The sequence below is a fragment of the Phaeoacremonium minimum genome, assembly GCF_000392275.1.
Source record: "Phaeoacremonium minimum UCRPA7 unplaced genomic scaffold PA7_03_scaffold_496, whole genome shotgun sequence".
In the NCBI taxonomy this organism is placed as follows: domain Eukaryota; kingdom Fungi; phylum Ascomycota; class Sordariomycetes; order Togniniales; family Togniniaceae; genus Phaeoacremonium; species Phaeoacremonium minimum.
Genome location: NW_006921398.1, coordinates 1,372,486 through 1,441,553, shown reverse-complemented (window position 1 = coordinate 1,441,553; position 69,068 = coordinate 1,372,486). Strand labels below are relative to the sequence as shown.

General features: G+C 51.2%; 15 protein-coding genes across 15 annotated transcripts; 9 read left to right on the top strand and 6 right to left on the bottom strand.

Moving 5' to 3' along the window:
• Positions 1-394: 394 nt before the first annotated feature.
• UCRPA7_7060 (putative glycerol-3-phosphate acyltransferase protein) lies at positions 395-2,461 on the top strand (the record flags this gene model as incomplete). Its single annotated transcript, XM_007919595.1, has 1 exon — positions 395-2,461. The coding sequence occupies one exon, from the start codon at positions 395-397 to the stop codon at positions 2,459-2,461; it is 2,067 nt and encodes a 688-aa protein (XP_007917786.1).
• Positions 2,462-3,015: 554 nt separating this feature from the next.
• UCRPA7_7059 (putative pantoate-beta-alanine ligase protein) lies at positions 3,016-4,368 on the bottom strand (the record flags this gene model as incomplete). Its single annotated transcript, XM_007919594.1, has 1 exon — positions 3,016-4,368. The coding sequence occupies one exon, from the start codon at positions 4,366-4,368 to the stop codon at positions 3,016-3,018; it is 1,353 nt and encodes a 450-aa protein (XP_007917785.1).
• A 2,239-nt stretch (positions 4,369-6,607) lies between these two features.
• UCRPA7_7058 (hypothetical protein) lies at positions 6,608-7,266 on the top strand (the record flags this gene model as incomplete). Its single annotated transcript, XM_007919593.1, has 2 exons — positions 6,608-6,727; positions 6,916-7,266. 2 exons carry the CDS (start codon positions 6,608-6,610, stop codon positions 7,264-7,266), a joined length of 471 nt encoding a protein of 156 aa, XP_007917784.1.
• Positions 7,267-8,086: 820 nt separating this feature from the next.
• Positions 8,087-9,949, top strand: UCRPA7_7057 (putative wsc domain containing protein; the record flags this gene model as incomplete). Its single annotated transcript, XM_007919592.1, has 1 exon — positions 8,087-9,949. One exon carries the CDS (start codon positions 8,087-8,089, stop codon positions 9,947-9,949), a length of 1,863 nt encoding a protein of 620 aa, XP_007917783.1.
• Positions 9,950-11,253: 1,304 nt separating this feature from the next.
• Positions 11,254-12,453, top strand: UCRPA7_7056 (hypothetical protein; the record flags this gene model as incomplete). The annotated part of the gene is made up of 3 exons (XM_007919591.1): positions 11,254-11,497; positions 11,570-11,660; positions 11,715-12,453. The coding sequence occupies 3 exons, from the start codon at positions 11,254-11,256 to the stop codon at positions 12,451-12,453; spliced, it is 1,074 nt and encodes a 357-aa protein (XP_007917782.1).
• A 415-nt stretch (positions 12,454-12,868) lies between these two features.
• On the bottom strand, positions 12,869-15,433 carry UCRPA7_7055 (putative ankyrin repeat protein; the record flags this gene model as incomplete). Its single annotated transcript, XM_007919590.1, has 1 exon — positions 12,869-15,433. One exon carries the CDS (start codon positions 15,431-15,433, stop codon positions 12,869-12,871), a length of 2,565 nt encoding a protein of 854 aa, XP_007917781.1.
• A 3,490-nt stretch (positions 15,434-18,923) lies between these two features.
• UCRPA7_7054 (hypothetical protein) lies at positions 18,924-20,843 on the top strand (the record flags this gene model as incomplete). Its single annotated transcript, XM_007919589.1, has 2 exons — positions 18,924-19,108; positions 19,169-20,843. 2 exons carry the CDS (start codon positions 18,924-18,926, stop codon positions 20,841-20,843), a joined length of 1,860 nt encoding a protein of 619 aa, XP_007917780.1.
• A 561-nt stretch (positions 20,844-21,404) lies between these two features.
• UCRPA7_7053 (putative salicylate hydroxylase protein) lies at positions 21,405-22,454 on the bottom strand (the record flags this gene model as incomplete). Its single annotated transcript, XM_007919588.1, has 1 exon — positions 21,405-22,454. The coding sequence occupies one exon, from the start codon at positions 22,452-22,454 to the stop codon at positions 21,405-21,407; it is 1,050 nt and encodes a 349-aa protein (XP_007917779.1).
• Positions 22,455-32,756: 10,302 nt separating this feature from the next.
• Positions 32,757-34,431, top strand: UCRPA7_7052 (putative glycoside hydrolase family 76 protein; the record flags this gene model as incomplete). Its single annotated transcript, XM_007919587.1, has 3 exons — positions 32,757-32,844; positions 32,998-33,722; positions 33,805-34,431. The coding sequence occupies 3 exons, from the start codon at positions 32,757-32,759 to the stop codon at positions 34,429-34,431; spliced, it is 1,440 nt and encodes a 479-aa protein (XP_007917778.1).
• A 567-nt stretch (positions 34,432-34,998) lies between these two features.
• UCRPA7_7051 (putative het-c2 protein) lies at positions 34,999-35,859 on the bottom strand (the record flags this gene model as incomplete). The annotated part of the gene is made up of 4 exons (XM_007919586.1): positions 34,999-35,293; positions 35,387-35,505; positions 35,590-35,648; positions 35,712-35,859. The coding sequence occupies 4 exons, from the start codon at positions 35,857-35,859 to the stop codon at positions 34,999-35,001; spliced, it is 621 nt and encodes a 206-aa protein (XP_007917777.1).
• Positions 35,860-37,775: 1,916 nt separating this feature from the next.
• UCRPA7_7050 (putative phospholipase d p1 protein) lies at positions 37,776-40,582 on the top strand (the record flags this gene model as incomplete). The annotated part of the gene is made up of 4 exons (XM_007919585.1): positions 37,776-37,927; positions 37,986-38,013; positions 38,075-40,310; positions 40,368-40,582. The coding sequence occupies 4 exons, from the start codon at positions 37,776-37,778 to the stop codon at positions 40,580-40,582; spliced, it is 2,631 nt and encodes an 876-aa protein (XP_007917776.1).
• A 3,859-nt stretch (positions 40,583-44,441) lies between these two features.
• On the bottom strand, positions 44,442-45,189 carry UCRPA7_7049 (hypothetical protein; the record flags this gene model as incomplete). Its single annotated transcript, XM_007919584.1, has 2 exons — positions 44,442-44,750; positions 44,800-45,189. The coding sequence occupies 2 exons, from the start codon at positions 45,187-45,189 to the stop codon at positions 44,442-44,444; spliced, it is 699 nt and encodes a 232-aa protein (XP_007917775.1).
• Positions 45,190-53,498: 8,309 nt separating this feature from the next.
• Positions 53,499-54,760, top strand: UCRPA7_7048 (putative alpha-ketoglutarate-dependent taurine dioxygenase protein; the record flags this gene model as incomplete). Its single annotated transcript, XM_007919583.1, has 3 exons — positions 53,499-53,660; positions 53,717-54,449; positions 54,513-54,760. The coding sequence occupies 3 exons, from the start codon at positions 53,499-53,501 to the stop codon at positions 54,758-54,760; spliced, it is 1,143 nt and encodes a 380-aa protein (XP_007917774.1).
• Positions 54,761-60,057: 5,297 nt separating this feature from the next.
• On the bottom strand, positions 60,058-60,679 carry UCRPA7_7047 (putative duf967 domain-containing protein; the record flags this gene model as incomplete). The annotated part of the gene is made up of 2 exons (XM_007919582.1): positions 60,058-60,543; positions 60,599-60,679. 2 exons carry the CDS (start codon positions 60,677-60,679, stop codon positions 60,058-60,060), a joined length of 567 nt encoding a protein of 188 aa, XP_007917773.1.
• Positions 60,680-65,103: 4,424 nt separating this feature from the next.
• UCRPA7_7046 (putative ammonium transporter protein) lies at positions 65,104-66,444 on the top strand (the record flags this gene model as incomplete). The annotated part of the gene is made up of 1 exon (XM_007919581.1): positions 65,104-66,444. The coding sequence occupies one exon, from the start codon at positions 65,104-65,106 to the stop codon at positions 66,442-66,444; it is 1,341 nt and encodes a 446-aa protein (XP_007917772.1).
• Positions 66,445-69,068: the final 2,624 nt, after the last annotated feature.

The following is a 69,068-nucleotide window of genomic DNA, read 5'->3' as shown; positions in this document are numbered from 1 at the left end:
GCCAGAGCCAGGCCTGCTGACTGTGTCCGACAGCTCGGCACAACCATCCAATGACCCCAACCCACCCCACCAAACTTGCAATGCGCCTGTGGGTGTGGGACATGCCGCCGTCACTGATGCCAATTTGCGGAGAAACGCTCGTCGAGGCCATCTAGTCTAGCGTCTCCAACCTTGCCTTGCCGTTGCATGGCTGCTCTACCCAGTCTGGATTCCTCCGGGGTGCCATGCCTCTGCAGTGGTCTGCCTCTTCACACCTCGACGACGACGACGACGACGACGCCGTTGGTCTCTGCTGGCGGATGAAGCTCGTGTCTCATCTTCATCTTGCCAGACAGTAGCAATTGATGATCCCCTTCTTCACGACGACGCCGTCTTCGAATACGACTCCGCTGCCATGTCCGACCACGACGATGCCACGCGCGACTCGGCGCCCGATCTCCAGATCCTCGGCGACCAGATCACACTGCAGCCCTCTGGTTTCGTCGAGCCACCACGAGACGAGGACAAGGAAGAAGCGCTGATGCAGCACATGGCACGGTTCCGCTCAGAGCCACTCCAATTTCTCCGCGAAGTGTCACTATACGTATCCGGAGAAGGGTGGCGGGCATACGACAATCCCATCGGCCAGCCAATCTTCTACTCTGGCTTTTCGGAAAATATGAAAAACAGCGTTCTCTCTGCGCCGCTCTTACAAGCGAAAATAGCTGAATTGGCCGAGAAACGTGTCGCGGTCGAGGAGAAGGAAGGGCTCATAAACAAGGACGACAAAGACTTCTTTATGAAGAGAGCGCAGAGGAGAAGTACGATCGAACATGGACTTCAGGCAGTCGCGGAGAAGTGGACCGACAACATGATTTGCAAGTTTGAGAGCAAAACATTCATTCGAGGAGCGTACTATCTCGTCACTCAACTATTGACACGGGCGTATCACCAAGGCATTCACGTCTCAAGTGAAGAGGTGTTGAGGTTACGAAAAGTTGCCGAGAATGCGGCACGTAATAAGCAAAGCATCATATTTCTCCCTTGCCATAGGTCTCACGTAGACTACGTCAGCTCGCAACTCATTTGCTATCGGCTGGGGATAGGTCTACCGGTCATTGTCGCCGGCGACAACCTCAATTTTCCTGTCGTTGGAAGCTTTCTGCAGCATGCTGGTGCAATGTGGATTCGAAGGGCGTTCGGAGATGACGCGCTATATACAACGCTGGTCCAGACCTATATCGACACTATGCTTCAGCAGGGCTTCAACCTCCAATGCTTCATTGAAGGTGGACGATCTAGAACTGGAAAACTCTTGTCACCTAAGTTCGGTATCCTGGGCTTCATGCTCGACAGTGTGCTCTCTGGCCGCGTCGAAGATGCTGTTATATGCCCCGTCAGCACTCAATACGACAAAGTTATTGAGACTGAAGGTTATGTAACGGAACTTCTAGGCATGCCAAAGAAGAAGGAGAACCTGGCTGATTTCCTGAGTGGAGGTTCGTCTGTGCTCTCCCTCAAACTAGGAAGGGTAGATGTGCGGTTCCAGGAACCGTGGAGCCTTAGAGGTTTCATTACCGAACAGCTGACCCGAATATCCCCTTCTCCTTCTAGTATCACAGCAGAGAATGCAGTGGCTATGGCAGCACAGGTCAGCCCAACCGTCCGCCAAAAGATATTGCGAACCTTAGGGTACAAGGTCTTGTCTGATATCAATGACGTGTCTGTTGTTATGCCTACTGCGCTGATTGGCACAGTGCTTTTAACGTTGCGCGGGCGTGGAGTCGGCAAATCCGAGCTGATGAGACGAGTAGAATGGCTCATTGCCCGCGTGCGAGCCAAAGGAGGACGTGTTGCCCACTTCCGTGAAGCTCCCCTGTCAGATGTCATCGACAGAGGTTTGGACGTGCTAGGAAAGGATCTTGTTGGTGTCGTAACCGGGTTGCCAGAACCTACATACTATGCTGTCGACCGGTTCCAACTATCGTTCTATCGCAACATGACTATCCACTTGTTCATATCAGAAGCCTTGATCAGCGCCGCTATGTACACTCGCGTCAAGCTGGGAGGTGGCCCAGCCCACCAAGAAATCTCATACCAGGAACTGCACGACCAGGTTCTGTTCTTGTCAACTCTGTTCCGTGGGGAGTTTATCTTCTCTGGAGAGGGCTTAGCAGTGAACCTGGAGAAGACTCTGAACGGGCTGGAAACCGACAATGTTGTCACGCTCAAGCGTGATGAGCAGGGGAAGATTACAACCATCGGGCTTGCCGAAGCGGAACGAAAGGCCGGTCGGGAGAACTACGACTTCTATTGCTTCCTTATTTGGCCATTTATCGAAGCTAGTTGGCTTGCTGCAGTAGCACTAATGGCTCTTACACCGCCACTTGACCAAACTGGTGACGTCTGGATCGAGGTCATGAAAGCACAGAACGGTGCGCAGTTGGTAAGATACCTGGCCACCTTGATGACGAGAGTTTAGTAGCTAACGAAATGTAGCTCGGTAAGACATTGTATCATCAAGGCGATCTCTCATATTTCGAAGCAGTCAATAAGGAGACCTTGAAAAACTCCTTCCAACGCTTCCAAGAAGAAGGCATGCTCCAATTCGTAAAATCAAAAGACACCAAAATCCCACCCCGCTTACGCCTTGCTCCTGAATGGACGCCTTCTCGCGATCCCACAACCGGAGATCTTGTTGCATCCGGTCGACTGTGGGACTTCACAGAGAAGATTGCAAAGAGCAGGCGGGAGGGCAAGAACAGACGAGATGGAGCCACTGTCAGCACGCGGGTTATAAGGCTTACGGATGTCATTGGGCGCAAGCTCTTCCAAGAAGCTGCAACGCCGAAGCTCAGTCATGATGAAGTGATGGACTTAAAGAGGAGTGTCAGGGAGGAACGACGAAGAAAATCACTTGAGCGTCGGGCGCACCTTTGAGGAAATGTATGACCATGTATACATAAAGCATTGCAATGATAGCAACTAGCTGTTCAATGAAGCGGTTTTATTGTCTTTATTTGATTTTACTTTTCATTAGGCCTTTCCTTCCGTGGCTACTTGAAGGCCTATCCTTTCGAGGGGATCTTGAGCCTCCTTGGGGATTTCTTGGGCGGCAGATGGTTGCTCTTCTGTCTGTGGTACCTGTGGCTTTAGAATGATATTATCAATCAGTCGTACAGCCGGGCCGCCGCTGTGACCCAAATTTTCCCCTTGCCTGGGAGCCTCGACTGGCAGCATCTTAATCGCACCGCTTAGAATGCCTCCTGTATTCGGATCCACACTATCCAGCTCGGCCATGGTCTCGGGGCTGGCAAGTGATATATAGTCTACCTCGTACAAAACCCTCTCTTCAGGGGCTAAACGTTTCTGTACTTCAAGCATATCAGCTGCCACTTTATTGGCGGCACCAAGGATCTCTTCTCGAGAAAGCTCGCCCTGGAGATACTTGCCCTCGGCTGCCCTGAGTGCGCGGGACAACACAGTCGCGACCTTCCGTCTTCGCTCCCCAAGATAGACATTACGAGAACTAAGCGCCAAGCCGTCAGACTCACGCACGGTAGGGCCAATTACTACGTCGATCGGCATGCGAAAGTCTTGCACCATCCTGCGGATGATCACTGTCTGCTGGACATCTTTCTGGCCAAAGTAGACATGGCTCGGCCGTATGATGTTGAACAGCTTCATACAGACAGTAGCAACACCACGGAAGAAGGTCGGCCGGCTAGCTCCTTCGAGAACCTCGCCCACGGGAGTAATGGTCACGAAGCTGCCTTTGGAGTCTATTTCCTGGCCAGGGAACCCAGACGGATACATCTCCGGGGTCGTCGGCGCAAATATCGCAGAGACCTGTCCGACATAGCCCTCTTGCCTCAGCTTCGTGTTCAGCTCGACTAGAAGCTTGCAGTCTTGGTCCCATGTTACAGGGTAGCTAGATAGATCCTCTTTGATCCCGAACTGCGCAGGATTAACGTATATGCTGACGACCACGTGCTCGTTGTCACGAGCCGCGGCCCGGATCAGGGAGATGTGGCCTTCGTGTAACGCACCCATCGTCGGGACGAGGGCAAAGGATCGACCACGGTCCTCATCCTGGAATGCCCTCCAGTTGTCCACGGAGCGAAAGACACGGATATTGCTCTCTGGAACAAACTCAACAGGCTTCGCCCCGCTGTCTCGCGACTGCCCAGTGTGTATTTGTGCCCGTCCGGGGTGGTCTTGTGTTAGAGGCGGTTTGTTGAACCGCGTGCAGTACGCCGACGATGTGACGAGCGACATGCTCGGGGCCATCTGGGGGCCGGCCGAAGTGGAGCTCGTCAAGGTGCGAGCAGAGACCGCAACGGCTTGGGCGGGCAGTCGCGACGCGGGCCGAATTGCTCGGGGGAGCATGGTCGGATTGGTTCGAGCGATGGGATAGATGGATGAGCGGGTCTTCCTAAGTGCTATGAGAGGTTAGAATTCTGCAGCGCCCCGTTGCGGGGGCTCAATGGCTTTTATGAAGGCATCCGTGATGGTTTCTGCGGCGCACATTTGAGGCCGGTTCCAGAGGTTACATTTTTATTTTGAGCCGGAGCTCCGTTGCCGATGGACGAGACCCGCCTCGGCAAAATTAAGTAATCAATCACGTGGCGCCCTTACACCAGTTTGCTTTGGACAACTCCTCTCCTTTTTGATCTTGATATCCACACGAATTGAATAGTATGGGTCTTTGAGAAGAAGCAAAATATATCTCGGATACTACTAAGTTGGTGTAGCTTTGAGTATACTTTATTGTACGACCCCAACTCGAGATGGTCACATCCACCGTAATTTGGATCTTGCTCTTACTTTGGACCTTTCGCAGGTTCTGTTTGAGCTTGATCCTTGGGATCCATCGACACAGCTCCAATAGATGGGCCACTCAAGTCGACTCCAATCAATGTGTTGCCGATCTGCAGACCAAACTTCCCATCTCCAAACTTCCACTGTGATCCTTTAGAAGCCTCTGGCTTTTCATCAGGCAAAGGGGTTTTCGCGTCTGGGTCGGCACTATACCGAGCTTAGATTCATTGCTCAAGTAGAATCAAATCAACAGTTTCCCCAATAGAATGATTACCTTGGCTTTCCTAGCCCATCCTTGTGATAAGGCGGAGGCGGGTCGTCATCCATGATACAAATTTCGTCTTCTAATACCGCAAGTGTTGTATTTATAAGAGTTGAAGAGTCTTATGATTGCCGGGTTTGCAAATTGAAGATAGGATGCGCTGGGTTTATATAAAGACCAGATTATACGTAGCATTCCATCGTTTCATGTCTTGGTGCTCGGCTGAAAAGACTTTCATCGATTGTGTTACTTAGAATTGCCATTTATCTTATCTAATCTTACCTTCCATCTTGGGCATGCATATCTGGGCAGTCGAATGATAGGTTTCCCGAGGCTGCATGCTGACGGCGCAGCGACGCCCATGCGATTGTTGTTGCATAAGCTGCATGAGTTTGAGGTCTAGGCCATGTTCTGTACATATGTTATGTCACCAAATTATTTTATTGAAGCTCGGGGGAGCATGCGTAAGGGATAGTATCTATGAACGCCGTTCATTTGTCTATCGTTTTCAAACTGTGCTGGTGAGATCGAGAACACGCTTGATCTGGTGAATTCACAGTTTATCAAAACTAAACATCTAGACTATCCAGTCAAAACATACTTACTAGAAAATTGTCCGTCCATTCCCGAAGTCGAAAGGTTGCCTTCTGGGGATTCGATTCACCTCACCCTGTCAGAACATGGATGCCCCAAGGGGTATGATGACGGCTAGAAGTGCTTAGATGAAAATTTAGAGTCATATATCGACATGGAGAAAATTAACAGATGGTGGTTGGTGCTTCGGATGCTTGAGCTAAGCTAAGTTGAACTGTGAATATATCAGAATGGATCAGGCATGTACCATCAAATGTTGGATGCTATATCGTACTCCTACCATGTTCACATACATTGCTGATAACTGTGGATGTATGATGGAGTCTTCTGAGACACAGCGGAGCTGCTTATCTATCCAAAGAGTTGAGAACTCTTGAGGTAGTGGCTCATTCCTATGATGATCAACAACTGCTCTCATTAAGTTAATATGGATTGCCAAGTAGTAACCATTAAAGTCTTCACTTATTCTCTCATTGACCTTGTATGCTGAATTGTTGATCACTGGTTGTTGCCCTGGACTCTCTCAGGAGACACCAAGGGAGCTTGATGTAAACAACTCTGAGAGGCACTCTCGAAAAAAAAACAGAAAAGAAAAGACAGAAACTAGCGTCGTGTAAGCTCATATTCGAGGATGAATCCCTTCTACAGGCATCTATTCTAAGGGAGGAATCTGCATAGTGACTGCCGCTTGCCTACCTTGATGAGTTTCGTCTGTTGTTGGTAGGTTGCCGTAGAAGTCCTTGGAAGTGAACCGCTGCCTCTTGACACCACTAGGGCATCTATAAAATCACAGCAGTCAAATTCTGCACAACCGCAACATTTCTCCCACCGCACAACCACCCACCGACAGCCATTTCCATTTCCCCCACGCACAAACAGGAAAGTCACATTACTTCCTTTCAGCATCAACCCAAACACCTATCTCCTACCTTCCACGGTCCCGTCGACATCATGTCTGATTTCAACACCAACGACGCTACGCCCACCCCCGCCGGAGAGAAGCAGACTCTCTCTGCTCGCGAGCAAGAGCTGCTGGGTAAGCTGATCAGCTGCGTGAAGGCACCTATTGAGGTAAGTTGTTTTCATCCAGCTCTGATGATCTATCCCAACCCACTGTGACTTTATCTCATCCCCACCCTTGAAAATCAGTGAGGCGTCCTTAGATTCCTCACTATGTTTTGACATCACATCTTATCTTCCAATCCTTATATCAACACACCTTCCTTTTCTGCAGCAATGCTCACATATGAGTGAAATAGGTGGATTACGACAAGCTCGCCGCTGCCATGGGCATGAGCAACGTCCGCAGCGCCAGCAATGCCTGGGGCATCTTGAAGAAGAAACTCGGCAACCCCGACCTGCTGGGCACTCCTGCCAAGGAACCTAAGACTCCTGGCTCCAAGACTCCTCGCAAGCGCGCCGCTGCAAAGGCTCCCGCCAACGACGATGACGAGAACGGCGAGGTCGAAACTCCGACCAAGAAGCGCAAGTCTGCTCGCGTCAAGGCCAACACCAAGGCTAAGCAGGAGGCTGAGCCTGAGGAGGACAACAACGCGGATTCTGTGGAGGTCAAGACCTTGCATGAGGAGGACGTTGACGATGAGGCCTAAGCCCGTCTTCGTACTTCTCTCCGCCACCATCGCCGCTGTGCTTTCTCTCACCTGACGGAGAATCTCAACCTTTAACAGATGAAGGATATCTGGAGGGCTTGGATTTGCACACCCATGCACATTTGGCTGGCATGATCATGATCAACGACATCACTTGCTTTTTGGACTCACATCTGCATGCTCGATTGCAGTCGACCTTGTCGCTGTCTATCAGCTATATACAGGGTGCCTATGACAACTTTTGATAGTGCTATACATCATCAACGAAAAGCACATTCGCATATCTGACTGCCATGCTGTGACTTTACAAATTCTGATTGATCTATGAAACAAGGTGTGCGGTTCTTGATTTAAAGGGGAGGTGACTTAAGGTTTGGCGGCAAGCCGATCCCAGACCCCTGGACCCTGAAGATCCAGCCCGCAGTCAGGGGTCTCACTGGGGTTTAGCGTGCTGAGCTGAATCCAATAGTGTGCGCCCCACACGTGATTGCCCAGCATCCAGATTCGTAAAGCCCCTCCTCGTGTTGGCCCAGGCGCCTGCTCTGGGTCTGCTGCTTGCATTGGCATTGGTGGCGGTTTCGCGTAGATAGATACCTAGAAAGATCAGCATCGTTCGATGTTCTCCTCTCTTATCTTTTTCAGCCTTTTCGACCTCTTTCTCACCAGCAACCTGGTCGGCTTTGATTGCTGCCTTTGCGTCAGGTCTTGTTGAGCTTCATCACTCTCGTTGAATTGCTTGTCTTTCGCTTTATCCTTTTTTTAATGTCTTTGTAATTGAATTGAGTTCCGGCGCTCCGGCCCGGGAAGACGTTACGCCACAATGAGACACAGTCTCACTGCCCTCGTCGCCTCGACGGCGCTGCTCATCGCTGCAGCACAGGGCGACCCAACATGGCCGTCGGAGATCGACGAACTGGAGGAAATCATGTTCCACATGATGGAGTTCAAGACGCGCAACTTTGCTGACACTATCCTGCCTTGTACGAATGAGGCTTCCGGGCCTGGAAGGCAAAACGCCGCCGAGTGGCTGCGACTGGGCTTTCATGACATGTCAACTGCAGATGTGGATGCAGGAGTTGGGGGCCTCGATGGATCTATTCAGTATGAGCTGGACACCGGCGAAAGTCTGGGTCCTGGATTCCAAACGACCCTCGAATTCATGTCCGGCTTTTACACCAGCCGTTCTAGCATCTCTGATCTGATTGCTCTAGGCGTCTACGCCTCTGTGCGGTCATGCGGTGGCCTACCTGTCCCGATTCGAGCCGGAAGGATCGACTCCTCGGGACCCGGACCCCTAGGCGTACCGCAGCCCGAGCATTCCGTCGAGATGTTCCGTGAACAGTTCCGCCGAATGGGCTTCAGCAATGCCGAGATGATTCAGGTCACCGCATGTGGGCATACCATTGGCGGCGTTCACGACACTGAATTTCCGGAGCTTGTCGTTGCTGGCGAGGCACCGTCTGACACGACTGTTGCTGGGTTTGATGAGAAGGTCATCACGGAGTATCTCGAGGATAACACGACCAACCCCCTGGTCGTTGGGCCGGCAGTCGGTTACGGCAAGGACTCTGATGCTAAGATATTTGGATCGGATGGCAATGTCACAGTAAAAGCAATGGCGGAACCAAACGAGTTTCAACGGGTTTGCCAGCAGGTTCTACAGAAGATGATTGACGTTGTGCCGCCCGGCGTTGTGTTGACAGATCCGATCCAACCATACATGGTGAAGCCAGTCGACTTACAACTAGCATTAAACAAAGGAGCGAGCAGGATGCTATTCACGGGCCTCATCCGTGTGAAGACTACAGACCTCGATTTCAACTCGATCGACCATGTGCAACTGGACTACAAAGACCGTAACGGAGGAAGCAATTGCGGCGGTGGATCTTGCTCCATCAAGGCGACAGGTCGTGGTACAGGTTATGGGCTCGATGATAGCTTTGGCTTCTTCCCGATCGAGGCTACCATTCCAACAGAGAGCGGCATCTCGTCTTTCGTGATCACTTTGGTACTTACCAACGGTACTTCTCTTTACTTCGACAACAACGGCCAGACTTATCCCCTACAGGATGCAATCATGCTCATGCACCCTCAAAGTTGTTTAATACAACATAACGGCCAGACAACTGTGACTGCAGCTGTCCGCAATGATCGAGCGCATCTCCCCGCCTACCTTTTCATTTCTTATAAGGTCCCACGCGAGGGCCTTCCGGTCGCTGGTCTACACAACATGACTATGTCTATGAAGAAGGGCGATTGTGTAGGTGCATACACGCTGTACTCTGCAAGCTGGACGATACCTGGAGGAATCAGCCACTCGGCTCGAATTGACGTCATCAGTGGAGATGCTGAAGTAGGAGATATGGTCATCGCTGACAGCTTCAAACATGCCGTGGAGTTGCCTGGAACATGTCAAGACTTCAGCGGGCCTCCCGCTTCCATGTGCACGACACTTGCTGTTTCAGCACCAGCTTCAACGGCTGCCCCATCGGCAGCAGCTCCCACAACGATGATGACGAGAACTTCTGCTTTAGCTCGTCCCACAGACTCTCCAGATTCCACGGGAATCACTGTCGCGCCCACCGAAAGTGACCGGGAGATGGACGAGTTTACTCTCACACATGCTGTGACCAGCTTTGTTGGATACTGGGTCAATTATGCGGTCAACTATTTCTGGGGGTAAGTCATTTCGGTATGATTACTTGTTTGGCGACATACCAAGACTAATCTTAAATCCAGGTATGACCGCTATCAAATGGTGAATCACCAATTCGATAGAACAACTTAGACGACTCGACCGTTCTATGTCGACGAAATGATACCCTTACGAGTGGCCAGATGGCCTCGTGTTAATGTAATATGGAGACGGAATGCACACATCCGCTAGATATTGATCCAGGAGGCTTGGGCGTTTTATGGCCAGCGAAAATATGCTTGGATACCAAAACTCTAGTGCCTCGAGGCGGCGTACTTTATGACCATTTCAACAAGAAGAAATCTGGAGTTATAGTCAAAATGAGTAATTGATTCTCTATTTCGCACCTTGAGGTCGCTGATTGACAGAGGACTTTTGCCCCCTCGCCTTGAGCACTTCATCGTGTCTTCCTTAAGGACTGTGCCGCATAAACCAGGTCGCGGACTTAAGGGATAGCCTGATCGGTGATCGACAGCCAAGTGCTGCATTGTCCAAGCAGAGACATTGCGAAGGATTGTCCTCGCCCAGTGGGTGTTTTTGAGTTGTCGGACACCCTCGATGTTGCTAGAAAATGGCTCGAAGACGCTGAATGCGAGAGGCGTCTATCGGCTGTACCATCTAAGGCTATTTCAGACAATACAGATTATTTTGGCATCTTTCATGAAGTGTTGCGTCTTGAGGGATCGTCTCAGGTATCTCTCATTCTAGTAGGGCTTCGGTTGGTTATGTAAAGCTCGAATGCACGACAATCTGCAAGCCTCTTGCTTTCCACCTTGCAACATCGAAGTGTTGTTCGGGTTCGGGTTCGCGATTCTTACGTGCCACCGCCCCCAAATCCTTCGCGCCCGGGCTGTCGATGGGGTCCTGTCGATCCTACCCGTTTTACCGGCCTCCAGCGGCCAATCGCCAGCGCAGCCGCCGTAACGGTCCCTCGGGGACCCAACCTCGACAAGCTTTACTTGGCTACTCTTGGCCGCTAGGGCTGCAGCTCCCGAGACGGCTGAGGCATGGAGATGCGAAGCTTGCGACCAGCTGCCACGTTCCTAATCCTAATTATATGACCTTGTGGTCTGCGAAGATGCGACATAGCAGGGGGCATGCGTTCATTAGAGGACGGAAGCTTATCGCTAAGTGAAATAGTCCCGGCAGTGGTCGAGAGGTTTAAGAAGCATGACGTCCCCCCCAGTTGCCCCGTCGTTTCTCTTCCACTGCTGAGCCGCTGACCTAGGCTTCATCTCTTCATCATCCTTAGTATTGGCTGTTCTTGTTGTCGTCGTCGATAGCAGCCCATCATGCCCCGATGTGAAGAAGTTGGCGAGTCCATGCCGGACATTGCCGGTATTGGAATTCTCGTGGGCTTCATTGCTCAAGCGTTTCTATCCCTTGTGCTGTCAGCATGGGTATTCTTCCTCTCGAAGCATGGAGACCTCGAATTGAAGCATCAAGAAGGATCGCTGGAGCACATGATTGAGAGCAAGAGGCTCGAGTTCGTCAGTGACGTTCTGATGGTGGGCAATGATATCCAGATGCTTACAGGTATGAATTGGCTAGCCTCTCTAACCGAGCGATCATTAGGGGAAGGGAAGAGGCGGACTAACAACGCTCCAGGGATTGCATATATGGTAACGGCATTCACGTTCGTCAAGACCATAGACCTGTATCATTTGCATTTGATGTATGATACAGTCAGCTTTGTCGGGTGAGTTCCTAGCCTTCAATTACCGGTATCCCACAAGACTTACGTCCTCTTCAGCGTGTCCAGCGCGGCAGCTCTCGTATGCTGGTCCTTCTGCGCAGCCAAGATCAAGAGCATCAGCTCCAAGTATCCGCCCCGCCACCCGACCAAGGTGCCTCGCATCTCGCGCTGGTCGCCCAAGCACAGGGTGACCTACGTCTTTGCGATTCTCTTCCTCGCCCTGACCATCCTGCTCGAGGTCCGTCTCAACGAGTGGAGCGACTCCGAGAACTCTGAAGAGCCCAAGCCTGGCAGGTGCTACTACACAAACGGCACCAGCACTCCCTCCGCCGGCCATCCCTGGACGGACAAGACGTACGTCGGCATCACGGCGGGCTGGCTGCTTCTCGTAATGGCGTCGGCCATCTTCGGACGGTCGGAACGCCGTAAGATCATCCTCATTCTCGCGTTTCTGCAGTTCCCTGTACACTTGTACATGACGATCGCGCTGCGGACCGCCAACCAGGAGCACCTTTCGGGCGAGGAGGGCGAAAATGGTTGGGATTTCGGTCAGACGACTGCGATATTGTTGCTGGGCGTCACCATCAACGAGCTAGTGTCGAAGAGTTTGGGGTTCCATAAAGAGACCAAGGCACTCAGGCGGGAAGCTCGAGGGTATAGCAGCCTGCCTGACGCGCTGGCGGCTGAGGAAGAAGGGAAGGGATCAGTCAGACAAGGCGACTCCAGGGAGGTGAATTTAAACCAACAACAAGGACAGCATCAGAGGCAGCAGACCCCGGCTACCAACGGTCGCTGAGGTCCTTGATCAAGCCTGTGCGAGATATGAGATTTATAGAAGAGAGGGAGAAGTATGCCAAGAAAAAGGGAGATTCTCTCATAATATGGGTCTGGGCTACAGGATCTTGAATCAAGATCAAGACTTGACTACCCAAAGAAAGGCAGGATGTCCTGTGAACGAGAGTCTACAACGACGCTATCCCGTTCATTATATTTGACGGTCTCGTCTTCGATATAACGCGACAATGCGCACTGAGATAGTTGACGAGAGTACAAAATAGATATCATGACGAGATGACCAATGGAAATAGACTTGTGTTAGAATAGGTTCAAGTTTCTGTCAATTTCAAATTCTAGATCGTTTAGAGGTATCGTTTCAATTTCCCCAACACCAGGCCATACAAATTCAAACACATCTGCCGTTGAGTATTTTGTCATATATCCGATATTAGCTTAAGGAGCCTCTCTTTTCTTGCGGACTCATCCTCAGTCTTTTCAGACATTTCATGATTCTTCAGCATCAGCTCACTAAGCGCCTTCAGTTCGACCAGGTCGATCGGGTTCGCCTTGCACCTTTTCGCGCTCACGATGTCCCCCAAGATGTCGACGGCGTCTACACCGCCCCTACCTTTCCTGTAGATGTCGGCGCCGTGTTCTAGAAGCAGCTGCATTTTTACTGCCATGCGAACAGCGACGTCGTCAGGCGAAGGCGTGTCGCGCATGTAGCGCAAGCCAGAGACGAGCGGAGGATCGAGACACCACTCGCCGCCGTTGGGGTCCGCGCCCTTCGAGAGCAGGAGCTTAAACATTCGATAGTCTTCCACGGCACGGTGGAGATATGTCTTCCGCGAGCGGGGCGGCATGTCTGGCAAGGCGAAGCGACTGCACATATTATCGAGGATCTCAAACCGGTCGTGGCGGATAGCCAGGTCGAACGATGTCTGATAGCTCTTCTTGGCGCACAGGCGCTCGTCTTCGTCGGGATATAGCTCCTCGAGGATATCATCTGGGGGTACGAGATACGGATCCGCCACCTCCCGCATCAGAGCGTTCGCGACCACTTTGTTGTTGTTGATAATGGCCATGGATAGCGGAGTCCGTAGCTCGTCATCGAAGACGTCGACCTCGGCGCCTCGCTCCAACAAGGCCTCTACCAGTTGGACAGCCTCCTTGCCCGTTTGAGCCATGCCCTCAGGCTCTGACCAGTCGCAGGCGGCATGTAGGAGTGTCCTGTTTGCCCAGAGTCGCATGTCCACGTCAACGCCCCGCTGGATGAGAGCTAGAGCCAGCCCCTGGTCCTGCTTTGAGAATGCCCGTAATAATAGCGCTTCAGTCGACTCCGGGCGCGGACCGTAGTTCATTATGATGTCCAGGGTAGGCTGCCGGTCCATCGTCATTGGCTGGTTGAAGATGTCGTCCGTGAGCGTGCGAATATCCCCCTCGGTCACGTTAAATAGCCAGTCGAGGCAGTTCAATAGCAGACTTAGTTGAGCAGCCTTGCCGGTTCGCGCGCACTTGCTCATCTCCCGGCGTAGTCGAGCGTCCGAGACGTTGCGCGCCGTGATGATCTCCAGCATGGACCGCAGCACAATCTTCTTGGACCACGTCCCGTCCGCCGCAGCAGGGTCGTCCGGGTCATACTGTGTAACGGCCCAGCTCAGCGCGTCGACTCCAACGTGATCGGTGAAGTCGATGCGAGCCCCTGCCTTGATGAGCAGCTCGGCCGTCGTGTCCGACGCATCATGGATCTCGTCGCCCCGCAGCCACAGCAGCAGCGCCGTCTCCCCGCCGCTGTTCTGCTCGTTGAAGTTGGCGCCGGCATCTAGCAAGACCTGCACCGCGCGATGACCGGCGTACTGCGCCGCGTACATGAGCGCCGTAGACCCGCGGTACGAGTGCCCGCTCTCGGTGACCCGCGCCTCGATGTCGGCGCCCGCATCGATGAGGCTCTTCAGCAGCTCGATGCGGGCGTCCTCCCACTCGGACTTGGCCTGCGAGGGTACGCGATCGCAGTGCGTCGCGATCCGCGCCTTGGACTGCACGCAGAAGTACAGGGGCTGGACGCCCGTGAAGTCGGGTATGAGGCGGTGAGGATTGGGATTGGCCCCTGCACGCACGAACAGACTAGCTGCACGATAGTTGCCCATCCAGCAGGCGTGGAGGAGCGGTGTGTGTCCGTCCTGGTTCTCAGCCTCGATGTCGCCGCCCAGGCTGAGCAGCTTGGGGATCGCAGAGGACTTGAAGAGATCCGTCTCGCCCTGGCCCCAGAACTGTGAGGCATAATGAAGCGCCGTGTTCTGGCGATAATCTCGCTCGTTAATGTCCAGGTTGACGTCGAGAGCGAGAAGCTTGACAATAGAGGTGTGCCCATTTGCAGCAGCTACTTGCAGTGCAGTGATCTTCTCATCACGCGACACATTGAGATTGTCCAGTCTCGCCCCGCGGAAGATGAGCAGCTCGGCCACCGCTGTGTCAGTGTGATTCAAGGCCATGAACAGTGGTGTCCAGGTCGGCCGCTCAGATCGGGGGGTGAAATACTTGCGCCAGTGCATACGTAGACAGTTGCAGTACTTGTAAGACGGGGCGTTGATATCGGCGCCATTGTCGAGCAGCCACTCGACGGCATCGCGGCGAGCATGCTTAGCGGCGACGTGAAGTGCCGTAGCAGACTTCTTTGGGGCTTTCGCCTCCTCGCTCTCGTCGACGTTCTCGTCACTTGAGCTATCACCGTCTGAGGACGAATCAAGCTGTGGCCAGACGGAAGCGTTAATGTCGACGCCGGCTGCCAGGCCGGCTTTCAGCGTGCCAATGACACCGTTCTCTGCGCCCCAGAAGAAGGACGATGCACCTCCGTGCTTGACATTATCTTCGTAGACAACGTGATTGACGATGTTGTGGAAATAGTGGCTCGTGGCGGTGAAGCTCAGCTGGTCTGGAAGCTCGAGAAGGTTGGCGATCAGGATGACAAGCTCGGCGGGGAGCTGCGTGAAAGGAGCCATCCTGATCCCGTACCTCAAGCCGTGAGCTCCTCAGGATATGAACGTGGAAGGGTAGGTATGTAGATAGCAGATATGGTTCAGGTATAACAGTAACGACAAGACGACGACAGATTTGAGGCTCAAAGTCTAAGATTTCTAGGCTCTACAACAGCAACCAGGTCACCTGTCCTGTGCTGTGCTCGTGTGACCGTGACTGTGACCGTGACCGTGACCTGACGGCGACTTGTGCTTCGTTTTCGATAAGACAGCCGCCTTTCCTCCAGATTTACAGTCAGGTTATCTTGTCCGTGCCCCGCCACCCGAGGCCCTCAACCAGCTTTGCTCTCAGCTCAATTCACCTCTTCAAAAGAGGAGCGGGGGTGGCTGTGGCTGGAGCACAAGATTGACTGGCTGCCTAACTGGACGGCTGACGGATTAGATGAAGATGAGGGAAGACAACAAGAGGTAAGCCGAATTGATTCTCAACTGAAGTCTAGAGTCTCTGGAGACAATGTCGGCGACGACAGTGAGGATGACGATGATGATGAATGACAAATTTAGAGAATCAGAAGGAAAACGGTTTCGAGGTTGTTCAACAGACGGTTAGTTAGTTAACCAACTAGCCCCAGGCAGCTCAAGCAGCTACCTGCAGGATGGATGCAACGGTAAGCCAATGGCCAGCTGCTACGCAGCCTGCCTTGTGGCCTGGCAAATGCGGCTTTCGAGGTCGATTCAGATCACTTGGGATCGAGTGGGATTCTGGTTGATTCGTGATTCGTGGCGGCCTTGTCGCCAACCGAAACCTGGAAAAGTGAGGCGTCCTGGCAAGGCGCATTGGTTGGTCACTGACTGAACTTACCGCACAACGCACGCACACTCACGCGGGCAACTCGCAGCATGCAGCATGCATCTACAGCAGCACATACAGTCTAGTCTGGTACAGTGCAGTATAGTATTGTAATGTACGGCGGATGCGATGCAACAATCCCGCTCCGGCTCCGGCATACCAACCGTCCGTCCGCCAAACTTTACTTGCCTTGGGTTAATAAAAAGTATACCAGCACATCGCACATGTAGGTCTGGTCTGCTGGTCTGAGTCTCCAGGTCACGCATCCCGGTGGTTGGGGCTCGACTCGACGGAGACGATGATATCGATTTGAGGAACAAGCAAGTTCAACCATGGATGAACCTTGTCTTCTCACCTTCACATCATCCATCAGAGCCCCGAAAGTTGAGCACAATTGTCGTCGACAAACCATGGCGAGAAAGACAGCACCCGTCGTATGAGTGACAAAACATGAATTCAAATCGAATCATCTTCGGTTCAGACGTGGTCTATCCAGCAATTGTTTCGTTGGACTTTGACACAATCTACCATCTTCCTGTGGTATAGTAAGTGTGCCAGTGGGACCAATCCACACAGAGGAGGTACTGTAGTAACTGTGGAAGAACGAAATCTGATAGAGATGTGCGAACTTTTGTATCGCATCAGAACGAACTCAAATCATAGAGAGACCACCAATTCCTGTAAAGAGTCTCGACGTCGACCCGAGATATCGGAAGTTGTGGTTGTGGTAGCAGACGGTACCATACCAGATAGCAATGCCGGTAACAAATGCAGTGGCCACTGGTCAGGTGATAACAAGAATCCGTAGCAATTAACGGAAAGAACAGAAATAAGAAATGAGGAAAGAACATGTCATCTTTTCATCTCAGCAATCTTGCCGTGATTTAGCCATCGTCAAAGCAAGCCTCACTCTTCTACTGTAAATGAGTAGCCCCAACCCCAGCCATCTCCCCGAGCGTCTACGTTAGTCTAGCGGCTGGTGACTGCTGACTTCTCACTTTTACGAATTTGGGTCTTTGTTAGGTAAACAGTGAGGCAACAAACTGAGAGTGCCGCCACTTCCGAAATTGAGCTGAGGTTCTCCTCCAACGGTTTCAATGTTGACTTCTCTTTGTGCAGGATCCTCCCGCGTATTCTCGCCATATTTCGGAGCTAACTACCTCTCTTTCACTTCACTTTTCATGTCTTGGTCATTGCTTGACGGTAGTAGCCCACCTTGCATCTATCATAGGTGGTGCGCTTGGCGTCCTGTCAAATTGGCCCATTTCGCCGCATCTCGTGGTGCGCCCAATCGAGACCTGCGCTTAGGTCAATAGAAGGCTTTAGCAGCGTGGGCTTGTCTCGCAAATTGTCTGAGAGAAGCCATCCCTTTTCACCGCTCTCACTGGACCCTCGCCACCCTCGCCAGAATTGGGTAGCCAGATTGGGGGCTTCTGCCAAGCGGTCCGCCTGTCCAAACAGCAGTGACAGCAAGCCAATGCGCTGCCATCAGCCGTTGAAGGGATGGACGTCTCGACTTTTTGGGTGCATAAACCGCACTACGCGCACAAGGCCGCACTGACGGTGCCCGCAAGGGTTCTCCGCCTCAGGCGCCAGGCTCCTCAATAGGAGGAGACTTGTCACTCACTCGCACGAGAAAGTGGATCGCCATGAAAAGGAAGCGAGGATTCAACGAGCTTCTCGCCTTTTCCTGCTGCGAGGAATCACTGCGGTGACTGCGCGGCCTTTCTCAGTAGTGACGCCCCTTGCCGGAGTCTCGACGGACGAGTCGGGTCCCTCACAGAAACGGTCCGGCCACTATGGACATCTCTTTTCAGGAGACCCAGACCATCAGGTACCTCTTCTTGGCTTAGTTGTGCGCTCGGAGTGTTCCTGCGATGCACTGTTCAGGCATATATATAATTACCATATGCCCTAATACGGGCGGCAGATTGATATGCCGTCATCCTCAAGGAGCCTTTCTCTGGTGTCTGATGGGGATTTTAATGGGCTGTCATCCTGGAGAGCCACCAGGAACCACCGGGAGCCAGGTACTATCCCGCAAACAGCCCATCCCCTTTGTGTGCCAGTCTTGGCCAAGAGGCAAGTGCCGGGATCTGACATTAAGACCGTCCTGCCAGAGCCCCCTGCGCCCCCGTATAACACGCTGGAACCAATGGCTGCGCCAAACTGTGGGGTTGAACCATGCCTGCAAGGCCTGTCTGCTAGGGTAGGCCGAGCGGCTCTAGCCTACTGGCTGCTAGTGGCTAGGGATGTTTTAGATGGAGATCGACACGCTGACCGTTCATCAACTCCACAGGTCATGTCTCTCGTGAGCACCACCAGTCCACCACTGCAAACGTCAAATTCGGGTCCCCGGTAACCTCCTGAGTCTTTGGTGGGAAGTCTGGTGGGAAGCTTCCAGGGCAGGCAGAGCTTCCCACTGGCTGCGTCCAGCTCCTCCTGCCTCGAGTGAGCGGGCGTCGTCGGATCTGCCATGAAGAGACTCATAAAGGTGAGCTCCCGCTCGCTCGGGAGAGTTTCTGTTTCTGTTGTTCCTCACCAAGCCAACTTCCAGGTCCTCACCTCCAGTCGCTCTTTTGTGTGTGCGGTGTTGTTCGGGTTTCTATTTGGAGACCGTCCTTCGTTATCATATAAAGTCACTCATTTACAACTTAAATCATAATGCTTTTCTCACGCTACGGCGCCCTCTTTGGGCTGCTGGGCGGTCTCGTCGAGGCCTCGCCCGCCCCTATTCACCGTATGGGTGACCTGATTCACCGCGGTGATATGTCAGTGGCCAAGCGGACTCTGTCTCCTTGCACCTTCGACCTGGGCAAGCAATGGCAGGGCGAGACTCTCTTTAAGGGGTAAGTAGTTGCTTCCAGGCTTGCTTGATATTTAGATCAAGGACTCATATCTTCGTACAGTGTTGCTGCCCCTGCCACTGAGACGGCCGCCGCTATCTCCCTGGATGTCAGCCTTCCTGAGGCTGCTGTTGCCGGTTCCATCACTGTCGATGTCACCGACTCCTTCCTAATTGCTCCCACTGTCCGCGTCGGCCTGGCTGATATCAAGGCTTACGTCCAACTGGCTCTCGGTGCCACTGCCGGTGTCTTCGAGTCTATTGAGCTGTTCGCCTCTGAGAAGCTTTCCGTTGAGATCCCAGGCCTCCTTGAGATCGACCTCGGCGCTGCTTTCGCCCTCGATCTCGTGATTGGCATCGATGCCGCCGTCCAGGTCCTTGCTGGTTTCTACGTCGTCTTCCCGGCTGACGCCTACATTGAGATCAACCTGCTTACCAAGGAGATTGTCAACACCCATCTTGAGGGTCTGACTGCCCAGTCTCTGCCCATTGCTGTTGGTGCCGAGGTGGACCTGTCTGCTGAGATTGAGCTCAGCCTTGGTCTCCGTCTCCGTGCCGGTCTTGAGCTCGATGCTGACCTTGACATTCTCGGCCTCGACATTGGTGCCGGTGCCGACGTTGCCATCTGGATCAGCCTCTTCGACTACACCACTGTCCTCGTCCAGACCACTGACTGCCCCGTCTCCGTCTCTGAGACCTTCGCCCTCGACGTTGGTGTTGCCATTGAGCTCGATGTTGAATTGCTTGATCTCCTCGAGCTCAACCTCGCTCCCTCGATCGCTGTCACCCTCGCCACTGCTCCTGCCGCCACAGTCTGCATTCCCGAGCTCGGCGGTGCTGGTGTTCCCAGCAACCCTGGCGGCCCCCAAATCGGTGCCGGCTCTGGCTCCGACTCTGACTCAGGCTCTGGCTCTGATGCCGGTTCCGACGCTGGATCTGACTCTGGCTCCGACTCTGGCAGCGATTCCGGCTCGGACTCTACTGCCAGCGCTTCCGCTTCTGCTGCCGTTTCTGCCACTGATGCCATCCTGAGCTCTGTTACCAGCGCCAGCGCCAGCAGCTATGGCACTGGTGCTCCCATCTATCCCAGCTCTACTGGTGGCTCATGGAACGACACTGGCCTGATCACCTCCACCGTCACGTCCACTGCCACCTACACCATCACATCTTGCGCTGCCTCCGTGCACAACTGCCCGGCCTCTTACACTCAGAAGGTCGTCACCGTGGTCACTCACGTTACCACCACTGTCTGCCCGGCTACTCAGACCTCTGCTGGCCCCACGGCCTACTCGACTGCCTCTAGCTCTTCCAGCTACAGCGTCCCGTCTCCCACCAGCCCGGTCGCCATGTCTCCTTGCCCGACCCCGAGCACCAGCACCGTTGTCATCCCGACTTCGTGCCCCAAGCCCGTGCCCACCATCACCATCGAGGACACGACCACCATCTGCCCGGCCACCTCCACTCTGGCCACTGGCACTGGCTCTGGCTACCCCTCTGGCCCGGCTCCCACCACCTACCCTGGTGAGACCAAGCCTACCACGACCGCCGAGGCTCCGGCCCCGACCTACCCGGCCAGCTACCCGGTCGTGACCCCTCCTGCCTCGACCTACCAGCCTAGCGCCAGCGCTCCGGCTCCCTCTGCGCCGTGCAGCACCTGCCTGCCCGTTGAGGCCGGTGTTGGCCGCGTTGTCGGTGGTGGTCTGATGGCCGCCCTGCCGCTCCTGGCTGCCCTCCTGTAAATTTCCTCTTGTTGTTCATAACGAAAGGGGCCACTTAATGATGTGCATTCTTGTACGATATAGCCTTGTTTTTTCACTTGTCTAAATGTTACTTTGGAACAAACATAGCTTTTGGCGCGGCAGGTCGAGTGGATATATATGGTCAAATGTTGATACCAGTGCCTGGACTGTATGTAGCTAGGGAGATCTTGAATGCCAACGGCCTTGATGCATGAGAAACAATTGTTTATTACATGTTCGCAACATTGTATCGTTGTTATTATCGCCAGCCAGATACTGTCTATTATGCCGGCAGCTTTAGTTTAGAAACGTCGCCTGCGAAGTGATCCTCTTTCCTCCAATTCATGAATATCAGGACAACTATTGTCATATACTCCATAAACACTGCCCAGCTCCAGCTTGGACTGCCTCCAGCTGCGTTTTCCCAATTCCACACTGTTGTTTTATACAGCTTTTCAATTGAGCTGCGTCTTAAGCTGTCATAGTCACTGAATAGCTCAGGTATGGTTCTTGTCAAATGTCTCGAGAAGACATGTGCCACCAGAACCCCGTCTTCAATAGCTATTCCGGTACTCTCTCCCTGAGGCGGCATCTGCACGCAGCGTCAATGACTTCGTCAATTCTCGAATCGATATCACCTTGACTTACCGCATGTGCTGCGTCTCCTAGCAGAATTACCCTACCCCTTGACCATCGCCCATTCGGAGGGAGACGGTAAACGGGGAACAAGCACCAATCCTCGCATTTCCCGATAAGACCTGAAAAGCCAGGCATACTCTCTCCTTGGAATCGAGCGAGGATATCTCCTCTGACTTTGCTCTTGTCTTCTCCACGCGCTCTCCACCCTTCCTTGGATCCTTCATGTTCGTCATCCATGCCCATGACCCCGCCAAGATAGAGGCTTTGTCTTGTTGGCTCGTAGAAAGACAATACAAGAGCCCCGTGTTGGCCAGAAACAAGTGTCGAGTCTCGAATGGCAGGATTGCCATCCGCCCTTTTGAAATCCACTTGCTCGGCCTCTGGGGTGGCGACGAAGCCATACGCAACCGCCTTTCCTGAGTAGACCTCCTTTCTCTCGGGCTCAACATGCAGTTTCCTTGCAGCAGAGTGCAAGCCGTCGCATCCCAGCAGAACATCGCCATCGATCTGCTCTCCATTCTCAAAAGTGAGGACTATCCTGCCTTCCCCTGCCGCACCGCACTCCTCATCAATCTTGATCACACGAACCCCAAACCGCACCTGGACATTTGTCCTTTCAGCAATGGCCTCAAGCATGCAGTTGACCAGATCCATTCTCTTCACACGCAGCGCATCGACATCCGGCCAGAGACTTCCCATGAGCTTACCAGTTCGCAGACTCAACATGTCAATAGCTCGCACGGGGATGCCTCGCGGTCGCAGCCGAGCCCCCACACCCACACGATCGAGGTATCGCATGGCTAAGGGGGTGAGGTTGATAGAGCCGCCGAGGGTGCTAGGCTCAGGCCGCAGCTCGAGCACTGTGATCCGCAACTGTTTTGCGCATGGTGTGTCGCTCAGCTGCGACAGTGCGATGGCTGCTGAGAGGCCTGCTGGGCCCGCACCAAGAATGAGGACGTGATTGAGGGTCATGATTCTGTGTAATCAAAACTCATACAAAGGAGGTTCGTGAGATTACGAGAAAAGGCACAAGAGGAGTGGCTCGTTTCTGTGTCCATGACTTGAATTTCAGAAGGGGTTGCCTTCTATATAAGAAATACCAACATTATGATTGACTGCCAGATGAGGGCTGCGTTCACGACGCGCATGGATGCATAGTCCATTTAGCGGCTACAAGCTTGTGGCGTCGACTCGTCGCATTCAATCCGACGGGTGTTGTAAGCTCGTGAGCCGTAATTTCGCCCAATCATATCACTGGATTTTCAGCCCTCAATCAAGTCTCAATGGTTGCATTTGTGGCAGCCTGTTTCGGTGCTATCTGCATTGGCTAGTCTGGTATGTTATCAAGAAATCGCACGTCTTGTTGTATTGCAGAGAGATGAATATGGTCTTCAATCAGGCTGAGGGATGATTCCACTTGTACGGCCCACGATTCTTAGTCTTTGTTTATCTCACCTTTTTTTTCCCCGCAAGTGAATGAAGCAATACCAAATTTCTATCCCTCAGATATGTCACAACAGAATCTACGTCTGTAAGAAGTCCCACGTGGCGCTCGCGTGTACTTTCGTGACATGAAAAAACTCCTCGATAGATGCTGACTCGTTCACCGATGCCACTGAAATCGATCATGTTAACCTTCATCGTACTTGAGAAAGCAATGGTTGAAAATTATGGTGCGCGGGACATTGTAATAGTGTCCTGAAGAGACAGTAACAAGGACCAACTTACTACTTAACGGACTGCACCCATATACGAACGCAGGCACTCCGGCATAACGATAATGCTTGCAGTCTGTGGCGCCCATCGAAGGAATCGCTACTGGCCGCGATGTTTTCGGTGCCAGAGTTTTTGCGTTGTCGGCGAGGAGGGAGACCATAGGGTGGTTCATAGATGAGAAACTGAACGGGTTGCTTGCCGCTTCATGAACAGATATATCGATTGTGGCCTCTTCATACTTTGGGATGATAGATTGTATCAGCGCAAGGACCTCTTCCCTGGTTAAGCCCACAGGTAGTCTTATGTCGAGCTCGAATGTGCAAGTATCTGGTATCATGTTGACTTTGAGACCACCCTTGATGGTGCCTACGTTGACAGTAGGTCTGAGGATAATGGTCGATGTTCCTGCCCCCATATTTTCGTCAATCGCGCGCTTGACTTCGGGTTTCGCCGCATGGACCGCCAATTCTTCCGGTATATTTACAGGCATCGCCTCAACAGCTTCGATGACTTCTGCGATGAAGTAGGTCGATGTCCGAATTGCGCCCTTGCTCAAGTTTAAGTATGCCCCGTGGGCGCCTCTCGTCTTCAGTTCGCAAGTCATTCGTAAGGTGCCCTTTTCAGAGAATCGTATACTACCACACCCTGCTGGTTCCGTGCTGAGCATTACATCTCCGCCCCAGCGATTTCTGTCTTGCTGAATGAGGTATTTGGTACCCCACTTCCCTCCGGTCTCTTCGTCAGATACCGCACATAGGGCAACACTGCCAGACAGAGAATCTCGCTGCTGGTATAGGTATGCATAAGCAACCACGAGGGATGCTGTCCCTGACTTCATGTCTACAACACCGCGTCCGTGAATCCGGCCGTCAACGATATCGCCTGACCAAGGATCTCGGTCCCATTCTTTGGCATCTCCCACCGGGAAAACATCGATATGGCCATTCAAGACCACGCGCGGACCTGGACCTTTACCACCTATGAATTCACTGACGATGTTGGGTTGTCCTCCTTGCGGGTCGATGATCTCATATGAAATGCCTTTGCTCTTGAGAAAATTGCTTATCACAGCAGCAGCTCGAGCGGTTTCTCCAGGTGGATTGGGTGACGCCTCCCTTACGAAAGCTTGTAAGAGTTGGGTCTGGCTCTCCTTATCGGCTTCGAGAGCCTGTAACATCAGCGCCTTGGCGTCCATGGCGTGTACAAGCAATGTGAAAGCTTTTGAAACGCCTAGTTGTGTGCGTCTATTTCTTTTGCCAACATTTGTTACATTAGTGTTGTGGCACGACCACTACAAATAGTCCTGAGCAAGCTCTTCTTCTTTCACGACATCTTAGTTGACTCACGCCGAAATAGAGCGTGTAAAAGCGAGACTAAGATGTCATCATCGCTAAAGTGGGGCTTGATACAGAAATATGGCGTTTATTTCCACATAGAGCAAATGTTTGCAATGTCCCTATAGCATCCCTTTCTATAGGCTTGACGCACTTTGACTATGACTTGATAACCCGTACAGCGGCCACTCATTGCAGAGGTCTGATTCGGTTGCTCATATTGTCTCTTTGTGCTTAAGTGTTATAGCTGAATTTTTTCTGGTGTCTAAAGTGCATGCGAATCCTCTTTCTGTTGCATGCCCATACATCGAGCTATCTTGCAGGTTATCTCACAGATAAAGCAGCATCTTGCGCCACGCGTACTGCGCCTGTATTGTGCTGCTGTGCCGTGATTTTAGAGCACTCAAAGTGGGGGATTCCACCCTGGCATCTGTGCCGTGAAGGATGAGCTATCATAATCGCTCTTCAAAGGATTGCTTACCTTACTTAGTGTTATCATTGTGTATTGAATATTTCAGCAAAATATTCCTGTTGGCGCATCACGTGGCATAGAGCAGGATCGGATCTTCCCATAGTTACCAAGCTGATTGAGAGTCCGCTGTTTTTCATAAAGTGAAGGTGGCGGGATATGCATCGTCTCGGACTAGTTTATTCGGACTTCCAAATTCCGTCGATCTGAGAAAAGGCTTGAATTCCCGACTTTGTTATTTATATTTGAGTCGCCAGAATATCACTAAGTTTCGCATTGTTCTTGCATGTTCATTGTCGCCTGCTCGCTCGTCATGGCAACGCAAAGTAGGATCGCAAAACTGGCAAGTATCATTGCTACGAAAACGAAGGTAGTGGATGACTATTTACAATCACACGCCGCTACCTCTCCGTCATTCACTGTAGACGGTCCCTTGACGCTCGCAATACCTGCTTCGGAACCTGAAATTATCGAGGCGCAATATGAAGTCATCGCTTGCACCGAGGAACTTAATCACCTCCTCAAGGGCCCGGCACAGGTTATTCGGGACCGGTTTGTGAGCTACATGTCGATGGTCGAGTAATGATTGTTATCCTAAATCTTATCAACAGTATTTTTCTATAGCAGATGTTCTAGAGATTCACTTCATCCACCGGTTTCAGATTGCGAAAATTGTTCCTGTGGATGGTAGTGTATCATACGAGGAACTCGCTAAATCAACTGGATTAGACATAATTGATGTCAAACGAGTATTGAAGCGTGCTGTTCTTGGTAATTTGTTTCGAGAGGAGAATGACAAAATCATGCACACACCAGCATCGCGGGTCTTGCGAGAGAACCAGCCCCTCGGCTATATAATCGAATTATTCACAGAAGAAATATGGCCAAGTTTCGCTAAAGTGAGTTTCATCTTTCCACATCACCATTCGAAAGCTCATAATTCATGAGACGGTTGAAGCATTGGATAAATTCAAAGGACGGCCACATGTGCCCGAAGAGACTGTACGTCCCTTTCTACATGAATAAAGAGAAAATTTCTTAACTACAGACCAGGGGTTTGCTCTTGCGAATAATACTTCGCAGGGATTGTACTCTTTCTTTGCTGATAATCCATCTCGTATGGGGCGTTTTGCCAGAGCCATGGGGGCATTCTCAGCAAATGAAGACTTCACTCTGGCTCTTAGCGGTTTTGATTGGGCCAGTGTATCGACAGTTGTTGATGTTGGCGGAGCGTGGGGGCCAGCCTCGATAGCTATGGCCAAGGCGTTTCCCAATCTCAAATGTGTCGTTCAGGATTTCGAAGATGTTGTTGCCGAAGGTCCGTCGAAGCTACCACCTGAAGTCCGCGACCGGATCTCGTTCCAGGCCCACGACATGTTTCAACCGCAACAAATCATTGGGGCAGACGTGTACTACTTTAGGGCAATTTTTCACAACTGGAGCGATATTCTTTGCATCCAGATACTGCGAGCACAGATGAATGCGCTAAAGCCAGGAAGTCACATTATCATCAACGACAAAGTATCACGAACACCTAACGTAAACCCGCCATGGGCAGAGAAAGCATCTCGGTATGTTTACTTTATCTTTCACCCAGCGTATCACAGAAGACTAATCTCCATGTAAGTACCATGGACTTCACGATGCTTGCCCTTTTCGGCTCCAGAGAAAGAACGTATGAGGATTGGATTGACATAATTAAAGAAGCAAGTCCTCGCTTTCGTATCAGACATATAGGACCACCAAGCAATCTTATTGATCTTGTTTGGGAATAATCTTACCGATAGCATCGCACCTAGAAGGAATTCTAGAACTCATCTGTCTTACTTCTGATAGTGTAACGCATAGTATAGAGAAAAAGCAACATCTGAGAATTAGCAATGAGCTTCAATGGTTTCCAGTACAGTTACCTGGGGGAAAACATGGACTGCCTTTGATTGGTTTTTCGGCGTCTGTCTTCGTCAGGGGAAAATGAAGACATCCAAGATCATTCTGTCATAAGATCGTACAGCTTGTGAACATTTCACTACGAAACCTAGCATATGCTGCTCAAAGGAGTGCAATCATTTCAAGGGCGAGTAAGCAACCCGCCTCGAGCATCAAGAGAAATTGTCGCACTGGTTTCGTATAATGTACAGTGAGTAAAGTCACTTCGATGATGGTTTTGGTTGTATCTGATACAACTACAAGGCTACCCTCAACTCCCACCCTAAAGAGATAATATTTCCCTTTCTTCCATATTTTTCGGTCCTTCTTCTTTTTGCGTGCAACCGATCCACCTAGGTGGTAAAAAAAGCGCACTTCACCGACTAGGCCCAATGCAGACGTCAGCCGCAACAACCGGTGATTGGTACGGTTTGTGATGTAACATGCAAATGTGCGGCTATCATGCTACACGATATGAGAAGGCAACCAATCTAGATTGTGAATCGCCTTTTGTATGCGTGGCTGTGTCAGCAGGCTGCAAACAGGCTTGCTGTATGGAAAGACAAAGGGGAGCCGGTATATCAACGACCCTGCTGTCTTAATGCAGTAAAAAAATATAAGGCTACCTTCATCCTTAACCATAGTATAGTGTTCCTAACACTGGGCATCTCCTCCGTCACCGTTGCTTTAACTACCAAAGAAATGAATTGTACCGTCAATATTCCAGGCTTCTTCCATCACGGCAATTGTGAGCTTCTTTGCCAATCCGCATCATGGACGGACGTGGCGGTCTTCTTTCTCGGTAACTACGTCGCCCATGCAGCAACTGTCATCAATAGACCCGGACAGGGTACTGCAATGACAGCTTTTAACGTGCTACTAGCATTGCTGTTTCCCGGCGCCGGGGTTTCTAGAGGTCTTGAAACGATTTTAACGAAGGCCGTTTTCGCGCCAACCGCGTTGCAGATGGCTGCCAGAGCTGGGGCGCTATGCATGGTAGTAGAGCATGATACAAGTACAGAGGCGCCTACAATACCTGCAGGTCCTACGACACAGGAGCCTGTTACTGCTTCAGCTGAATCGGTCCGTAGAGGAGACATTGAAATGCAAGAGTCACCCCTCAGGCAAGTTCCGGAAGAGGGGGCCACTGGACAAGAACAAGCGACAAGAGAGCTACAGCCTAAGCAAGGTACTATCTACAAGATATTCATAATTCGCATATGATCTATACTGACATCTTGAGAAGAGGGATTTGATCTTTTAGGAACCCGAATCCATGGTGCCTGCAAGCTTCCAGTCGGTTATTCATTAATGATCATCCCAAAAGATTCGGAGTTCGAAAACGACAGCCCTGGAAGAACAGAGTCATGGGTCCGCCGCATGTTCCAACGCCGTCAGAGCGAGCGAATCACCATAGCCAATAGTTACAATCTTATCAAAATCCTTATATCTATTGGGCAGCTTGTATTCGCCATTAGCACGCTATATAGGACTCGAGGTGATCAAATTGCCCTCTTTGGCTATGCTGCGTTCGGTTTGACAGTTACCCCATACGCGGTCATGTCTCTTGTCAACCTGCTCGGATGTTTGCTCTGCCCGCAGTACTCCACTGTGTTTCTAGTCGAAAATGTAGCGTTAGACACGCTGCTAGATAAGATTCGCTCGCAGCAGAAGACGGCACAATTTCCTGTCATTAGTACGGTGGGTAGGCTCACTGAGAAAAGTGAAGCCAAGGCTTTGAGTCTCTTATCCTCTAAAGTAGGGGACTCGCATCGTTCTCCGCCGTTCAGATCGTTTCAACCTATTCCTGGAGAGGAGCAGAGAGTCGCTGGTATGGTTGGCGCGTCCTTTGTCGTGCTGGCCGTACCTCTATCAATAATTGGAGGGCTGAGCCACTTCTCAGAAGGTGAGAGTAAAGGCTATCAGAGAGGACTGACAATGACCTGGCTAGTTTTTGGATTCTTCGCTGGGGCAACCTTGGCAATGATGGTCGAAAATATGGTAGAGCCTCGCCCTCTCATAGAACGTACCACGCCATTTGGATTGCCGCGGGGTTCTCCATATTCGCTGAGAACCCTGTCGGTATCCTTTTTCCTTTATATAGCGATGTTTGCTGGACCGGCAATAGGCGGGTTTACTGTTGTTGGCAAAATGATGTTGCAATATGGCTCCTGCTTCCGGCTTTAGGAATCGCAGATGTCGATTGCTTTCTGAAGTTGTAGACCGCCACCATCAGTCAGCAGTCAATATAATATGATGATTTGACTAGAATTGGCGGTAATGATCAATGAATGAACACCATGAAGTCATTGTGTAGCTATATCTCTGAATAGACGGAGCAACAGTAGGAGACAGGTTGAATGATTGTGCTACATCCCGAAACGTTCCCATTTGTTTACAACTTTCGATCATTTATCCAGTTTTTTGTAATTTCGCTCAATCGAAAGTCGGTTGATTAATGCAGTCACCTCCATAGATTTTTATCAGGACCACCACCTCTCCCAAGTAACTGACGGTGCTTTTAGGTCGACAATCGAGTGCATCGACTAAGTATACGGGTTTTCTAATGCACCAGAAGAAGTCGAATCGTCTCCGGTCTTCGGTGGATGGGGGTTATTGTCCAACAAACATGCCGAGACACCCGGGAATCTCTTAGACACGTTGTGTGGCCGGCTTAGCAAGATTATGAGCTTCGCAGTGGGAGAACGAGATCTGGTCATGCTGCAGCACACATTCGTCATTGATTGGCAAGATGGCAAGAGTGAGACAGCCACTTCAACCTTGGAGCTTTTGGGTGACGCCAATGGCTACTCAGCTATGTCGAAGGCTGTAGGTGCTACTTGTGGCATCGCAACTCAGCTCCTTCTTGATGGACATCTTGCTTTGAACAAGCCTGGCCTCTTGGCTCCGTATATACCGGAGATATGTGACCCTATCAGGGAATTGTTGAAGCTAGAAGGTATCGAGATGGTGGAGAGGGTTGTCTGAGTTGAATCTATGTAGCAGGGCGAGTAGACGCGTCAATGGAAACAACGTTTCAAACCTGACAAACGGAAGATAGACTTTAGCATCTTGGATCACTTCTCCAAATGTGAATCTTTAGCCAAATAGGACGAAACTCGTGTTTGCTTATGACACTCTGATGTGGCGAGTTTGTTTGGGTAGAGAACGCCCAAAATACAGCCTAAATCATTATTTGCTGGTTCCCTTAACACAGAATCGAACGAATTTGGCACTTTGTCACAGGACAATATGCTACGCAAATCCTTGGAGTAATAGTCCCAGCTCAACACCTGAATACCTGCCCTCAACGCCAAGACCAGACTTGACCAGACTTGACATATCCCAATCTCATCGAAGGGTGTTTCGATGTTTTCTCCCCGCTTTGAGTCTCAACACAGCCTCAATAACCCGAAAATTGATAATGTCTCTTATGTTCCCACAGTCAAGGAAGCCTTTTGCAAAGCCTCAATCCACGTCAATCGCACATGACAGGATGGAATGAGTGACCCAGAATCGCAGGATTCAAATCGGACCGGTTTCCACGGTTCGTCGTTCAAGACTGAGTAGAGGTTGAATGGTGAACCCCCCCTTTCTCCTGTAATCTCCTATTTTGAGGCTGTGCAAGCCGATCTCAGGGTACGAAGGCGACCAGATGCAGAACCCAATGGAAGCAAACATCCGGGAATGTGGTAGCCTTCAGATTTGCTCCAGTCTGGACTATGAATATCACTATCACCGAATTATCAATGGTCATGTATACTTCGCGGATTTGAGGAATCAGTGGTGGTTGTTCTTTTGGTGATGTGGAGAAATAGGGGGATGCACCAATATCATAATAGGTAAGCTATGCTTCTGCTACGCGCGTCCACCAGAAATCCTTCCAAGGGCACATAGCAGTTATATTCGTGTTTCTGAACAGTCTACAACTATTCCACCTTTGGTTCATAGGCTAAGCCATCAACACAGGCTTCAATCTTGGAATGGTATACTCCATTGTAGGTAAGGCTCTGGCCAGCCAGTGAGTAGTCCGTTTACAAAGATGTGATCTATCCCTGCGTGTATCATTGTTTCCACACAGTATAGCAGCAGAGACGCACCCGGGTTATTCCCAATAAGGTTTTGGAACGTTGGGGCTAACGGAGAACGTCTCCGTTGTGGTTCACAGGAATGAATGCCGGCAGGACTTTGAAGAGTCTTTGCAGTGATCGCCGTTGCTCATCAAAACGGGTAGCCTACATGCCTGATTGGGAGTGTTTCATGGAGAGAGAAGTGATGATTGGATGGACGTCCTGACAGCGACGGGTCCGGAGATTGGACCGAGAGCCGTGTCTTCTCCGCAGGGTGGCAGTGCCAAACATGGAATTAGGTAAGGCAAGTCAATTCATGGTCAGGGTTATACTGTAGCATGAATTCCCCGCAATCGGCCGAGATGCAGGGACTTCCCTTCAGTCACAAAATGGCGTTTCTGAGCCAGGCCTTGAGTCGGCAGGGTACGGTAGGCTATGTAATGTGTTATTATCAATAATAGGTGACGTTGACAGCAACATCCACAAATTGTAGTGTAGTGTTAATTGAAGGATACGCATACGGACGGCAAACAAGCAGATCTGATCTCGGGATGGAACAGGCAGCAAAATAAAGATTCAGACTACCGGTACCAATGTAAGGTACGGGACAGACGGCGACTAATAAGTACACATCTGAAGGCGGTATCTGAATTGCGTGAGCGAGTGCGGGAGGTACTTTTGTGTGTCAGCACTCAGCACTCAGCAATCAGCAGGCACTCTGCGCAATACGAGATTTCTTCGAGAACAGCGCAGGGTTCGTGGGCCGGTGCCAATCACAGCGACTCGCCTAAACCGCACAGCGTGATAGTTCACATAGTTCACATAGTCCACGATGTCCCCCCCCCTGGCTCGTATTACACCATCTCACCATTTTCTGGGGGTGAGAAGGGCAGAGTTTTTGGCCGGGCGGTTCAATTAGGCGTGTGCCGAGCCCACCGAGCCCAATCCTTAAGGGAAACTAAGCTCACTTGGCTAGCTTAGCACTGCCACTAATCCTACCCCAATATGCGAACTTGTCGCTCTCTCTGCTGCATAGTACCGTACCTCCGTACCTACCACATGCAGAGAAGACGAGCGAGGCCAGACCAGACCACGCCAGACCAAGACGGACGGACGGACCCTGACACTCAGTGACACTCAGTGACACTCACAGGAGCCAGGATCCGTCGCCCTGTCAGAATGGGCTCCAGTGGGCTCCCATTGTGTGTTTGCGGGGCTGAACTGGAAGATTGATGGAGGGATGCAAATCTGAAGAAGAACCCCCGACGGCTGACAGAGAGACACAGACACACACACACTGACAGTTGCCTGATGTCACTCAGCTCAATTGAATCTCACTTCCACTTTCACCTAATTTCAACTCAGTCAACAGCCGCCTACTTGCTTCTTCTTCGTTGGTTGCTTGCTGCTGCGCCTTCTCCCGTAACAAGACCCTGGTCTGGCCGACTCTGACACCTGATCATCCATCACCGCCCCGTACTGTACGGTAAGGTATAGTACTGTACGGGACCTCCTTCGGGGGTTGGATGAGCGCTTCCTCTCCCAGTCTCTCTTCGTATTGACTTGACAATCTAATCTCCTTGACGTCGACCGGCGCAAGAGCCATTCCATCCGTCTTTGTCACCCGGCTAGTCCCAATACAAGCCCTCAGCTGCGAGCGAAGAGTTATAACCAACCGCCGCCGACCTGCATTACTCTCTCTCGCGCTCACATGCTCTTCGGCAGCAACACCATCTTCACCACAGCATGTAATCGCAAGATGAAGGCGTCACTCGTTCTATCCGCGCTGGCTGGCGCTGTCTCAGCAGCTACCCCAGGCCCTCTCGATGTCGACCTCGACTCACCTGGTAAGATAAGACTCAATGATACACCGCAGGATAAGCCGGGCCGAGCCAAGCCAAGCCAACATAGCATGGGTGTGGTTTGCGCCGCAAAGCTTGTACGGAGGAGAGTAGATCTGTGAAGAACCCTGATACTGACCGACCATTCTCTCTGCCCAGCATCCATCAAGGCCGCCTGCAAAACCATCGCCGCCGCCCTGATGGAATACTATCACGGCGACGAGTACGGCCGCACCCCCGGCATTCTCGACGGGCCTCCGCCGGCGGGAGATTATTACTGGTGGGAAGGAGGCGCCCTCTGGGGCACGATGGTCGACTACTGGCACTACACCGGCGACACGACCTACAACGATGTCGCCGAGTCGTCGCTCATCTTCCAGGCCGGCGCGCCGCAGAACTCGTACATGCCGCCCAACTGGACGGCCTCGCTCGGCAACGACGACCAGGGCTTCTGGGGCATGAGCGCCATGCTCGCCGCCGAGGTCAAGTTCCAGAACCCGCCCTCGGACCAGCCGCAGTGGCTGGCCCTGGCGCAGGCCGTCTTCAACACGCAGGCCGCGCCGGACCGGCACGACGACACGTGCGGCGGCGGGCTGCGCTGGCAGATCCCGTGGTCGAACAACGGCTACGACTACAAGAACAGCATCGCCAACGGCATCTTCTTCAACATGGGCGCCCGCCTCGCCCGCTACACCGACAACGACACGTACGCCAAGATCGCCGAGGACACCTGGAACTGGGAGGTCGGCGTCGGCCTCATGAGCGACAAGTACGACGTCTACGACGGCGCCCACGTCCCGCTCAACTGCACGGACGTGTTCAAGGCGCAGTTCTCGTACAATGCCGCCGTGTGGCTGCAGGGTGCGGCTTTCATGTACGATTATGTGAGTCTCGACCCCCCTTTTCTTCATGAGTTTTCGTGATCTGTACGACAGAGCCCAAAAGGCTGACCATCCGGCTACCTAGACCAACGGCTCCGCCAAGTGGGAGGCGCACGTCGCGGGGCTCGTGAACCGCACCATCAGCGTCTTCTTCAGCAAGGGCGCCGCCGTCGAGGTGTCGTGCGAGCTGGAGGACAAGATCGGGTGCAAGACGGACATGCTGTCGTTCAAGGGCTACCTGCACCGGTGGATGGTGACGGCGGGCCAGCTGGCGCCCTTCCTCAAGACCCAGATCATGACCACGCTCAAGGCGTCCGCCCGCGGCGCCGCCGACTCGTGCCTGAGCAACGGCACCTGCGGCTTCCGCTGGACGACCGGCTCGTACGACGGCGTCGTCGGCGCCGGCCAGCAGATGAACGCCCTCGCCGCCCTCAGCAGCCTGCTGGTCGACGAGTCGGGCGTCACCGGGCCCCTGACCAACACCACCGGCGGCACCAGCGTGGGCGACCCGAACGCCGGCCAGGACCCCCCGAGCTTGCAGCCTGCGGGGCCCGCGACGACGGGTGCCAAGGCCGGCGCCGGTATCCTGACGGCGTTTGTCCTGTCGCTCATGATGGTGATCATGTTCTGGATGAGCATGAACTGGAACGAGCGGCCGGGCAAGGGCGAGAGGATCTTGTCCGAGAAGGGAAAGGGGGTGGAATATAGGTGATTTGCACCCCCGACATTCATACATGGGAGTCTTTATGTGTATAGCATCATGTGAAATTTGCGGCGTTCTCGTTATATAACCATGGCATGGTCGGAGTTTGGGTCATCATCTGGAGATGGGAGGAATCCGTCTGTTCCAAAAAAATCTTCTGAGTTGTTTCAATACTCGATAGCATCTGCTGTTGGCCCATCTGAGGCGGTGAGAGGCACTTCAGGTATCACTTACGGGTTATTCATTGCCCACGGCTGAATATGATATATCTCTTTCAATGTTGTCAATGTGGCCTGGGCGGCAATCTTCCAAATATGAGCTCCTTTTGTTGTACGATATGAACCCACCTGTAGCATGAAGAGTGCCCCAAATCGTTCGGGGGAATTCAGTTGGGGATCCTCGAACGTCAGTCAAAGCGCAGGGATAGCTGGACTCGTCAAGTTGCCGAAAGAACAAGGTGTTTTTGAATTATTCGCTTCATGCAGTTTGTTCATATAGCCACGTAACACGTACTCCTCCCAACCCAACCCATTTTGCACCATTATTGCCGCCCTCAAGTATTCTGGTTTTCCTTCTCTACCACTTGGCATCCTTGGATGCCAGGAAGCCCTTCAGGATGCCGACGATCTTGTCCAGCGCGGCGAGGTAGGTCCGCAGCTGGCTGAGCACCTTCTGCAGGTCCGAGCCGAGCTTGGCGTAGAAGTCCTTGCGGTACGGGCAGGCGCTCATGGCGGCGCTGAAGATGGGCTTCACCAGGAAGCTGTGGTGGGGCTTGAGGGTGTTGCCGTAGGCGCCGCGGAAGGACTCGGACAGCTCCTCGGTCTCTTTGGCGACGTTGGCGCTCAGGGCGGCGCAGGTGAACTCGAGGCCGCTGGGATTTCGAGGCTTGTCAGAACAGGCTCTCTGTGTGGGGAGCTGGGGCAGCATCGTGATGTATGCATAGGGGGCTGCGTTCGCTCCTTACCGTGTAAGCCATAGCAGGCCCTCTGTGGCAACATGCTTCTTCGTCTTGAGCTCGTTCTTGACGAGCTCTTGGATGGTCTCGGACTCGGCGGGGGCAGCTAGTTGACGGTCGCGGAGTTTCTGTTTGTGCACGATTGTTGCTGTCAGTGATGCTGACTATGGCCAAGTGACAAGGAAGCTGGGGGGGGACTAAGGGGTATATACCTTGATGTTGCCCATCATGTCATTCTTGACGGGAGAGAAAGCCACAGAGCCCAATGCATCTAGCAATTATCAGATCGACTGCGAGAATCGAATATCACATTGGGTTGTGGGAGGACACGTACCGAAGATGGTGGTCAGGGACTCGGCGGCATCGAGGAACTCGGAGGTGCCAATGGCGTTCTCCTTGTCGGCATTGATGGGGACGTCGGTGAAGGACTGCTTGAAGGTGTCGAGGAGAGTGCCTCCGGGGGGGATAGCAACGGCCGCCATGATTATCACGTTCGATATAGCTGGAGATGATGCTCAATTGCAGGGGGAAAGGGAGAGGAGCGGTCAAAGTGAGGGAAGTGGGGGGAGATCGAGAGAGCTCGAAGTACGAGGTACGTAGGCGTGTGTCTCTACTCCTCCCTTGTCCCCTGAAGAGAAGTAACAGAGAGGGGTTCCACAATGAGGGGCTGGCTGGCTCGAGCTCGTCCTCATGGGCAAGCATTGCACGTGACTGCGATACATCGAGAATAACGGTAGAACAGAACAATGCTCATTTCACGAGGTTATGTAGTAGGACATGCGAGTATGGGCTCTCGTTATGATTGGAGGCATCACAACTTTTCTTGGTGTTGTCTACTCTGCAGAGGTGGTATGGTAGTGGGCAAATAGATCTGATCCACGCCCCTGGCTGATAAGGCGTCGGCGATCTTGAGGCCAGCAGCAGCTCTCGATTAAAGATAGACTTTGTTCTAAATCGGACATAGCTAGAAGGACTTGAATTAGCTTCGATTTTCTGATAACTGCTCGGGACATTATGGTGCTCTGTGGCTATGGTCAAGATGAAGTTTGGCGGCAGTTGCATCACCTCTCTTGATGCAGGTGATGGCTGTTGATGGCTGTGGACGCCCCGCACTCACCACGATCATGAGAAGTAAACGGTGGGCTGAAGTGCCCGTCTGTCTTACGTATCTAGGTAGGTATGCTCACTCCCCCAGCCTTATGGCACGATAACGGTTTGTCAGGCAACAGACGCAAACCAAACCAGACACTCGGGATTCGGCACGCTATCACTTTCTGGAAGCGGACTCAGAAGTCTTGGAAAGGCCCATGAGACAAAAGAAATGACGATGCCAAGGGCGACTTATGTATTACAATGGAAATAAAACTAAAAAGCAGGGAATATGTGCCTGAGTCGCGGCTACGCGGCTGGCAACGGTAGCAGGCTGGAATACAGACCGAACGGGCCGCATGTACTGCCATAGTAGTGTGTGTTTCGGTGTGGCCGTTTCACTGACGCCGTTTTTGTGGCTCTTCAGCGCGCGCCCGTCCTTCAGACTCCAGATTTCAGCAGGCACGGGCAAAAGCAGCGGCGGGGTTCTTCTCTCAGCTTACTCGGCCGACCATTACGTCACAGCGTCCCACGTCCAGAAATAACACCATCGCATCGATTGATTGATTGCTGTGGTCTGTGAAAGTCAATTCTGAATATCGTCTTTTGTCTCTCTCTCTCTCTCTCTCTGGCCCTTGAATTGAAACCGTTAACAGTCTTGGTCGCTTCTCATCTGCTGTACTACACTTCTGCGGCTTTGCTGTAGATCTTGCTTGGATGCATCGATCAAATCGACAGCGAGTGACGGCGTGACGAGTCACTATCTTGAGTTATCGCCGTGCATCCTGCCCACCCCTACATTACATTACATTACCCAGGTACCTTGGTCTTGGCTGGCAGACAAGAGGCCATTCCCGTCTGGCCTTGGCCTGAACCCTGCAAATCCTCCCCCGCCGAATCTGCAGCCTGCCGTGCCCTGCCCTGCCCTGTCTGTGGGCGGGTTACAGTAGTCGAGACTGCATGGGAGCTACCTTGCCTACCACCTACCTTAGGTATCCTCACGTACCATCCCACTCGGCACTGAGGTGCATCACACATGACGACGGGCGTTGAAATCACACTACTTACTTACCTACACACTCTTCCCTGCTCTGCCTTGGTTCCTCCCCATCCGTCATATATCCAACAAGAAATCTAGGCTCGACCTTGATTGATCGTCCTTCGTCTGGTGTCTGGCCCCTTTACTCTACTACATTCCGCCTGTCGTTTTCTCTCTTCAATAACCCCCAACTGTGTAGCATTCGCTTCATTTTATTGCTCGTCTATGAACTCGAGTGCCTACGGAGTTTCATCGTTGTGAGTAGCCACCATGTCGAAGCCGGATACAGAGGTTGGCAAACATGGCCACCACAGCCTCGGCCACAAGCTCGCGCACCCCTTCCATGAGATGAAAGAGAAGTTTGAGGATGCCCTGGAGGAAACCCATCTGAAAGACCTCAAGGTCTCACTCATTCACAAGAAGTGCGTACCAGCCTGCTTCGTTGTAGACAAGATCCCGCCATAGCTGACACAATTGCAGGCATAAAATTGGCAAGTTTGCGAACTTGGTAGGTGGCCCTGAATCCCATGGTATAGACAATGGGCGCAGACTAACATCTACTGACCTAGTTCAACCCACAACATCGTCACGATGAGGAGCACGAGAAGGCTTGTGACGATAAGCGGACCAAGATTGGCGAGGAGCACCGCTTCCAGTCATACTTCCCTGAGCGCGACGGAAACATGATCAAATGGTACGTGGATGGCCTCGACTACTTCTGGGCCGTATCAGAAGCCCTTGATCGTGCCAAGGAGACAATCTATATCGCCGACTGGTGGCTGTCTCCTGAGCTGTTCTTGCGCAGACCACCTTACTACAACCAGGAGTGGCGACTGGACCAGGTCTTGAAGCGACGTGCAGAGGCCGGCGTCAAGATCTTTGTCATCGTCTACCGCGAGGTGGAGGCTGCTCTCACATGCAACTCGGAGCATACCAAGCACGCGCTCCAGGCTCTGTGCCCGGAAGGCTCCCCTGGCTATGGCAACATCAAGGTCATGCGCCACCCCGATCATAACGTGCTCGAGAACGCCGCAGACATGACATTCTACTGGGCCCATCACGAGAAGTTTATTGTCATTGACTACGAGATGGCATTCATTGGCGGCCTGGATCTGTGCTTTGGTCGGTGGGATGCCCACCAGCATCCATTGGCTGATCTCCACCCAGAGGGCATCAACAACGAGATCTGGCCTGGCCAGGACTTCAACAACAACCGTGTGATGGACTTCAAGGATGTCCAGGACTGGAAGAGCAACGAGCTCAGCAAAGTAGACTACGGCCGTATGCCCTGGCACGACGTCGCCATGGGTGTCATTGGTCCATGCGTGTACGATATCGCCGAGCACTTCGTCTTGAGGTGGAACTTTGTCAAGCGCGACAAATACAAGCGTGACGAGCGATTTGACTGGATGGAGCTCCGTGGCCGAGAGGGTGATAACGAGGATCTCGTTGGCGTGCAGCGGCCGAAACACCCTGTGGGCGACTATGTCCTCCATCCTCTGTCGCCGATGGAGACCAAGAATCTTGACAATCGAGGAACACTGCACGCTCAGATAGTTCGCTCGAGCGCAGATTGGTCGAGCGGAATCCTTACCGAGCACTCTATCCAGAACGCTTATTCCGAGATCATCAGGAAGGCCGAGCATTTTGTCTATATTGAAAATCAGTTCTTCATTACAGCCACAGGCGACCAGCAACTGCCCATCCGCAACACCATCGGCCGCGCCATCGTCGAAGCCTGTGTGCGTGCGGGCAAGGAGGGCCGCAAGTTCCGTGTCATTATCGTCATCCCCGCCGTTCCCGGATTCGCCGGTGACCTGCGCGACGATGCGGCGATAGGCACTCGGGCTATTATGGACTATCAGTACAAGTCGATCTGTCGCGGCGAGCACTCCATCTTCGGGCAGATTCGTGCGGAGGGCGTCGACCCTACGAACCACATCTTTTTCTTCAACCTTCGCAGCTACGACAGACTGAACAAGACCCCTGCGGTCGTGAAGCAGGAGCAGGAGTCTGGTATCAAGTATCAGGAGGTCCAACGCGCCGAAGCCGAGGAGATCATGGGCTCTGGCATCCATGGAACTACAGATGCTGAGGGTGGACGGGATAAGCATATGGGGCAGAAGCTCGGGGACTCCGACCAGAAGAAGTCTCAGATCGACAAGGAGAATGCTGAGGAGGAGCACAAGTCAGATGCGGCAGAGGAACAGACTGACAAGAAGAGAAAGTTCGAAGCAGCGAAGCAGGAGGGTCAGGCGGAGACCAAATCGGATGCCAGTGTCGCTCAACATGCGATCGCGGGTACAGGCCCCGTGACGGATCTGCATTGGGACGGCGATCCCAAGGATGAGGTTGAAAATTGGATTCAAGAGGAGCTCTACATCCATGCCAAGCTGCTCATTGCGGACGACCGCATCGTCGTCTGCGGGTCAAGCAACCTCAACGATCGCAGCCAGCTCGGCTACCACGACAGCGAGCTCAGCATTGTTATGGAGGACACAAAGAAGATCCAGAGCACGATGGATGGCAAGCCGTACGAAGCTGGATGGCACGCGGCCACTCTGCGGAGGTATCTATGGCGTGAGCATCTTGGACTGTTGCCGGCGCAAGATCTGGATGCAAGCAACAGCGTTAATGCGAAGCCGCCTGGGGATGACACTCCCAACGACCCATGGGACAAAGACGATAGCTGGAACTTCGTCGAGGACCCCATGAGCGACCAGGTCTGGGACACATGGACGGGACAGGCGTCCAAGAATACTGAGGTATTCAGACATTTGTTCCACGCCGATCCGGATGATCATGGTGAGTAATTTCTTTACCAGTCTTTATCAAGGCTACGCACTGCTAAGTTGATGATAGTCAAAACATTCGAAGACTACGACAGGTTCCTGCCGTCAAAGGGCGTGAAGTCGGGACACATCTTTGACCGCATGATGCCGCCGGAGGACGTGCGGGCCAAGCTCGATCAGATCAAGGGCCACCTGGTGTGGATGCCACTGGACTTTTTGAAGGAGGCGAACATGGCGGAGACGGGACTGCAGGTCAACCAGTTCACCGAGAGCGTGTATACTTGATTTGGTGCTTCGGGAAGGCGCTTTGCCATTGAACAAAAATGTATTGAATTTAATAGCATAATACGTTGTCTTCATGTTACATGACACATAATCAGTGTTGACCACAGCGCCGCCATGCAAGACTAGTCGAACTTCCGGCTCAAGGCGTCGTCAGCATTCAAGATGGCAGAGAAGAAGGGGCGCAGCTAATCAGCCCTCGGAGCTGTGCTCTCTTGTTCCTCGATTATGAAGGAGGCAGCTTCTGCGTGTCATTTTCTGGGCTTGCCCTGATCTCAAGGACATAACTCTGGTCGGATCGGGGTGTGATGGTGGCTGTTACGAGAAAAGCCCTGCCATTGACAGAAACTCGAGTCTTGTCCGAAAGAGTCGCGATAATTGGGAACTCCCTTGCAAGATCACTCCATTCTAGAAAGTCCATTCCACCCGTATGGCGATATAATTGCTGCGCCAGGGCTTTGCAGTCATGGAAATTGACGATGACTGGATTGCGAACTTCTATCTTACTGTGAAACATGAACCATAAATGAACGACCACGTCGTCTATTGTCAATTTGGCAATCCCGGAGTAAACAATGCTAAAGCTCTGAGAGCCGAAGAAACAGCCATCGTGGGGATCCCATAGGGTCACCGGGCTGCAACTATACAAGTAGTAAGGAAGTTGCGCAGCGACATAGATGGCTCTGAAACGGAACTGCCTAAGCAGTTGTCTGTAATACGCCGGCGGCTTCGAAGGCTTGACGTCAACATAGAATGTACTCCCTTTGGTGACATCGTAGAAAACCCCCTTGGCCTGGATATCCAGCGTCGACACTGCGGGACGGACCAACACATTTGCGCCAGCAACGCGCAAAGGTACAGCAACCAAACTTGCGCCACCGTCAGGACTTGCTCCCTCTTTACTTCCGACAAGCAGGTAATAATCGACTAGGCCCAGGTGTTGCAGCAGTAGAAGAGGTGCATCTAGTCGGAGGCCCTTGTTTGTAATGGTGAAATCAGGATTCTGAAAGGACTTAGAAAGTGAATATATATTCTTGCTTCCCACAAATGCGGCCGGCGACGGAGCAAATGCACTGCAAAATTCGGCCCCGGGACTTTTCGAATCCCATGCAAAGATAGACAGGTCGTTGCTGTGTCGTACAATCTCTTCTTGTAATCGGAAGAAAGCCCTGCTTCCTTCGCCGTAGACTAGGGGCATGTTGATGTCGAATATGCCCAGGAGACAGTACGCCGTGTCCTCTGGCCGAGTGGTCTCCCGTCGCGAGGCCCAGGACATCTTCATTGCAATGGAGTATTGATCCAGGTCTTTTTTGCCAGACAAGACATTGTAGGGAATCAGAGTGACCCTTGAGAGCTCCGCCGAGATATCCCCCTTGGAACACACTCTGTGCCAATTAGCGTCATAGAAGTCGATATTCCTAGGCGCAATCAGCTCTTGTAGCGTCCAACCCCGAGTCGTCCATCGACACTGCCAAAGAGCCTCCTCAAAGCCAAGCGCCTTCCACTCTGGAGAAAGATCCGAGAGATGGACAAAACAGATCGTGGCGTTCTGGTACCATCTGTACATGGAGTTGATGCTCTCTGTCAACTCCGCGCTGCTGCTCTTATCAATGCAGCAGGTATCGACCCAGGCGTACTCCAGCTTCTCGTGCCGGGCAAGCCGGCAGGTCTCGATGATCTTGCCATATCCTGGTTTGCTCGGCCGACTGGCTGCCATCATGTCTTGGTAGGTCATCTCCTCGCCATCCTCCCACGTGTGGGAGAGGATCGCATACTGTGGGATCTGTGACTCGTGGAATTCTTTGAACTGGAGAGTTTCAACGTTGATGAGCCTCATGTTGTATGCTCCTTAGTGATGGGCAAGAGCTGGTGTCAACTTGGCCCGTGGCGAAGCTGGGTGATCGGATGGATTGATCAGGTATGACGAGATGGCGAGGCTCTGGGCAAGACCAGGTAACTTCCGCTCAATGAGATTGGCGCGCGGTAAGGCAGCGAGATGCGGCCCGCCCATCGCCGCTTCCCATGCCCAAGATATGATTTCTTGTTACGAGCCTCGGGGAAAGCCATCGTCATCACACAAATTTCTTTTCGCGAAATGCTCTTAGAGGAATTGCTTGTCGAGGGCATGACAATGCAAGATAAAAATGCATTTGTAATTGGGTAATAGCGTAGACTCAACGAGCGGATACGCTTTCTCGGCCGGGGAGCTACAGTGGGGACGCGGGCCGCGTTTTAGGCCTGGAGCACGGTAAGGTCGGTGCCGAGTGAGCGGCCGAAGACAAACGTGGGGCTGGGTGCCGCCAAGATTGTTATACCAACCAGTATAAGGTAGCTACCAGACAGCACACGAAGGTCCTTCCATCTACAACATTTCTAGGCATTGCGAAAGGTACGCGCTCAGGCGACGAGAATTCGGAGACCTGCCAATAGTCGATAATGGCAAACACGGAAGTTGGCTTGTCCGCCTGTCCGAATGAAGTTTTGGAGCTGATCTGTGTCTTTTTGTGCAACCACTGCGCTGCCGAAGACCCAGACCCCAATAACAATGGCACTACAGACCTGAACAACTTGTGCCACGTCTCCAAGCGCCTTTACCGCATAGCACAGCCGATTCTCTTTCATAAGTTCCAGAGCTACACCGAAGCCAAGTCCCGGGTTACTCTCTTCTTGCGGTCCCTCATCGACCGGCCTGATCTGCGAGTATCAGTTTGTGAGGTCGGCCTATCTTTTGCTGGCTTGTTCAAGCGTCCACTAGTCGAGCAGTTGCGGCTAGTGATGGGCGACACGACTGAACAGATCTTTACTCACACTGCGATGATACCAGAGCAAGAGGTTTCTGAGAGGAGTGTCATTGGAATGGTCCTGAGTCTCACCCCCAATTTGGCCGCCCTCCGATCCTCAGCTGTGCCATTGCTAGCACCCCAGGCTCACTCCCATTACTCACCACTCCCGAAACTTCGCAAGCTTTACATCGCTTCCTCGTCAACCGATTGCAAGGATCTAGCCAAATTTCTTCACGAGGCCCCAAATATCGAGACGCTGATTACCTACGGCTTAAGCTGCTCAAAGTACTCGGACCATGACTATCATCTCATGCTCACCGAGCCAACCACACTGCAGGGCCTAGGGAACATACACCACTTGATCCTGACAAGTTGCTACGTGCACCCAACTGCCCTCGCTACCATCATCTCAAAGTGTGGGCCTCTGCAGATATTCTTCCTCAGTACCGCCCGCACTCCAGACCGTGAGTATGGTTATGACAGGCCGATACCTACCATCCCTCTCACGCCTTGGCGGGCCCTGCTTGAAAAGCGGGAAAGTCTACGTTCAATCACTATCGCAGGTGGCGTATATCCATTTGATATTTCACCTGAGGATGATCCCTGTTTCCTCCGATATTTCAAATGTTTAGAGGAGCTGGAAATGGACTCCCCGGCATCTAAGTCGCTTCTCGACCACTGGAAAGCCCATGGGATGTCCAATCAAGAGGGGTTTCTCGTACAGACCTTGCCCGACTCGATCAGGCAACTGACGATGGTGAATGCTCCCGCTGGAATGATCGATCCTGTCCGCGACCTTGCCTTAATGATGCAGGATGGCCGCTTCCCGAATTTCAAGCTTCTCAATTTGAAACCTCAATTCGGAGAGACTTGGCCACAAAAGTATGCCTGGATCAGATACTTCCCTGAACTGTGTACTTCGCTGCAGCAGGTTGGCGTGACTTTGAGGATGAATAGCATATTGATGTCATCAGAGCTTGGTAGATACCTATGGTAGTCTTCAAGCGATCTTGTCTGGGCTAAGAGCCGATACAAAGGGTAACTCGTGGTTCGTTTACTGGAGCAACATCTCGGTGATCTTACAAATCCTTCACAGGTGCATCACCCTCCTTCTTCCCTGTCCCGTACTGCCGCTTCTCCTCCTTTCCGGCATTCTTATCGGCCTCGAACGCGGCGACTTCAGAACTGTCCATGTTCTTTGCGACATTGTCAGCTTGCCACTTCTTGAAAGTCGCTCCCAAGCCCTCATTTGAGTAGTCTTTGTCATTCGCCTGATCCTTGTGATACTTTACACGAATGAAGTCCGAGTCAATAGACGCAGGGTCTAGCGACAGGCTGACCAGAGCGTTTATTACTGCGGTCTTCGGGATGATCTTGAATGTCCATTCCTGAATCTCGATTAGCGACGATCGGGACAAGTAGCACAAGCAGTATTACCTCTTCATGTCTGAATTGAATCAAGTCCCTATCGTTGGTCACGACCTGGTAGCCGTGGCTCTTTGCGCTCTTGAACAGCTTCGGCAGGGCAAACCACTGGCCGGCCATCTTATAGCGGTCATTTGCGTACACAAACTGGTCGTTGTAGACGCAGTCCGGGGTGTAGCGCTTGACGCGCTCGATCGTCGGCTTCATCTCGTAGAGGGCGATGATGTCGTCAATGAGGGCCTTGCGCGCCGGCGAAATCGGCAGCGACTTGCCCGGGTCCGGCGTGTAGTCCCCGGTCGGGTGAGTCTGCCGGACCTCGAAGTGCTCGCCCGGCAGGGAAGCATCAGTAGGGAAGTTAACCTTGCCAGAGTCGGCGGTCGACTGAGCTGTGGTGGAAGCCATTCTAGTGGTATTAAAAGTGTAGCACGACTGAGAGAGTCTCGAGCTTTTATTTGGTGAAGACACTCCTGTAGTTCTCAACGTTCTTGAGAATCGTAGAGTTTGGATCATCCTTCAATTGCCCGAGTAAGTACTAGACATTATAATGCGAAGCAAGACTGCTGCAGGTTATTTATTTCATTGCTAAGGCTTTGAGTATTCGCCGAGAACTACCCTCCTGAAAAAAGTTATGGTGACGTCGTCGCAGCGGCAGCCACGGCTACTTCCTATGGCAACTGGCATGATAATGGGCATATGGTTGGCCGACTCATCATTTGCTTGACGCTGGGACCCCGTGTTGGTAAGCGGTGGTGATTCATGATAGGAATATGTGCCACCTTGAAAGTCGCCGTGTCCATTGGATGGAGGAATGAGGTCTTAGCATCATTGATCAAGTAGGTGGTCTTAGTGTAATTACACCAAAAGGGGGGCCGCGGAACAAAAGCGCACGTCCTCCTTCAATCCACCGTCCGCGCACCCCACCCCCGGTCCGGACCTAGGTGTTCGGCCCCGGACTTTGGCAGTACAAAGCCTCCTCTCGTTCCTCGCCGCGTCCAGGGTCCTGCACGCACATAATAAGGGACCTTCTAGGATAAAGCCATCGAAAAAAGATGCTGGGCTCCAGATTGACCCTCAAAGAACCCCTATTCCCTGAAACTTTTGCATCTTAAACAACAGTCGGGAGCATGCGGGTCAACTTTCTACCTATTTTACTGGAACACTGAGGCTGTATGACCATTTAAATCACCAATGAACCTGATTTAGATCTCAATTTTGGGAGCATTTTTTTGTAGTCTTGAGGCCCGTTCGAGTTCATTGGGAATTTTATTGATCCAGGTTTCACCTTCGAGAACACAGAAACCATTGCCGATTCACTTACAGGCTATGGCTTCAATGCACATTTATTCGGCCCAACAGACTAATCAACACCTTAAAGAATAAAATGCGAAAGCGAAATCAAAATGGAAATCATAGAATATTCAACGACAACTTTGAGCTTGCAATTTGTCGAGGATAAGTTACCTGATATGTGGGCGGTCAGATCAGCCGGCTGTGTTCAAATGAGGAGAACTCCCGTCCACTTGATTTATCGCTTTGATTTGCTAGTGTAGCGAGTAGTATATAATGTCTTATCTTCGAACGCGAGCTTAGGAACAATTGTTGTGTAAATCACAAGTACATCCATTGCCTTGGAGTTAGTCCCGGACATATCGGGCTTATGGCTTCTTCCTAGTATTCCTTCATGGCCATATGTAGAATACCTCGCCTAATATCGAACCAGGATGATCATGATCTAGAGGAGTTTCGTCGTCACAAACAAAGTTGAAACCATTGGGATTTACGGATATCGGGATGACTGGATTCCTCATCACTGGTGCAAGCTCTGGTCTGGGCCTGCAACTTGCGCTTGCCGCTCTTCGCTGTGGCCATCAAGTAATAGGGGCGACACGAGATGCGAGCAGGGCTAAAGCTGCGACCGAAGAGTTTGAAAGGCTTGGAGGCAAATGGCTTGAGATTGACGTTTCGAATCCTTCTGCAGAATTTACTGTGAAGGAAATTGCCGAGAAAGAGAACGTGGATGTTTTAGTAAACAGCGCAGCTTATGCCCTGCTTGGTCCCGTGGAAGACATCAGGTTAGTGATTAACCCGGAGACACCTTGAAATAAGTATCTAAACTCTTATGTCTAGTGATAATGAGGCTCATGCGGAGATGGAAACCAATTTTCACGGAACTCTGCGCACAATCCGCGGGGTACTGCCGAGCTTCCGCACCCGAGGCTCTGGGACCATTGTCAACGTGACCAGCGGAGCCGGGTTCGTTGGCTTTGCGAGCCGAGGACTCTACGCCGGCAGCAAATTTGCTGTCGAAGGCATGTCGGAGGCGCTGGCAAATGAGCTTGAACCTTTCAACATCCGCGTCATAATTGCCGAGCCGGGTTCTTTCAAAACCAACTTCATCAATACCATTGTGCTCCCAGAAAGGGGGATCACCAAGGCATACGAGGGAACCCCAGCCGATACGATGATCAAAATGACACAAGATCTTGGTAACAGGAGGTTGGGTAACACACAAAGAGCGTCAGAGATATTGTTGGAAGTCATTCTTGGTACTGGTCTAGCTACTGATGATAAGATACGCCGTTGCTTGAGGGTGCCCCTTGGGGAAGACTGCCTCCAAAATGCTCGAAAGAAGTGGAGGAGTTGGGGGCTCGAGTTGGACATCATGGAACCCATCTCAAAAAGCGTCGGACTAGAGGCCGAGGACAATGCCCTTAATACTTGAGCGTCATTGGTCGATGGGCCAGGGGCATCTTGGTCCGCCTAGAATTGAGAGGATATACAATGCCTTAATCGACATGAGAATGACCGCGAACACACCAATTAACTATTAGAAAACAATACGAGACCATGGAAATGAATTTGCAAGAAATACAACCCCGAATGTAGAGTGGCAGCTACACGACATTGCTTTTCACAACATCGATCTACGTGCTGAGTTGCGTGGACTCGAACGTCTTTACAGGAACCACGTCAAATTTCAGGGAAGCCTCGTGTGTTTTGGTAAACTCACTCAATGTTTTAGGCAACTTGGAGGGTACTCAATTTTTTGAGAAGATTTGATTTAAATCAGCATTTAAATCAGTGAGCAGTACTTGACATAGAGGCCGACTTAAATTTCTCAGGCACAATATACCCAAAATACCACTCAATAACATCCAACCCCATCGTTCCAATCTGCTCCGCCAACTCCTTCTGCGCTTGTTCGACATGTGGTGCCATGATTCCTCCACTTTTCTATATGAATGCGGCGTTCGTGGCGACTATATGCTTTCCTGTGTCCTACATCCAGTCAGCAGGGGTAATCCACTGGTAAGTCCGCCATCGTGAGTATTGCGGTTGAGTTATTGTGTGGCACAATAGTCCGGAGCAAATCAACGAGCCCTCGCACTTCTACTACCTCGGGTTGTGTAGAGCTACACAGGAACATCGCATGGGTGTACGCAACGCGCCTTCCCGAGGTAGACCCGCGAGCCTGCACGGGCATTGGATGAAGCTGACTTGAAAATACCCAACATCCATGGTTTCTAGAAACCAAGCCACACGAAGTGGCACCAAGGCGACACCGAAGTGGGCCTTAGCTGCTCGTATTGCCAGATAGTACAATCTTGAGCGGTTGATGTGGCCGCAACGCAGGTCCCAGCGGATTCTCAGGCTTCATCAGCAGAAATGAAATTCTTGGCTAAAGCAGCGGCAGAGAGGTTGAGAATCCAGTGGGACGGGCTTGTATTGCCATGACTTACACTCTCAAGAAGGATCGGCGAGGTCCCGTTGATTTTGGGTTGCGATGTCTGGATGTAGAAAATTCTGGACTTACCGAAGTGGTGATCATGTTGCCAGGCTAGCCTAGGCTCAAATTGAACAAACACTGCTTGTATAAAACAACAATGTGGTGTCAGAATGGTGGTGGAATGGTTGACAGGGGAGATGGAGGGTGGAAGAGTGGAAGAAGGGAAGAGTGGAAGGAGGGAAGGAGGGAAGGAGGGAAGGAGGGAAGATGGGGAGAAAGATTTGCTGTTGAATTTACTCACAGAATGTCGCTTTGAAAGACGAAATGGTTTGTGACGGCGCGGCAGAACTCGTGGATCTCTGAGTAAAGGTGGTCGACACCTCGCTTGCCACCCCTTGATAGTTGCGGCAACAAAGAGTAGCTGGGATATGAGGGGCAGTAGGATATCACGAGTATGGGTTGTCAGAAGAAGAAAGAGCAGGTCGAATTATCTCGGTTAGATACGAAAGGTGGCACTTCTGAGTGGAAAACCTGCCTTTAAGGTGAGGTTGCATGGCCGGTGTCTGCAACGAGACGTGGAGGTGATGAGCGAGCTGCACCCATGGGTGGAGCTGGGAGAAAGGGGCTTGATACGGAAAAGACAGAAGAAGGGAAAGATAAGATGCATGTGCTGTAGGGATCTGATCCAAATGGGATGTGGGTGGTCTGTGCAATTAGAAGACGACTGAAAGCATGTGTGATGGCAGTTGTAATGAGTAAGATAAGGAGTAGGGCGAGTATTGGGAGTTAAATAAAAAAAGGTTGGAAAGTAAACATCTGGCCATCGAAGGAACGAGGAGATGAGAAGAATCGAACCTGGGAAGCGGGTACTGGGAGGAAGGGCAGAAGGACAGGGCGAAGTAAAGATCAGTTGACAAGGCTGAAGGCGCGAAAAGGTGGTGTTCCAAGGTTGGAAAAGCAAGAAATGACAGACGTGGATGGTCCAACACCAATGAAGAGCGACGGAAAAGGAAGGGTTAAGAAGGCAGGTAGGAGAGAAGGGGAAACCCAGCCTGAGATGGTTGAGCTTGGAGAAGGTGAAGATCGCAGGTGATCACGTGGAAGAAGGTAGCTGAGTCTTGGCTTGTTAAGGCCACAAGGAAAACGCGCCTGCTCCAGATATTGGAGGAAGCCTGTGTAGCAGGGAAGGATTGTAGATAGTTCTGCAGGCAGCAGAGGCGAAAGAAATAGAAATGATCATACTTGTGTCATGAAAGCTGGTGACAGTCAACCAATGGAGAGAACCGATCGTGGGCTGGGTGCTGCTGAGTGAGGCGAGTAGAATAAGGGGATCTCTTGGAACGTGGAATGTTTTTCAGCATCGCAAAAGCATAGCCTAAGATGTTTGGCTCAAGATTCTGAGATCAGGTAAAGGCCGCCGGGCAAACTTCCCAGTGCATGTATGAGAGAAGAAGAAATAACCCAAGTGAAGGATTGTTGGGGAAGGCAGGGGTTATCTCCGTGGATGAAGGATATGGGATTATTAAACTTATTAAAGTTACAAGGAGCTTAGTATAATCTAGACTCTTTGAATACTGTAATTTCTGAAGGAGTTTATTCTTTTGGAGGAGGAAATGTGGTGAAATAAGTACCACGTGGCGTTCGTAATATCAAAAGAAAAAGGCAGGTGCGTCAGGATAGAGTGAGTCAGTGGGCAAGAGCAATTTCACTGGTCGATCGACGCGACCCAAGTTGGGCAAGTGTCCTGGACTTCGGATGACAGACTGATCACAGCGCGTTAGTTGCTATGAGACGCGTAAAGTAGTGAATAACATTATGACGAGGTTGCCCGTTGCGCCATCAGGCGGTCGTATCTTAAAACACTTTGACACAGCACTTCGGCCCCTATTGCACAATCTTCAGGACTTGTATACTCTTCGGGGTTATGGCTGATGCCCTTCCTGCTCGGTACGAAGATCATGGACGTTGGACACCAACGGCTGGTGTAAACACTGTCGTGTCCAGCCCCACTGGTCATGTCTTGGTACAATGAAGAGTTCCCTAGAACCGACTCAGCTGATGCACGAACAGCATCAATACAATCTTTGTGAAAGAGCACAGCAGGAGACACCGAATCAGTCGTCCAAGTCACAGACAACGGTGGTGAGGAGGGATAGGCTGCCCCATTGCCGTCGACATCCTGGCCCTGGGCTAAAGCCTCAAAATCCTTTTTCAGCGCAGCCTCAACACTCTCTACTGTTGCATCCGCCGGTGCTCGTACATCCAAGCTGAACTGAACGTTACCAGGAATAGTATTTACACTCCCCGGAGACAAGGTCAAGATGCCAGTAGAAGCCAACGCAGAGTGCTTCGTTGCAATGCGATACGAATGAGTTATGAGCCGAGCAGCAAGTAAAAGGGCATCTGCTCGTCCAGAGAATGGTGTTGTGCCCGTGTGTGCCGCTGTGATAGAGTCAGCTGCATGAAGCATTCATGAGACGTGGTGAATAGCCCATACCCCGGCCTTCAACATCAATCGTGTACCACTTGTATGCTTGTACGCCTTGAACCACGCCGATTTTCTGCTTCTCATTCTCCAGAATGGGTCCTTGTTCTATATGAAGCTCAAAATGAGCGCTCATTGGTGTCGACTTGTATGAGGCCGGCATGGTTCCAAGATAGCCAATACGCTCCAACTCCGACTTCATCGTTGCTGTGCCACCACCCACCTCCTGGAGATTGTGAGCTCGATCGAGGGGAATATCCTCCGCCCAGACACCAGAAGAGACCATACTAATAGGGAACCTCGCGCCCTCCTCACTATGGCCAATGATCAGTACGGTTCAGTCAAATGCGTATAGCGCGATGCCCGAACCTGATTAAGTACTTACTTTGTCCAATTGACTACTCCGATAGGATATTCGGTCTCAACCCAATGATCCTGAAGAAGCTTTAGCATCTCAACCCCTGACAAGACACCTAAGATCCCATCATATCGTCCAGCAGCCGGCTGAGTATCGAGATGCGACCCAGCAAAGATTGGAGGGACGTCAGTTCGTCGACCAGGCCGCACGGCAAACATGTTTCCCATGGCATCGACTTTCACCGTGCAGCCAAGAGCCTTCGTTGTCTCGGCAAACCAGTCTCTTGCTTGCCAGTCAGAGTCTGTTAATGACAGACGTGACATCCCTGTCTCAGTCGGCGCACTGTATCATTATTAGCGAATGATCTGCTGCTACGCTTCCAGAACTAGGGAGTTGAGCTGCCTACCTTCCCCATCTCATTCCAGTTCCAAATCCACAAGTGTAATGAAGCGTTTCCATCAATCTACTTTGATCTACTTTGATAGACTTCAAATCTTCATCTGTCATGGTCGATGTATGAATGAGTGATCTAGAGATGGTGGAGCCCCTTAACATTGGAGCTACCGTGGCGTTCTTCGCCAATCTCTTCCACCCATTGCTGCATTTTGGCGATATAATCCGGAACGATGTTGCTAACATTGTATATAAGAAAAATCCGAACTTGGACTGTATATGAAAGAACGAGATGAGTTACAGACACTTGAACACGGCTTGCGAAGAACTTAAGTTGAAGAAGCATCTGGTGCTAGCATGTCGGCGAACCCCGCATCATAGAGCACAATCTTATCAGCACTCCACCACTCTTAACGGTGATGTCCAATCACAAAGAGGATTTTGGCATTTGTTGTCTCCTGATTCTCATATGATGGACTTGATGCTCCAAGATCATTAGATTGATCGGGAGTTGGGATTGCCGCTCAGGACTTAGTGCAAGTGATTGACTTAACTTAACTCTGGTGAGTGTCTGGTAAGTTATCACGGGGCTATTCAAAAGCAAGCAGTGTATTTTGGTCAGAAATGGGTGGATTCATGTACAATCATCTCGGTCCAGCCCATATTGAGATACCAGCCTGAGGCATGTCAAAAGATCTTGGTAGCCGGGCTTGACCAGTTCAACATGCACACCACAGTACCGGCACAGCTGAACATTGTTAGGAACAATTCTGTCATGATCCAGATCCCTAACTCTCCCAGAACAGATCTCAACTCGCTTTTGGACAGCTTTGAGCGTCATATGACGGGTATGGCCAAGGACAAACATTAAGAACCCCCATATGCCAGCCTTGAGGTTAGTCGGAGGCAGAAGAGCTGGAATCTGATACGGCGGATCTGATAAGGAGGCACATGCTTTAAACACCAAATATGAGGATTTACAGCGGAACTGTAGCGAGTTCAGAAACTTAGAGATCATTGATGGAAAAGATGAACGCCAGTAAGGACCAGATCCAAGATCGGAATGACGATGCTCTAGTACGGTATTCCTCGTGGCCTATAACAATGGACTCTTATTAGTATGATACTCATCTGATTTACTAGTATTGGGTGTCCTATTAAATCTCAGCGTTGCGTCTGAGTATAGTTCACCAAGTGTTTATTGTATGTGCTTATTACCAAATCGTGAAGTACGATGTAGGTACACCAGGTTCGTCCCTATAGGAAGTAAGTAAGCTGTGAGATTATCACTGGCTCTCGATTTTCATAGATATGTCTGTTGAGTCGTGTTTATTCGGGTAATTAACGGTGCAGGTGGCGGCTCATTCGCAATCGCGATGACGTGATTCGTCCCGCAGATAACAACATCGCGACATCCCGAATGGCGACCACGCATCACCAAATTCGTACACAAAGCCGACAGCCGTGATGGTGGGCAAGAATCTTATCTTGAGCCATCCAAGATCAACTTGCGTGCTCATGGATAGACCCAGAGGGCTTCCAGGTGGACGGGTGCCGCGCCCGATCTGGCCTCCGAAATTGATCTGATTGGAAAGGAACGGCGCACGCAATCGGCCCAAGATTAATGTCATTGCGACCCCGCATGTACGTACGGCTGTCGGTACTGGTATAAAGGCATTGAAAAGAAGCAATCATGCCTCAGGGGCGGCCGTAACGTCCAGACAATTAAAATCCAAAGATATTGGAACATGGCTCCTTCCGCAGTTGAGACTATCACCGTCCCGGTGTCCGAGGCACCGGTGCTGAAGTTGCACTCTACCCAGAGCGGCACGGGTGACTACAAGGAACTATCTACACGAGGCTTTGACAAGGAATCGGAAGCAGGCAAGAAGGGATGGCAAGCTGCTAAGGTAAGACCATGTCCTTGTCATTGATGTGCTACACGAGCCTAACAAGAGTGGAATAGTATCCGAACTATTTGCCGACATGGAACCCGAACCAGAAATACGCCCCTCTACAGCCGTTCGAGCACTACGAGCACGGCAAGGATGCCGACACATCGTACCCTGACCTTCTGCCCGCGGAATCAAAGGTCACTGATCTCACACCCACCATCGGAAGTGAGGTACGCGGTGTCCAGCTAAGCAAGTTGACAAAGGAGGGCAAGGACCAGCTAGCCCGTTATGTGGCCGAGCGCAAGGTCGTCGCTTTCCGTGAGCAGGACTTCGCCGATCTCAACATCCAGGACGCGCTCGACTTCGGAGGTTACTTTGGCCGTCACCACATCCATCCAACCTCTGGCTCTCCTGAAGGCCACCCTGAGATCCATCTCGTTCATCGTGCTGCCGGTGACAAGTCAGCCGATGAGTTCTTTGCCAGCCGTACTAGCTCGGTTGCATGGCACTCTGATGTAAGCTACGAGCAACAGCCTCCGGGAACCACTTTCCTATACATCCTGGACAAGCCGGAGACCGGCGGCGATACCTTGTTTGTCAACGCCGCGGAGGCATATAACAGGCTCAGCCCCCTGTTCCAGGAGCGACTTCACGGACTCAAGGCGGTCCACTCTGGAATCGAGCAGGTCAACGCATCGGTGGCCAAGGGTAGCATCAAGCGCCGAGAGCCGGTTTTCAATGCTCACCCAATTGTCCGCACTCATCCCGCGACAGGGGAGAAGGCCCTGTACATCAACCCGCAGTGTAAGCATATGCTCCAAGGATTTCTAGTGATGACGAGAACATACCGACTGACAATGAATCTAGTCACCCGTGAAATTGTTGGCTTGAAGAAGGAGGAGTCCGATGCCCTCCTGAAGTTCCTGTATGACCATTTGGCATTCGGTGCCGACTTCCAGGCCAGAGTGAAGTGGGAGGAGGGTACTGTGGTCGTTTGGGACAACCGAGTAACTCAGCACTCTGCCCTCATCGACTGGAAGAGCGGGCAGAGGCGACATCTAGCAAGAATTACTCCTCAAGCCGAACGTCCGTACGAGACGCCGTTCAAGGCTTAGAACTTGTATATAGACTTCTGCATAGCAAACAAGCCTTGTAAATGTGGGGTAGTTATATGAATCGAAGCGCAGAATCAAAGCTTCAATCTCGCTTCTCCTGCTTTATCGTGACATCAACAAGCGATAGTCGCCCCCGCCCCCCAAGTCGTTCTCGTCGTTCTTTGATGTCCCTCAAGAACAATCCATCGTCAGGATTGTCGGACTCGGGTTGATTAGGAGATTGAGGACTAGGATCGCGATTCAAACGGTTCGCTTTCTGAAGTTCGTGGTTTAGTGAACCGCCTCCTCTTTGATCGTGCGGATTGCGATTAGGGATGGTGGCGCTGGATGAAGTCGGGACGGTTTGATGATGGTAGACTGGCCCATCTAGATCTTGGCTATCGTCGCTCGTCTCGGAGTCGACCTTCATCTGCCTCTGTGAGGGGTTTGAGTGAGGTTTGGTCTCTGAAAGCGCATCGATGAACCGCCTGCTTCCTTTTGAAGGGCTGTTACCCTGATAACCAGCCGCAGCCCTCGTCGCATACAGCGCTGATGTCACAGAGGTCAAGAGCAGGGACTTCTTCCTAGGGCTATCTAAAAGACCTTGGAGAGATGTGCCTGCCCAAGGTCTACGATCATCATCGTCGGACTGCGGCTCATCTACGTTAGAGCGAGCGCGCTTCAAGCCTCTACGCTGCTTCGCAAGCCTAGCAACGGCATCTTGTCGTCTCTTAACCGAGCTTGTCATTACTCCCGTAACTGGGCGCGAGATAGAGTTGATGGTGTCTGCGTTCTGCTCCTTGGCGAGGCTCTTCAGTCGGTGATACTCAGCGGCGTGCAAGTGGACAGTGAAGGTATTGGCCACGGAGAGAAACTCGTCCTCCACCATTCTCCAGCGATCATCATTCTCAGCACCTTCGACCATGAAGCTAATATGTTACGTGAGCGATTTTGCAACAGTCAAACAAATTGTCCAATATACCTTTCTACAGGTGGTTCAGGTGGTGGGGAAGTCGAGGGTGAGCGTTCTTTCCTTTGATTAGCATGGAAATCATTGGCGCAGAGAGGTGAGGCAGTACCTCGCTTTGTAGAAAGGCTGAGGCGAGCAACACTCTTTGTTTTCGAAGCTGAGGCGACCTGGGCTCCCAAAGGGGTGCCCTTCGGCGTACCGCTCCTTGAAGCGATGGGGGTCCGAGCTGGGGAATCGGCCCGGAGAACATCAGCGCGCGGACGGGCGCCGCCGTCCTTCTTCCACGGCAAGCTGCGGGTCATACTCGGGCTCGGAGATACCTGCAGGGAGGTTAGGGCGACATTACGACGAGATCAAGTCCTCACAGCTGTGAAGTCATCACGATCATCGAGTGATAGGGTCTGCTCGCCACTCAATACACACAGGTGGTGGAGAAGGAGGGACGGGTGGACGACGCGGTGCCACGTGAAGAGGATGGGGGGCAATTGGCGGGGGAGCTTTGACCCTCTTCGTCCAAGCACGTCCTTCACCTTCAAAGTCCTACATTACCGTAGCAATATGATTGACTCTTGAAATTGTAATTAACCAGATATATCAAAGGCTCCGGTCTATTCAGTGCATGGAAGCCATATTGCTTGCAGTGGCCTCATCAGGTATTGGTATCTCAGCTGAACTGCCGTGTATTTACTGTACTGGCAAAGTGGCGGGCATCACTCTTTGGCAATCTGAGGAACAAAGAAACAACTTTGACAGATGCTACAAAACCTGGCGCAGAGATTGGATCTTCTCCCGCCACATCTGAAATGAAACCGTCTTTACAACCTTTGGTTGGAGGTCAATTTGATATACAATCTGAGAGATACTCAAATAAACACTCTATGATGAGAAGTCACTGCTTCCAGCTTTGCGGGGCACTGCAATCAAGCTTGATAAGGTGGGCTCCGCAACAGAGATACCACAGATAAGACTCGCGATAATGTCTGATACTGCAGCACAGAATGATAATAAACAATAAAGAAGTGTACATCAAATCGAAACTCCACGACGCCATGAGTGAACCTCCAATGGCCGGCGGCTTGATCCCCTGGGCGCCGCCGGCGAGCGCATTCAAGGTGCCTACGGGCCGGCTCCACCCAGGTCTTGCCGGCTGAGACTTTTATCTCGTAACAAGACTGCACCTGGATGGACGGCTGCCATTTCCTTTACGTTTTTGACAGGTCTGAAGGCCAGGTATTACGCGACGACAACTTCCCGCCAGGCCGATCTTGAATAACGTCACATTCTCATTATTAACCAATCGTTACTATTCATATCAAGGTGTGTCTGTGTCAGCTCATGTAGAGCTCCTCATCGGGGTGCATTGACAATTGCACAGCAACCCCCGCCAATCCGTAATGAGCGCTTCATGGGTATCACAACGCTAAGATTATATAAACGACATTTCCCCGCTCAGACTCTTCAGAAAGGTGCTTTTTGGTCAATCGTGGGAGCGAGAAATGCTCTTGCTGTCCACAATATCGCGTGGCATGCACCCAACAGTCGACGAGAATGGCCGACCGAACCGAGATAGCCTCCTCGTTGTCTTTGCGTGTACACTTTATACAAGAAGCTGCTGGACGTCGTCTTATCATGACTTCTTAGGGGGTTGTCGATAATTGACTCCTCAAATTTGAGCGCTAGTATTCGGGCACATGCAATTTCAGATGCCGCGTTCTGTCGAGTGTCGGCCCCAGCAGATCTGCTGAAACGCCGTAGAGCCATAGCGGCACGATATAATGTGGAGCAGCAAGTCCATATAGTCTTCTGCCAGATGCTTCTAGAAATCATGGCTGCTGGGTGCCTGAGAAGAAGAGATCCTGAGCTCCGATGTTTGCGAAGAACGAATGAGAGGCAGCAGCATCCAGGTCCAAGAGGCCAAAATCCGGTGTATTTGGAAGAAGAGAGAAGTGATCGTGGGGTGTAACTTCGAGACTGGATTCGATGCCTACAGTGCCGAGCTGGGGAACACTCGACATTATATCCGGAGCTGGCTGATGGGATTCCGTCTTGTTGGGTCGATCGAGGCGGCGGCCGACAGGCGATTGGCTCATGTCGAGATCCTGCAAGCTTTCTTCCATTTCCCGCAAGGCTGTCGTGACGAAGCCGACTCCTTTCGCGCGGACTTTCAGGCTCCACCGGAAGTCGTCCAATTTCTGCCGGTAGAACTCGGCCTCCTCATCAGTGGAGCTAGTCGCCCAAAGCAAACCTCCATATGTGCGGATGTATGCAAGTGACTTTGGTGAGGCAAACCACCAGAATCCCTGAAGATGCTCTGGCCGAAGGGCCTCCAAGAAGTTCATTGCATGCTCCAGCCTAGCCTTTCCCGCTTCTCGGCAAACGTCTCGAAGATGTTGCGGCGTATTTGGTGTAAGATTCCGTACGATGAATCGATATACCATGATCTCTGTTACGAAGTATGAGAGATGGAGGTAGCCATTGGAACAGAGCTTCCTGATCTTGATATCCTCCATGCGCAGTCCTAGAGGCATCTCACTCGCCCACTCCTTCAACTTGACAATTATTGGCTTTACAAGCTCCAGGAGCCCTTGAATTCCGCTTCGAGCGAATATCTCCTCGTTCCAGGTTTGATCAGGACCGTAAAGCGTCTCGAGGGCTTCAGCCATAATCTCGGTAAGTCGTGTTAAATGTATGAAGAGCAGGCGGCCCTTCTCTACTTCTGTGCTTCCTTCTTTCTCATCTTGGTCTGCCCCGGACTCCGGGAAATCATCTAAAGAGACTCGGGGCATTCGCCAGTTTGAATGCAGTACATGGGAGGGGCGGCCATGGATCAGAGCTCCCCACTTGTCTTGCATTATAATTGCCCATGCAAGCCTCCTTCGCAGTCCTTTCTCCCAATCGGGTATGTTCCACGTCGAGCAATCAACATGGAGTCCTAGCTCCTCGCCAACGGCAACTATTTGGCTGGTCAAAACCCAAGAGTCACCACCAGATCGCTGGAGGAGAAGGAGTCCCGCCTGAATGGTTGACAGTTTTGGCCGGTGAATCACGGCCGTCAACGCCTTTGTCGCTGCTTTTACCAATGTGTCTCCGTCTGGTTTGTCTTTCGTCGACAAGTCGTGATCATATTCCCACCAATCCATTGCCAGGAGGTAAACTGCAGCGAGCAAAGGCGGCGAAAACTCCTTATAGCTTCGTGCATACTTCTCGAGAAACACACCCTTGTGCAAGACCGGATAACTAGGATGAACGGTACGAAAATACAAATCAACCAGTCCGGGACCATGGGGTCGCACTATCTGCTCTATTGCCTCGAGGTCTTCCTCATCCTCGCCACTGAAAAGAGTCTGGCTATCTGGTCGAGATAGAAAAGTAGTCTGGTCCCCTACTCTTCGAAATTTGGAGCCGTTATCCCTGCTTCCTTTATTCTGGGACATGTGTATGAGATCGAGTAGCACTCCTTCGTGTAATGAACCTGGTCCAATGTACTTGAAATGCGTCGTTCGGTGAAGGCCGAGGGTACGGTCAAGGAGTGATTTGCCATTGGACATTCCGCCTAGCTGGACAGCAGAGTCTTCCCTCGATGATGTCTGTCTTGGCTTCTTTCTTGATTGACTGTTGTGTTGAAGAGATTAGCTCTTAGCTTGTGATATGGTGCCTGGATTATGTTTCGGCAAGAACACTCACGGCTCTTCAACCACAGGAGGGTCACTTCGAGGCATGGTATCGTTGTCGACACCATCGAGGCCCCTCTTCTTCCTCCTTTGTGGCTCATCTAAATAAGTGCAGTCGCGCTGGTGAAAGGAGCAGAGAACGCATTTGTCTTGATTCGGTTCCTTGACACATCTCGACTTTCGCTTTCGACAGGTATCGCAAGGTCGGTCTGCTCGAGAAGGCTTCCGCGCCTGGGATTGAAGAGTCGTCTCGGGACTGGAGTGACTCGTCTCTGAGGCATTGTCCATATTGAGGAGCTCTAGCGGCTTCTAGGCCTCACATAGTGTGCATTTACCGCCAATCTTGTCTGTCTAGCGAGGCGCTTTCTTCTCAGAGGAGCCCCTCGTGATGTTTGTTGAAGACCGATCGCATCTTGCCGAGAAAGCCTTATCTGATAAGCAAAAGCACGGACCACTGGCTGCACGACCTTATTGCTAATGAAATCGTGTGACCTGAAATGCATGCATAAATCCCTGCATAACATTGTACGGCAGATTCATGTTAGAGATCAATGTTGCACTTGTTCTTGAGTGCTAATTTTTAATTCCTTTGAGCTCATCAATCATTCAATTTCTAGGAATCATACTATTATCGGTGCTTTTACTTCTCGCCGTGGTAGCTGAAATTGCATTTGTGCTCAAGAGCTGAGCGGTTGCCAGTTCGATCTGATAACATCCACAATGACACCGTGATCCAGGTGCTGCTTCAACCCGCTAACTACAACAACCGCAACAACACCCTCGACTCCCTTGATGCGTATCGGGACACCTCCGCCATGAATTGCATACTCTCTGGCCTTTTCTGGGCTCAGGCCGTATTTGGCAGCGAAAGCCTCTTCGTCCGCATCAAACTTGCAATGCAAGAACCAGGTGCTGCAGCCCCATCTGAGGACACTGTTACGCTTCCGGCGGACCCAGACCTCATTGTCGGGGGGCATGCCTGACCCGTTAACACACTGGAAAAGAACATGACTGTTGTTCGCCAGCGCGATTGATATCACAGTCGGCGTCTGGGGTGCCAATGGCAGCAATCTCTGTCGAAGCAGGTTGCCCAAAACCCATGCATCGTCGACTGTGAAGGAGTCGACGATGAATGAGTCGCACTCAGCCTTTACGGCATCGGCCTGGATGACGGTTAGCCATCCCTTCTTGGGGACAAGCGCGTATTTGACAACCTACGTCTTCCGGTGGGTTATAGATAGGCGCGTCCTCCGACGGCACTTGTGCGCTTGCACGACGGGTCCAAACCTGCTGGCTCATCTTCGCTTAGGATCTGGGGAAATGCAGCTGTTCGATGACAACCAATACAACAGTGAAAGTTTAACACAACTCTTCAGTATCTCGGTATATAAGCAGCAGAAAAATGAAACCGCTCTCGACCCACTTACGAATGAAGCCGGAGTTCGGCCGTCCAGCAGCCAAGTGCTCTTGTGGGGTTTCCTGACGTAGGTCATGCCGCCCTTACCCGTGGGTCCAATTAGCTTTAATCAACCTCCGTTAATAAAAAGGGCCGCCAAGTCTACCTATGATGAAAATGAGTGCTGTTAGGCTATTCAAATCTCTTATAATATGTCGGAGCTGAGTGATCGCTCGTGTTCCAGCAAGCTGCCTGCTGAGTTATACTTTACAATAATCACAATTGAGTTTCACTTGGAACAGGGGATAACTGTCGATCGTCAATAGGTTCCGCTATTGCACTTTGATCTAATCAAGTAACCTCCAGGTGAAAAGAAATCATCTCTTGCGTTGTTCCGCAAGAATTATCATAGTAAGACATAGTTCCTGAAGGCTAAGCTCCATGGGTGATTCTTGCACTATCACCGAAGCTTTGTATTTACTGATAACCTGCCTAATGAACAAGACGGTTCAACTCAGAGATAGCTAAACCTCTGTATGCATTCGTTTCTAAACTTTATTTGATGGCAGAAACGATACATTATCCTTCGATTTACTTGGAGGCTCGAAATGCAAGTGTAACTCCTATGCGATAAAGTTAATGACGTTAGAAAGTCGATGGGTTATAGCGATATCATTCCTAACGAGCCAGAAATGAGTTCATTGATCTTTCACATGCCATGATTTATCTACAAGCAACTACGTGACTGTGCTTTGAGAGTTTCATAATTGAAGTTTACCAAAAGTGCAACAGCTGGATGTTCAGAACTCGGCGATTGCTGTCTGGCTTACTTTTCAGTGTGACAAGAAACTGCACGAGTAGTGGCATAGAGCTAATATTCTCCTATCCAATTCTTCAATTTACAAACCTCACGTCGAGGTATTCTTTGAACACTAATAGTTGACTTCGCACGAATCGCATGATGACACAGCCATGCCAGGCATAGAGCTTTTCTATGAGTGCATGGCCAATAAACAACCAAAGCTGCCTCCCTCCATTCTTAGTAGAGAGTAAAAGATTAATATCAAAATGTATGGGAAACTACTGAATTCTACTACCGGATGCTAGGACTGAATCTTCTGACCCCGAAAATTTTCAATTACATAAAGTCGGCACTCTCGCCGTCCATTCCTCCCAAGCCAAAGAGTGGTGAAACTCCCTTGTATACAATCGCAAAACTTGTAGGCCAGTAAAATGCATGCAATATATCCACTGGCAACCTTTGACGTCTAGTAAATCCAAGTGCATGTAAAGAAGTCAGAATGTACTCAGTATAATAACCGGGCGATCCTAGCCTGGGGCGGCCAGTTTTGCCAACGCCTCTCACGCGCCCTGGTTATCATATACTATAGAAGGAGCTCTAATATACTCAAAGACTTCATGAATAGACATTTTGCTGTTGTATAATTTTGCTCGCGATGTCGTGCTCTGTGAACAGCTTTCACTTACGGTCACTGTCATAATAGTGGTTCACATTGAGACAAGAAGCCAGCCAATCAATTCTTGAACACGACGTTTCGGTGGAACAAATTCCGCCTTTGCGTAGCGAATATCTACCACGCCCCCGCTGCTTACTACACTTTAAACATGGCTAACGAACCATTTGATGATTGAGAGGAGCTCCAGGATGGATGGAGGTACGGTACCCAGACACCCCCACCCCCCTTTTCCCCAGCGCCACGTTCTGGTTTCCAGTTCAGGCTTGGCGCGCTGGTCACCAAAACGAGCGCCTAAAAAGCCACTGATAACGACTGAACGCGCCATTGGACAATGCTTGGCGACCCCATGTATGCGAGATAACACAAAAGAGAGGGAGAAATCACCGAGTTACCTGAGCTTGCCAGCGCCAAGACTGACGAGCTCCAGCACCGTCGGTGTACCTCCTGAAGATGGGAGGGAGCCCAGGTGGTGCCATTCTGGGACTGATGGCCGCCTAAGGAGCGCATGCAATGACAGCCATACGGATCATATTACCCCTCTCAAGGGTCTTGAGGTCTGCTTTTAGTATACTACACCACCGAGAGTTCACTGTGTTGGTACGAATGTCGATTCCTTTAGCAATAGAGCAGTGAAAGCTTCAACTTTGCGGACCAAGCGGTGCTTATTCAAATAGAACCAAATTCGAGAGAGAGCAATGCCGAAGACACGGGAGTTGAGACCCACAAATGATCGAAGCTAGGAGTGCCAAGCTTTTGCCAATGTCCGCTTCCCCAGAGCCAAGCACCTTGGCAAATGTATGGCTTGAACACAACGGCGCGTGTAGGGCTGGACATGGGGGAAGGTTCTGACAACAACCACGCCGTACTAAGCATGCAAATAAGTATCATGGCATTGCCATATTAGGTGCTCAAGATTCAACGTCAAAGAGATTCACATAACACAAACTGCCCGTCCCTACAGCACTGTACAATGGGACCACCGGATTGATGCTCATTGGCTTGCATGTTTCAGCTCCTTTTGACATTTTAAATAGGGCGACACACTCGTCTAGGGCGGCACAGGCATGGTGCTTCGAGACCGAAGAAGAAAGCGATTGAAAGCCTTCGGAGTGAGCCGACTGTCGCCAATGAGGAGCGACACACACTGAGACTGCTCTCTGATGACACGCTTTAATTACAGGCCATATCGTTCGATATCAGCCGCGGCATTGCCGAGTCACCCATCACAGTCAAATGGAAGTGCCCCGATGCGACAAGTTTTGTGCCTTGCATGAGTCCGTACCAACCCTGGGCGCTGCGTCTTACACATTCCTCATTGATCAAGCCAGTCTCCAGTCAAATGCTGGCGATGCTGATTCGACTCATCGCTGAGTAGACTTGAAGGAACAGTGCCACAGATCGACACCGCAAGGTGTCTCCTCACAAGTAATCACCCAGACCCCTCCGATAAAGCTATCGTAGCTCGTCATTGCCCCTCTTGTCATCCCTGCGCTATCGACAACGTGAACAGCTCTAATCGCCGCACTGGGATTGGCTGTCGTCTCAATCGATATTATTCACCTTGCCATGTCTCCAACTGAACGGCAAGATAAGCAGAACGTGTTTGGGTTGGTGGCGTCAATGTGGGGATTCGGGCGCAATTACTCTTAGGAGACATGTCAAGCGTCTCTTGGCACATCCTTTGTCGAGGTTCGTCTTGTGTCCCTCATCTCAGTCCTCGTCATAGATTTGGACGCCTGGCTTCAACGAGAACATATCATATCGAGCTTTGGCGATCGTATAACATCTGTTGCCGACATGTTGCGTACGTTCCCATCTCCGAAATTATCTTTCGATTCCTTAGGGTGATATCTTCCATGATGAAGGACGGGGTATAGGTGTGCCCCTGCCAATCCAGACATTCAGGCCTTGAAGCTAGCTTCTCAGACTAAACATCTGATTGTCTCTCTTGCCAACCCTGCATGAGCCTTGCTTCCGTACTTCGTGTGTCTACCTGTCTCCGCAAATCCGCCACATCCCCTTTCATAGCTGTGATTGACTGTCGAAGCGAATGACTTCCCAGGTTCCATCCACACCTTCTGCGGATTCTCGTCACCAAACTCCATCCAGCCCATCCCGCCCCTCCGTACCAAAGAAAACTCATAAGTCTATCTGCATGAAGCAACCCGCGCAATCCCTGCCCAGCAGCATTGCTCATCTATCAGTCTCTCTTCGCACCTCCACACGTTCCCAGCTTATCCTGGTCGACTAGGATCAGTAGCTACCCCTGCTGTCTCTGAAGAAATGTTTTGCTTTTAAAAAGCTGGCCCCCGTCCCCAATTCTTGGGGATGCTCTAGCTCTTTGCTCCTTTTCTTGCCTCACGCCTCTGCCTCTGATTCTATCTTTCAGCGATCCATTCGACGGTCGCTGGCACGTCAGGCGTGGTAGCAAGGCAATTGATCCATTTTCCAACATTGTCGTAGCTTATCTTGTCACGGCGGCACTGAATCTTCGCCGGGGTAGTTAAGCCTTAACAAAAATGTCTGACAATTCAACAACGCCCGTCTGGTGGGTACCAGATCCGGCATCAGGAGTCGGCAGCGGTAAGTTGACATGCTCATCCTCGGTGCTCGCGGTCGAGTCTTTGATTGGCAGTGATGCGCACCTCATCATGTAAGCTCCTTGAGATATATGTGCACCATTCCTGGTGTTCCTCTCAGGGAGCTCTAGCTGGAAAGTCACCGGCACGCACCATTTTCAGGCCTGTGCTGATATTCACTCATTAGGTGACAATGCCTGGCAGCTCACAGCAGCGTCTCTCGTCGCCCTTCAGTCCGTCCCAGGACTGACTGTGCTCTATGCTGGTATTATGAAGAAGAAATGGGCTATAAATAGCGCATTTATGGCTTTCTATGCCTTCGCTGCGGTGCTCATTTGCTGGGTGCTGTGGGCTTATAAGGCGTCATTCGGCGAGGAGATGCTGCCCTTCGTTGGCACTCCTAACAACGTACTCGGAATTGACACGATGCTGGCCCAATCCTATCTTCCATCGATCGGTATCGGCCAACAATTTCCCTTGGCGACCATGATATACTTCCAATTCGTCTTTGCCGCAATCACATTGGTCATTATGGCTGGCGCATTCCTGGGACGTATGAACTTCTATGCTTGGATGATTTTTGTGCCCCTCTGGCTGACTCTGTCTTACACCGTCGGTGCCTACTCGCTCTGGGGCGGCGGCTTCCTCTTCAAGCTCGGAGTTATCGACTACTCGGGCGGATATGTCATCCACTTGTCCTCAGGCACCGCTGGCTTCATAGGCTCATACTGGATTGGCCCTCGTCTCGCCAAAGACCGTGAAGATGCCCGGCCGAACAACATTCTCACCGTTATGATTGGTGCTGGCATTCTTTGGATTGGCTGGAATGGCTTCAACGGTGGTGATCCGTATGCTGCCAGCGCAGATGCTGGCGTGGCTGTTTTGAACACCAACTTGTGCACTGCTGTCTCTCTGCTGACCTGGACCGTATGTGACCTCATCTACTTCAAGAAGCCATCCGTCATCGGCGCTGTTCAGGGAATGATCACCGGACTCGTTGCCATCACCCCTGCTGCGGGTGTTGTTGCTGGTTGGGGAGCTATCCTTCTTGGCCTAGGATCTGGTGCCGTTCCGTGGGTCACGATGAATATCATTGCCAAGAGGTTTCCTGGGTTCGAGCGCAATTTTGATGATACCCTAGGTGTAATGCACACCCACATGGTTGCCGGCTTTGTTGGTGGCTTTGGCACTGGTTTGTGGGCAACCGTTGACGGCTGCGCCGCGTTCGGCTTGAGCAATCCTGGCGGTGCGGTGGCAGGCAACGGTATTCAACTGGGATACCAGATGGCCGGGGCTTGCTTTGTCATTGGATGGAATTTAGTTTGGACCTCGCTGATTATGGTCTTCATCAAATATGTGCTGCGGATCCCGCTCCGCATGAGCGAGGAAGAGTTGCTGCTTGGAGACGATGCTGTCCATGGCGAAGCTGCATATGTATTCGGACCTTGCGAAGCCCATGACCCCGAATCAGGTTACATCCAGGGAGAGATGCTTCGAGCCGCCACAACCAACGAACGTAGTGGTGAGCTCGGCCTTGGCGGAGCTCTTCCGGGGACGCGTGAGCACGCAGAGAAGATGGCACCCAAGAATGGAGAGTCGAGCACAGCTTAGCCAGAATCATCCTGACCAACCCCCATCCTACAACATCTGCCCAGACGATTCCACTGCACTGTGGACAAGTCACTGTGGCCATATCTTTCTTTAGTCACTAGTTTGCTAATTGCGAAGAGGATCTCGAAGCAGGAATACCCAGCATAGCAGGTTTTAATGAAGTTGGTGTTAATGAAAATCGCATACTATAACAGTGTCCCTTTTCGCTTGTAAACAGCTCATTTCATGCATACACAACGGATCGCTCGATGAAGCTTGCTAAGGCGGGGGCCGATACGTTGATGCAATCAAAATCTGTAGCATTTTGGAAGACTGCACTTCTCGGGCCGTAGAAATCGCTTTGTACTCCTCCGCCAGGATAATAAACGTCAGCTCGGCAGTGGTGTCACTACCTCCTCAACAAGGAATTGCTAACTTTATAGAAGTCGATAGACCTCTAGTAATCAACAGAACATTCAAGAACTTGATTAGTATAACAACTCTCAAGATTGAGCATCTCCACCCTTCAACAACTAACATTTATTACCCTGGAGGAGGAGTAGTCATGTTTTCAAAAGATCAACAGGCATTGACGGTGGCTACGTGGGTAGACTTAAATAATGGGAATGCCACAACAACCCCGCGCCCCTGTATGTGTGCCGCGCTAGACCTCAGAACATTGGTTGAGATGTTACGTAAATTTGTACGTAAGAGACAAGGGCCATACAAGCACGAAACATAGTAAGAGTGATCATAGGACCTTATTGGGCCATGTCGAGCATCAGGGGCTGCTCATCGAGCGAGACCGTGAATGAGCACGGAATCACCTTGCCACTGTTCAGAGTAGTTATGATCTATTAAATCATGGAGCTTATCATGCTACAGCTGATCAATAATGGGAGCCGATATCGAAGTTCCTATTTAGAAAGTCGAGATCGGTATCCAACATAAATTCATTGAGATCAATTTCCATGGGCACCTGTCTTGGTGCTATACCAGGGTTGGGGATCATTGACTGCTGGAACTGTCGAGAACCAGGTATGGTCAGAGGCGCATTGCTGGGCATCATGCCAGGATTGATTTGCTGGTGATGGTGAAGGCTCGTAAGCTGGTCTGTGAAAGCTGTCATGAACATTGGCGTTAGCACAAAGGCTGCTTCAGGACCAGTTTGATGACGAAAAAGTAAATAAAGGATAATGGAAGTTACTCTGGGACTCACAAGAATCGATTGGCAAAAGGGTCAGCTGTGATAGATAATCGACACATCGTTCAACAACACGGTTGCCTTGATCAAGATTTCTCAGGGCCTCAATAGCCATGTTGAAATAAGGCATAGCCTTTTCCACAAATTCCCAGCGCGAAAGTCGCTTCGGGTCACTTTGTACATCGTATCGTGCTACATGTATTGCGGCAAAGATAACAAGTCCCGCGTTGAAGGCTGAATTTGTTTGGTGAGCAAGCCTGTCAATAACCAAGGTAAGGACTGAAGACGACATGTAAACTTACTGTAGAAAAGAGAATAGTTCCATGCTCCTAGAAGGTCTCGCCGCCATCCACTAGAAAGCACAATTGTGTGCACGATGGAGATAATAATGACAGCAGAGCTGATGCATGTTTCGACGCTGCCCATACCGAGTTGTAGAACCTTTCCCTTGTCACTAGGTTTGGCTTTTGAAGGAGCAGGCCGTCCGCATCCTTCGAGAAGCTTTTCAAGAATTGGCCTATGAAGCAGAATCTGCAGGTTATGATACCTGGCAGAGAGGACAAACACGAATCTTTCCGTAATTTTGTCCTCGGGGCCCATATTCTCCAAATCTTCAGGGCATAGATTGGTGTCCTGAACACGCATCTGCAAAGAAGGTAGTGAAGATTTCCATTCTTCTAGCTCTTCTTCAACCGTCAGAACCATGGAGATGATTTCTGAATCTGTTCGGTATTCTTCGAGACCTAGATTTTGCCCATAGCATGTGTCGACGATTCTGTACATCAAGTCGTACAGTTTTCTGCCATTAGTTAATTCAGCTCTCACAATCAATTGCATACTCCGAACAGACACCTACATAGTTGCAGTGTAGAACATTGCATCCATCTGGGGACCGGGGTTTGGTTGTGCGGTCTGTCCAACAACCTGAATGTCTTCGATTGGCAAATCGAGTTTAAGATAGCTCTCGTGAATCATGGATGGCCGACCAAACGTCATACTAAGAGTTCTTTGAAGACTACATGTCAGCTAAGGTCAGAGCCTAAGGGGTGAATTTATAAATTGGGTCGCGTTACCGGTCTAGAAGAATACATCCAAACCAAACACGTTTCCGAATCTCACATTCTAGAGGTGGAAAGCCTTTATTCGTCTTCGGAGAATGAAGGCCGAGCTGGAGAGCAGTTGTCAAAGCCAGTCCATGGACTGTCCATGCTTGAACTGATTTCTGTGTGCCTTGTAAATACTGTCCTAAGATGAGCAAGTATTGAACTGTGGGAAGTATTAGCTGGGCCTTATTGCAAATGCTATGAAGTTGCGGTTGGTAGTGTGTGATCCATAAAACATACGTAGTTCGAGACTGATGTTCCGTCTTGACTCCTTGTCGCAAAGGCCATTCGCCCGTTGGTAATACACATCAGATTCCTCTATTCGCTTCTCTGCCGAA